Source organism: Ochlerotatus camptorhynchus, unplaced genomic scaffold (genome assembly GCF_037179485.1).
Source record: "Ochlerotatus camptorhynchus isolate MF236.1 unplaced genomic scaffold, CSIRO-AGI_Acam_v1.1 ptg000277l, whole genome shotgun sequence".
In the NCBI taxonomy this organism is placed as follows: Eukaryota; Metazoa; Arthropoda; class Insecta; order Diptera; family Culicidae; genus Ochlerotatus; species Ochlerotatus camptorhynchus.
Window position 1 is genome coordinate 5,915,934 of NW_027040766.1, and position 72,089 is coordinate 5,988,022.

The 72,089-nt window shown below is 39.5% G+C and overlaps 2 protein-coding genes across 3 annotated transcripts; both read right to left on the bottom strand.

Moving 5' to 3' along the window:
- Nucleotides 1-8,996: 8,996 nt before the first annotated feature.
- Nucleotides 8,997-11,676, bottom strand: LOC135706420 (uncharacterized). Its single transcript, XM_065228026.1, has 2 exons — nucleotides 11,480-11,676; nucleotides 8,997-11,417 (listed from the first exon to the last, which is right to left on the bottom strand). Exons 1-2 carry the CDS (start codon nucleotides 11,597-11,599, stop codon nucleotides 9,090-9,092), a joined length of 2,448 nt encoding a protein of 815 aa, XP_065084098.1. The 5' UTR covers nucleotides 11,600-11,676; the 3' UTR covers nucleotides 8,997-9,089.
- A 9,832-nt stretch (nucleotides 11,677-21,508) lies between these two features.
- Hsc70Cb (heat shock protein 70Cb) lies at nucleotides 21,509-54,179 on the bottom strand. 2 transcript variants are annotated; one of them, XM_065227905.1, is made up of 6 exons: nucleotides 53,699-54,179; nucleotides 41,471-42,142; nucleotides 32,071-32,899; nucleotides 31,486-31,593; nucleotides 23,177-23,278; nucleotides 21,509-23,111 (listed from the first exon to the last, which is right to left on the bottom strand). In XM_065227905.1, exons 1-6 carry the CDS (start codon nucleotides 53,803-53,805, stop codon nucleotides 22,407-22,409), a joined length of 2,523 nt encoding a protein of 840 aa, XP_065083977.1. In that variant the 5' UTR covers nucleotides 53,806-54,179; the 3' UTR covers nucleotides 21,509-22,406. The 2 variants fall into 2 exon arrangements, with proteins under 2 accessions (XP_065083977.1, XP_065083978.1); XM_065227906.1 differs by lacking the exon at nucleotides 31,486-31,593.
- Between the last annotated feature and the right edge of the window lie 17,910 nt (nucleotides 54,180-72,089).

The following is a 72,089-nucleotide window of genomic DNA, read 5'->3' on the forward strand; positions in this document are numbered from 1 at the left end:
CAACATTTGGGCGCCTGAGGCGAAAACGATACCTGTCAAAAAACTGATCGTTTCGGCCATTTTGTCCGCCCCCAGGCGCCCCGGCGCGCTCACGGTTGTTCACCACCATTTTCTTTTCAAAGGGTTTTAAATTAATAAAAATAAAAACAGTTGAAGCATGAACATGACTTCATCAATAAACTTTATTTATCTTATTCTTATAACTAACATAATATGTTTTTTTTTATTATAGATCTTAACCTAACAATAATATCTTACAAACTAAGTCTAACCCATCATGTAACACATCAAAATACACGGAAATGCAAAGACTAGTTCAATGGAACATGAGAATTCAATTTCTGGTTCAATGGAACTCAAATCTAGTTCCAAGAACCACTTTGACCACATCCGGACATATTCCGGGTGTCCTGGGGGAAGAGGCCAACATCTGATTAGGGTCAAACCCATCATGCGACACATCAAAATACATGAAAATTCAATTTCTGGTTCAATGGAACTCAAATCTAGTTCCTAGAACCACTTTGGCCACATCTGGACATATTCCGGGTGTCCTGGGGGAAGAGGCCAACATCTGATTAGGGCCAAACCCATCATGCGACACATCAAAATACATGAGAATTCAATTTCTGGTTCAATGGAACTCAAATCTAGTTCCTAGAACCACTTTGGCCACATCTGGACATATTCCGGGTGTCCCGGGGGAAGAGGCCAACATCTGATTAGGGCCAAACCCATCATGCGACACATCAAATTACATGAGAATTCAACGACTGGTTCAATGGAACTCAAATCTAGTTCCAAGAACCACTTTGACCACATCCGGACATATTCCGGGTGTCCTGGGGGAAGAGGCCAACATCTGATTAGGGCCAAACCCATCATGCGACACATCAAATTACATGAGAATTCAACGACTGGTTCAATGGAACTCAAATCTAGTTCCAAGAACCACTTTGGCCACATCCGGACATATTCCGGGTGTCCCGGGGGAAGAGGCCAACATCTGATTATGGTCAAACCCATCATGCGACACATCAAAATACATCAGAATTCAATTTCTGGTTCAATGGAACTCAAACCACTACAAGAACCACTTTGGCCACACCCGGACATATTCCGGGTGTCCCGGGGGAACCCGAATAAAAATTTACGTTTGCCTAACGTTTGATGTCTACATCAGCATCGAAATAAAATATATTCCTGGCATCAAACATTAGAAAACATTGCGATTTAGATGTATTTATACAAGGTAACGTGAAATAAAATTTTGCTATTCAAATGTTCTGTCGTCGAGAATTTTAATCGAATTTTTTTGATGATTTTAGACGTACAAAACGTTAAAATTTAACGTTCTTCGGGTGTTTTCAAATGTAGATGCTTCCTGATGTTGTCAAATGTACAAGACATTAAAACAAAATGATTTTCGGGTGTTTTCAATTGTACTAAGAACTTATTGTTTTCGGATGTTTTCAAATTTGCAAAACATTATAATCTAACTTTTTCAAATGTTTCCAACCATACAACACATTAGAATTAAAAACATGATTTTGTAAACAGTACACACCATTGTTGTTAGATAACGTTATAGAAATGCATACATAATAGTCATTGCTAAAGCTCCCGTTCCCCACCAGTCAGTTAACTGACCTTAGCTAACCTAATATCATTGTAGCAACTCTCTATGCGGCATTGGAACCATGCCATCAGCGCGCTAAGAGTTATTAGACTACTGACATAGGCGCCAATTCGTGGATGACGAGGCACTAGGTGACGTTACAGCGAGCTTGACGATTGGTGTAGCATTTTTTAACGAACTACCAGACAATGATGCGTAGTGTTTACATGATCAAGTTTCCAACTCTACTACAATCTACAATCTACAATCAACTGGAAATCGATATCCGACGCCCTTTTGAAATCAAATATGGGATATACCGTTGATACCGTTGATACCATTGACATCGATATGGGTATTTTTGGAATCGGGGTGACGTGTAGATATAGGAAATCGATATCCGACGCTATTTTGAAATCCAATGTGGAGGATTCCTGTTGCAGAAAAAGTGTCAAATATCAATAAATATAGGTATTTTTAGAATCGGGGTAATGATTTAAGGCCGCTAATCAATATCCGATAAGATTTTGAAATTAAAGATGGCGGCTTCTGGTTTAAGAAAAATTGGGAATACTGTCAATTTACTATAAAATGGGTATTTTTGGGATCGGGTGACGTCTAGAGATTGGAAATAGGCATCCGACGCCATTTTGAATTCCGAGATCCAAGAAGAGGTGGCTTCAGGTTTCAGAAAAAGTGGGAATTACTGTCCAATATCAATCAATATGGGATTTTTTGGAAGGTTTTTGGAGGTTGTCGTCTAGAGAAAATCGATATCCGATGCCATTTTGAAATCAAATGTGCGGCTTCCAGTTTCACAAAAAGTGAAAAATAATTTCAAAAGTCCATAAATATGGGTATTTTTGGAATTTGGGTCACGAATAGAGGCCAAAAATCAATTTTAACATAACTTTAACCTAACATTTACTTCCCAACAAACAATTGCCTATTGAAGAAACGACTTCTTGACTATTTTATATCACTTCATGCTTAATAATACTTGTACTATTTTAAATATTAACTTCTGTTCACACAAATCTGGAGAATTTATTCAACTACAACATCGAAGTATTTGGTGTTGAATAAGGTATGTCGAGAAGCTTTTCTTCGACTTACAAAAATTGTAACAGAGCTTATTGGATCAAATTTTTGATTATTAGCGTTTATTAGACATCATAACTTCCTTAAACAGCGATGATATAAAGGTGTATATAGACGCTTGATTATCATGTGAAATAATGTTTCATTAGACACTATTATACATTTATTAAACGATTGTTAAATTACGGGATAATTTAACTTAAACTTAACTTAAACTTAACTCTAACTTAAACTTAACTTAAACTTAACTTAAACTTAACTTAAACTTAACTTAAACTTAACTTTAACTTAACTTAAACTTAACTTAAACTTAACTTAAACTTAACTTAAACTTAACTTTAACTTATCTTAAACTTAACCTAAACTTAACCTAAACTTAACTTAACTTTAACTAAACTTTAACTTAAATTTAACATAACTTAAATTTTAACATTACTTTAACCTAACATTAACATACATTAAACATAACTTTAACATTAACATACCTTTAACTTAAACCGAGCATTAACTTAACATATCTTTAACTTAACTTTAACTTAACTTTAACTTAACGTAATTTTAACTTAAATTTAACATAACTTTATCCTAAAATTAACTGAACTTTACCCTAACTTAAGCATTAACTTTAACTTTAACATAACTTTAACTTAACTTATTTTTAACTTAATTTTAACTCAACTTTAACATAACCTTAACTTAATTTTAACTTAACTTTAACTTGAACTTAACTTTAACTTAACTTTAACTTAACTTTAACTAAACTTTAACTTTACTTTAACTTTACTTTAACATAACATTAACTTAACTTTAACTAAACTTTAACTTAACTTTAACTTAACTTTAGCTTAACTTTAACTGAACTTTAACTTAACTTTAACTTAACTTTAACTTAACTTTAACTTAACTTTAACTTAACTTTAACTTAACTTTAACTTAACTTTAACTTAACTTTAACTTAACTTTAACTTAACTTTAACTTAACTTTAACTTAACTTTAACTTAACTTTAACTTAACTTTAACTTAACTTTAACTTAACTTTAACTTAACTTTAACTTAACTTTAACTTAACTTTAACTTAACTTTAACTTAACTTTAACTTAACTTTAACTTAACTTTAACTTAACTTTAACATATTTTTAACTTACCTTTTACTTAATTTTAACTTAATTTAATCTTAACTTTCACTAAATTTTAACTTAACTTTGACTTAATTATAACTCAGCTCGATTTTATGTAACTAAATTTCAACTTAACATTAATTAAACATTAACTTGTTAAATTAACATAACTTTAATTTCAACTTAACAGTAACTTAAATTTAACAAAATTTAAACTAATCTTAACTTAACAAGAACATCCAAGTGAAATGTAAAGAAGTTTAAAGAAGCTCCATGAACTTCCAAAAAGTTAAATAAAATTCAAGATGTTCCAAGAGATTTCAATAACTTCCAAGAGCTGAAGTATTCCTGATGTGCTCTGAAAGGATCCCTCAAGTTTCCTTGTAATATGTTCAACTTCACTTATTTATAACATGTGCTGCAATTTTACTTAACTCTAACTTTAGTGTCAACAAATTCTATGAAAATTTAAACATAGCTTTAGTTTAAGTTTAACATAACTATCTTAACTTTAACCAAACTTTAAATTAACCTCAACTTTAGCTTCAACATGTCTTACTTAACTTCAACACATACTTAGCTTAAGTTTAATTAACTTTTAACATATTTTTACTCAAACTTTTACTAAACTTTAACTTAACCTTCACTAAACTTTAACTAATGTCTAACTTTAATTTGATTTAATATTAACATAACTTGAGTTTAGCTTTAACTAAACTTTATTATGTTTTTTAAACTTCAACTCATTAATTTATCGTAGCTTTGAATTAGTGTTGACTTATCTTAAACTAAATCTTCACTTAACTTTAACTTAAATTTGTCAAAATTTGATCCTTACTTTATCTTTAACTTAGCTTAAACTTAACTTGAACTTAACTTAAACTTAACTTAAACTTAATTAAACTTAACTTAAACTTAACTTTAAATTAACTTTAACTTTACTTTTACTTTACTTTAACTTTACTTTAACTTTACTTTAACTTTACTTTAACTTTACTTTAACTTTACTTTAACTTTACTTTAACTTTACTTTAACTTTACTTTAACTTTACTTTAACTTTACTTTAACTTTACTTTAACTTAGCTTAACATTGAAATAACTTCAATATGGCTTTAACTTAACTTTAACTAAACCTGCATTTGCATAAATTTTAGCTTGATTTTATTTTTTAGTACACATTAGCTTAATTTGACCAAACTTTAGTTCATTTACATAACTTATCTTTAACATAACTTGAACAAAATTTTTACAAAAATTTAACTAAACTCATCTAATTAATTTAAAGTAACACTAACTTAACTTTTCCTTAACATTAACTTAACTTTAACATAACTTTTACTTTACTTTAATGCACCATTAACTTAAATTTAAAAACTTCAACTAAATTTTCACTAACTTTAACTAAATTTTAACTTACAATTTAACAAAAACGATTAACTTTAACTAAAAATAATTTAAATTTTTGAAATTTTTTCTTCAATTTTAACTTAACAAGAACTTCCAACAAGTATCAAGAAGTTTCAAGGAGGTCCATGAAATTCTGAGATCTTTCAAAAAGTTGCAAGAAGTGGCAAGAACTTAAATAAAACTTCCATAAAGTTCTCTGGAAATATATTTAACCTAACTTTCACTGTACTTTAAGAAAACTTAAAAATAATATTAATCAATATTTAACTTCTCTTTAACTTCACATTATTGAAAATTAACTTTAACCGTACACACCATCATATCTTTAAAATATATTAAACTTAACTTTATTTTATTAACTTAACTTAACTTTAAGTTTAACTCACCTTAAATTCAACCAAACATTATCCAAAATTTAACATCAACATAACTAGACTTAAACTAAACTTCCCAACTAACAATTTTAGGTGCAGATTACCATATCAACCATATTTAGCCTAAAATTGGTACACATAATAAATTCTACACATTCTTATCGACGAATTTATACGTAAAATTCCCACAGAATTCACACAGAGTTACACATGAAATTTATGAGTCAAATGAATAGTATGTGTGACTACACATCGCTTTTATGTGTACACACATTGGGTATGTGTCCGACACATAGATATCATTTGTTGATCACATTGCAAAAAATCATGTGTGGAACATATAAAACAATGTTTAATTTTTAATAGTGTGTCAACATCCAATTACAAGATGTTAATGGAAACTTCCAAGAAGTTCCCAAGAACTTCCAAGAAGTTCCCAAGAACTTCCAAGAAGTTCCCAAGAACTTCCAAGAAGTTCCCAAGAACTTCCAAGAAGTTCCTAAGAACTTCCAAGAAGATCCCAAGAACTTTCCAAGAACTTCCCAAATACTTCCAAGAAGATCCCTATAACTTCCAAGAAGATCCCAAGAACTTACAAGAAGATCCCAAAAACTTCCAAGAAGTTCCCAAGAACTTCCCAAATACTTTCAAGAAGATCCCAATAACTTCCAAGAAGATCCCAAGAACTTCCAAGAAGACCCCAAGGAGATCCCAATAACTTCCAAGAAGATCCCAAGAACTTCCAAGAAGTTCCCAAGAACTTCCAAGAAGTTCCCAAGAACTTCGAAGAAGATCCCAATAACTTCCAAGAATATCCCAAGGAGATCCCAATAACTTCCAAGGAGATCCCAATAACTTCCAAGGAGAACCCAATAACTTCCAAGGAGATCCCTATAACTTCCAAGAAGATCCCAAGAACTTACAAGAAGATCCCAAAAACTTCCAAGAAGTTCCCAAGAACTTCCCAAATACTTCCAAGAAGATCCCAATAACTTCCAAGAAGATCCCAAGAACTTCCAAGAAGACCCCAAGGAGATCCTAATAACTTCTAAGAAGATCCCAAGAACTTCCAATAAGATCCCAAGAACTTCCAAGAAGTTCCCAAGAACTTCGAAGAAGATCCCAATAACTTCCAAGAATATCCCAAGGAGATCCCAATAACTTCCAAGGAGATCAGAATAACTTCCAAGGAGATCCCAATAACTGCTAAGAAGATCCCAAGAACTTACAAAAAGATCCCAAGAACTTCCAAGAAGTTCCCAAGAACTTCCCAAATACTTCCAAGAAGATCCCAATAACTTCCAAGAAGATCCCAAGAACTTCCAAGAAGTTCCCAAGAACTTCCAAGTTCCGAAGAACATGCAAGAACTTCCTATCGGGTTCCTGCTTCAATTTCCCAATCGCTCTCCCTTCCTCACAAAAAGAAACTTACATACTCAGTTCATTCACATCACTATAAACAATGGATGGAACAGTAATGATGTTCGGATCTAGCTTCATTGTCCTTATTGAGATCCGAGATCTGGCTTCGGTTCCCTATTTCCAACACGTATGTATGTAGAAGTGCTGAAATCCTGCCGGGTGTCCTCTAAAACAAACATTTTGAAAAGTTATTTCACAGTGATCACTTAAAAAACACTTCATGTTCACAATAAGTATAATATTTACCTTCATTCAGCTTTCCATCGAAAGCTAATTCCTGCTCCACCTCCGTTAATCTGGAATTGTACTGGATCAGGCTGAAAAAATGTCAACAAAAATTATCAACATTGCTTATTTTTTTGCATGCAGTATATTTACCATATTTACCTATTCTAATTCCATTTGCCGGCTTGTTTCTTCCGTTAATCGTGCCGATAAGCTCCCGAGAGAACCATCCGAAGTTAATTTCGCGGCCAGATAAAAAAAAATACGTGTACTAAACACGCACGAGATAAAAAAAATGGCTTCCCACGTAATCAGCCACCGCAAAAAAACGCAAAAAAAATCACAAAAAAATGGCTATGTTCCATCCGCCATTTGGTAGCCCGGCGCATGAAATTACTCTAGCGGGGCGAGTCGCCTTTTGTCCGGATCCCGGAGCGCCATTTGGTTGCCCGGCGGATGAAATTACTCTAGCGGGGCGAGTCGCCTTTCGTCCGGATTCCGGAGCGCCATTTGGTCGCCCGGCGGATGAAATTACTCTAGTGGGGCGAGTCGCTCTTCGTCCGCATCCCGGACAAAGGGCGAACGATCAGTTTTCAAGTCGCTCAATGTCAAATGACGTCACTTTTTCGCCGGCAATTCGTGTGGGATTCTGCTATCGACCGCCGAAAGTGTGTTTTTTAAAGTACTGAGTTCTCGTCAAAACATAGCGGCCTTTTCGGACAGGACAGCTGACAAGAACGCCTAGATTACCGGGTCCTCGCCATCTGTTTTAATTACCGAAACAATCGCCAGGCAGTCAGCTGATCTAATCCCGTAAAAAAATACCGAGTTAGAAGAAAAAAAGTATAATGATTTATTGGAACACAAAAAAAAAACTAATTCTCATTTCTAAGTAATAACATAAAAACAAGGTATGGTAAATTGATCATAAGCAAGAAAAGTATTGTCTTATTTGACCTATTTTATAAAAAGGTGTACAGCCTTCATTCTCAAGTTGGGACTTGAGCCGCAACCTCATCCGATCTACCGAATGCCATTCGCTTGCAGGCATTAGCCCTACCATTTTTTAGAATGTACCTACACCAAGCACGGAAATAGAAAATACATACAAACGAAAAATGCTTTACTTTCAATTTCACTTATGCATAACATAATGGAACATTTCAATGGTATACCTGCAAGTGCTCATTATTAAATCAATCAAGCCAATAACAAAAAAAAAACTCTGGTTCCAAGGATTCTCATAAATAATGCATTATAGTTTCCTGAAATTTCTCCAACTCGTCAAGTTCTACCGACCGGCCCTGTTTCGTTTCTCTCGATCAGTTTTGCTTTCATTTCCTTAATTTCATTTAATTATAGCATTCGCGATTCGCAGATGATGCCGACCTGTGTGTTTGCGCCGCTCCGTATCTGCTGCAGCCACCTCTTCGGTATGAACACACAATGTGAAGGCAGTTCAAATGCAAACGGTCGAGGAATGCATTTTTTTTTTTATTGTTGCCCTGACTTTGAACTTGTTCTGCCTGAGCATATTTGCAATTGAGCTAGAAAACGACAAACTGTGAATGCCTTTTCGCGAACACGAGCACACGGCAGACGAGTAAGGTGCTACAGTTTCGGCTAGTTCTTTCCAGCTCATCGGTGGAGATACATGATCATTTTCAACTCCTAAATCTCTAACGATTGTTAATTCAACGTTTAAATTCGTTTTAAATGCTTTATTCATAATTTGCTCGGCTTAATAAATCATACATCAATAATAACCATAGATCAATCTACAACTATCATTAGTTAAAATGCTCACTAGGAATGGAACTCATCAATCTGGAATAATAGAAACATCCTCCTCATGCCCCTCCGGCTCGGAATCGGCAAGTTCGGAAGGTTTGATCTCCTCTGGAAACTCCACAATAACTAACGCATCTTCATCGATCTCATCCACCTCGATTGGTGCCTGTGTTTCTCCATTTTCCATACTACCAGCGACTTCTGCTTCCAGCCCAGCATTATTCGAAGGTTCCTCTTCCAGCACATTCATTTCGTGCCCGGCAACAACCTCTTGAGATGCTTCATCCGAGTCAACTTCTCGAATTTCGAACGTTGCTATTTCCGCATCATGCTCCTCCTGCTGCTGCGATTCCATCTCGGTGTTAATCAGTGGCTCCTGCGTTTCTTGGTTGGTTTGATGAATAAGGTCCAGCACGAGCGAATCAATGTCGATTGAGTTGACCTTCGACTGGGAACTGATCTGGTGGGACAAATTGCGGAATACTCCACGGAGGTTCTGAGCCTGCTGCCGCTCAGCTCCTATCGGAGGTTTAAGTTTGAACAAGCGCTTCGTAGGGCAAGGTTCCTGAGACACGTACGAAGTTGCGCGGATTCGAATCTGTTGACTAAGAGGGAAGTCCTCGCAACTTTGGCGGATGGATACAAAAAGGCGATTCGATTCGATTCCGGTGACGGTAGGGCGAAGTTTTTCCGGAACCTGGGCCAGGGCACGTGACGGGGACAGACGGCGCTTGGCAACGAGGATGTTCCTTTCTACAGGCGGGTTGGATCGGGCTCTAACGAGACGGGCTGATTTGCTTGAACTCGAGGATAGAGAGCGTTTACGTTTGCTACTGTTCCGCGAATCCTGATGGATGGATCTCGAACGGCTTCGATGTTGGCTGGCGAAAGGCTGAGCAACTGGCAGATGTTCGGCATTTGCAGCTGGTTGATAGATGGCGACAGCAGGTTGAGTGATTGGTGGACAATAAATTCTCGACGGATCCGGAGTTTTCGAACGATACGCAGTTGGCTGGATACTGGTGGGAGTTTTCGAACGATACGCAGTTGGCTGGATACTGGTGGGAGTTTTCGAACGATAAGCAAACGGTTCGATCATGGTGGGAGTTTTCGATCGGCTGCGGAAAACGGCAGTTTTCGGAACATATTTCTTAGGGATTGCCTCTACGTCAATTTGCTCCTTTGGTGTTCGATGAAAGGTTAAAAGATGGTGAGTAATTCTGTTCCGTTTATAGTTGGAATAGTCACAATCTGGACAAAAGAATCTTTGTCTGAAGTCGTCGGTGTTTTGCGGATCTATGTTTTTAAAGGCCAGGGCCGACAGCGGTTCATCATCTGATGGATGCTCGGAAGCAGCCCTGGATGGAGGTCGTGATGGAGGACGAGATCCAGCCCTTGAAGCTGCACGCGAACGTGACAATACTAACGACGGATCACTCGGATCTATCTTATGCACTCGGATCTTGTGCCGTTTCACATTGGTCCTAGAAGCAAACGACACCCCGCAAATGTTGCACAAATAGTCACAGTCATGTGTTTTCAAATCTTGGGAAGAATCAAATTTGTCACCACACCGGCTGCAAACCAGATCCTTTGGCTGTTGACCATCGCTATTTGAATCTTCTTCGATGTCGGTGGGCGAATCGCTCTCATAACGGTATCTTTTCTTGGGCTTCGAAGTCACGACGAGCAACTCTTCCGGGTTATCTCCCACTGGACTCCAATAATCTTCCCACTGACTGGCCTTTATCTTATGTACCGCCATTAGATGGCGCTTCAAGCTGTGCCGGTACTTAAGCGTCGCACTGCAAACACTACAAATAAACTCGCAGCTATGACGCTCTAGTTGATCAATCTCTCGGAACACCTTCTCACACTTAGGACACTTGAGGTCGTCATCGGTTGTACTAGTTGCCGTTTCCGAGGCATCCTCTTCCTCCTCATCATCGTCCGAAGCATGCTCCGTCGGTGTCGATGATTCTTGACCGCTACCGTCCGAGTGAGGTAGCCATTCGCTTTTGATACTCCTCCTGGTCTTAACAGATTCCTTCTTGATTCGCGGACTCTTCTTGGGGATAAAATCTTCATCTTTCTCTCCGCGTTCCTCCTCTTCGTCATCTGTTCTGGCGAAAGATTTCCGAGCAGTAGATCTTTTCGATCTAACCGACTTGGATGAAGGTTCCGGCGAAGCCAACGTTGCCGGTCCAAGTTGATTGATCAGCTCGTCGTTGAAAATTTGCTGATTTTCGGCAATCAGCTTCTTTTGTTCCTCGTAGAATTTAAGCCATTTTTGCATTTCATTTGCCTCCTTGAAGCATTCGACGCAGATCTTTTTGGTGCACTGATCAGTCTTTTCAACCTAGGGGCAAACGAAATTAGATGACATTTTATTTCCACTGCGCTAGGAGCATTTTCACCCACCTTCACATTGTACAACTGCTGCAGGGTTTCGGCCAAGCGGTCGTCGGAGCAGACTTCTATCTGTTCTTTGGTGTCGTCCAGGCAGAGGCGGCAACATTTTTGGTACAGTTTAGTGTGCATTTTCAAGCAAAATGTTGCTAAAAGTGGCGAAATTTAAGAATAACTCGTAAAAAGCCGGTATTTTGCGCTGCCGCGGATGCGTTGTTTACAAATACAAGCCGATTTTCGACGCTTAACGATTTCGTTGTCAATCTTGACCCGCTGCAAAAAATATAGAGATTGCTGACGTTTAATGTACGCACACTACGTCACGTATACGTATACGCAAATTGTTTTCATCGGGAAAAAATACTTCATAGCGGAAAATTTTCCCGATGAAAACAAATCACTGACACAATCATACTGTAGCAATCTCTATTACCAGCAAAACGACAAATTACACTTCAAAGCAGTTAAGGTACACAAATGTGTTAAGAAAATAGGAAAATAAATCGAATTTGAATGTATCAGTTAATTCAGTGTCAACATTTAAATTGGGCGAATCTGCTTTTGTAATAAATAACAACAACAGTAACTGATCTCCACAATAATACTTGATCATCCTGAAGTATTGAAAAAACATCCTGATAAGATTTTGGAGACCTGTACACAGAAAAAAAAAAGTTGTTGAATATTACATCCAAACTGCTGCAACCAGGTCAATCCATCGGTTGTGTCGAGGGTTGTGTAATACAACGTTGTACGATGCGAACAAAATTACATCCATTGATGTAATATTGTATCTGCTTTTTGCTATTACATCATTATTTCATACATCAGCTTGAATTACATTGATCGATATTACATTTTTTTTTTTGCTGTGTAACTGCAAGCACCTGAAGGTTTTTGCAATATTGTCAGAGACACCTGATATCACGAGATAATATCTAAGAGATGTTATTTGAATACGCCTTTTTAATAGAAACTAAGCGATCGATTCAACCTCTGGTGTAGAAATACTCAGAGGGAGAGTGGAGAAAACAAAATACAATTCAGCAGCAGGGATTTGTTCCTAAATTATCTTGCAACCCTTGCTAGAAGCTACACGGCGAATGAGAACGACCCAAATTTGAGTTTAGTTCACTCATAATCGCCAAAAGTGCAGGAACTCAGCGATGAGTAAAATTTGTCTCATGGTTTCCTGTGGAAAACCTAAAAAATCTGCCGGAAAATGAGGAAATTGACGAAAATTATATTCAGTCTTCTTTTGGTGATTATGAGTGAACTAAACTCAAATTTGGGTTGTTCTCATTCGTCACGCAGAAAAATTTATCGTTGAAACAAAAATATTTGAGGTAAATTTAAACGTAAACTCAGTTTGTTCTGGCCACAAAAATAAACAAGGTTTATTTCAAACGTATTCCATGTTTGAAGTCATGTAATATTAATGTTAAAATAAAAATAATGTTTCGTTTATTTTAAAAATATTCGTGTTGAAAATAAACGTGAATATTTTTGTTTGGTTCGACAACAATTATGCGAACAAAAATAAATATGTTTATTTTAAACATGCTTCTTATGTTTGAAAGAAACATACTTAATTTTAAATTATATTAGCATTTGATTGTAAGATAAAGCAGAAAAATGGATTGCCAAGAGATGAAAAACGATCTGCAGGAAGATGCCGAATTCAGTTTGATTGCAATGCCCGTTGCAATGTAGGATTGGAAATGCAGGAATCGGAAGAAGATGAGGATGATGAGAAACCGTTGAGTTCGGTAAGGAAGGAGGATGAATGCAGCACAGATTTTAGTTGATCCAACAAATTAATTAGTCGAGTCAGGATTGTGTGAATATGATAAAGCTTGCTGAAGTTTCGAAGCGAATGGAAAATGAGCGGATGAAGTTGGAGCAAGAAAGGAAAGAGCAAGAGCACAAGGCAGGTGTAAATGAGGAGCATGTTTCGGATCTGCTTGTGGCAGGAGAGAAGATCAAAGACAAAAGCTCGAAGCAAACAGGAAGAAATTACTTTTTCAGGTGGGGGGAGGGGCTGGAGGATCCGGAATAGATTCAAAATCCATTCCGGATTTTCGTTTCCCTTTATTAAGATACTTACCTAGGTGGGTTTCCGCATCCATGACTTCGATTTTGTTGCGGGCCGTTTTCAGTTGATTGGCAAAGCTGGTGCAATTTTTTCCGAATGTAAACAAGAAGGAAAATATGCAGGGCACGCTAAAAATCGTTTCCCCAAATTCTATATTGTTGAAATAAACATGCTTCTGACTTTAATTCAAATATATATATTTTTGTTGCAAACATGGTTTTAATTTATTTTGAATTATTCATATGTTTATAGAATGAACATTTTTATTTTTGATTTAAATGAGCAAAATTCGGTTCCGTGGTCGTGTAGCATTTCAAATGACTTTTATTTTTGATTCGATTCACGTGCAAAATAATAAATGATTACATTGCAATATTTTGCACATTTCTTGGTGCCATTTATTAACCAACGAAGATCAATTAATCAATAGAGTTAGAATATTGTTGTTGGTTCCAAAAACTAGTTGAATTTGAGAAGCACACGAAACATAAAGGTGATTGAATTTCTGTTCGATTGCAATACTCTATAATTTATTCTATTAAGAATAAGAAATCCTCGGAAAAATTCTAATTGGAATGTTCGATTGGCTCAGATTTTGACAGTTCATTTGGCTCATAACATTCTCTCCGCCCACACGCTCGTACAATGTTACTCAAAAGTGAGTAACTTCTACTCAGTTTGGTATTTTTGTGCAAAATGTCAAAAAGCGAGTAACATTGATTTAGCAAAGTGAGTACCTACTACTCTGTTTGCCTAAAATCAATGTTTACTCACTTTTGAGAAATGCTGTATAAATGTTACTCACCATGCGTCTGTCAAATACGTGGTGACAAAAGTGATCAATTAAAAATTTTCAAAGCTTGAAGAAAGAAATTGATAAAAAAAAAGAATGGAGCAAGTAGCTGCAGTGGTGGATTCGGATTCGTTCCGCAAATTGATATCAACGTACTATTAGGCTACAAATGAAAACTTATGACCTTCTTTAATTGTAATTACAGAATACATCAGAGGTTTCCTACGGATGCTCCATAAAATGCCGGTACGTGGACAACGTAGAAAGGTGGATGGGGCATTAGCGATCTCCGAAGAGCAGTTGGCGTCACCATTCATTCAGTGGATAAAAGTAAACAAACAAATAGTTCATATTCCGTCACAATATAACAAATAAACATTGATTTTAGCCCATAAACAAAGCCAACGCTGATCTTATCGAGCATATGTCGTCACTTATCCAGGATCAACCGCACATTGCATGCATTTCAGAACCATATTAAATTGGACCGCTATTTGTGGTTGTAAATCGACACGTTTTTATTGAAGTCCCGAACGCTATTCACGCAATCGATATTTTTTTCAAGGTGTTCAAAGTTTTTGGACTCCGTGTGCCCACTCAGCTTGCCATGATAATGGATTTTTTGGAATGCGTCCTGTATACAACTTTGAGTCATAGCTCAAGATCGTCGGTTAACTGCCTTGTCGCAGCATTCAAAGAAGCTGCACATGCTGAAGATGTTGATAACATTTAATTTTTATATGTAGATTTATCTTGTAACCGTTTATTAAAATTGTTTGTTTTATTTTTTTATATTTTTCTCAACCACCAACTCCAACCACCAACTCTCACCAAATCTTACTCAAATTGAAAATTGGCCAATTTTACGAAAAGTGAGTAACATTTACTTAGTTGGGCTTATTTGGTGCAATCAAAATCTGAGTAAAAGTTACTCTGATTTTGACAAATGCTAGTATTACTCAAAAGTGAGTAACCATAGGTTTACTCACTTTAGAGTAGTTCCACTTTTACCGAAAAAGAGTAGTTTTTTACTCACTTTTGAGTAACATTGTACGAGCGTGCATCTCTCCCTCTGAGTATTTCTCGCGTCCCTTTTCAAATAGACCACACTGCAACTGCCATGTACCCATTAATGGGTAAAAAAGGACCCATTTTTGATGACTATATGAGGCTGTCAAATAATGGGTGAAGTTCAATTTCAAATAATGGGTACTCTTTTACCCATTTCTCAGAGCGCTTCGGGCGAGAATAATGAGTACTTTTTTACTCATTAATGGGTGAAAAGCAACTTAGATAACATCTTCCAGTCCTCGCTTCAGTCGCAAAGTGTCTTAACGATGTCGAATGGAAATTGCTCGTTTGAAAAGTAGGTATTTCTTATTTTTTTTTTTTTCTGCCCACATCTAAACATCAATCTGAAACTTGCAGGGACAGAACTAGCCGGATCAGCAAGGAGATCCCAGGAGAGCTTTGGGAGCACCATTTCTTGCACGAACGATGGAAAGACCACTGGATGGAAAATGGTGAAATAAAGATATAAATATAAATAACGTTTTGTATTCTTAACTATTCATTGTGGCTCTTTCAATGATCCATAAATCATACAAATTCTAAAAGAAAAATCCTGGTTTAAGGATTTCAAAAATTGGGTACTTTGTACCCATTTTATAAAGCCAATTATTATTTAAAAATGGGTAAAAAAGTACCCCATGATTTGACGTACAAGGTCTTTACCCATTAATGGGTAAAGACGTTTTACCCATTAAATGAGTTTACCTACTTTACTTCGAAATGGGCACTTTTTCACCCATTAATGGGTACTTTCCAGTTACAGTGCAAATGTAACATATCCACCATTGTGAGAAATCGAAGTTGAAGTTTGACCGATTATTATTTTAACTGTTAAGAAACAATACATTTTGCAATACTATTTTTAATAGTACGTTCAGACTACAGAGTTATAACATGTTATAGCGCTATCTTGATGGTGAAATAAAGATATAAATATAAATAACGTTTTGTATTCTTAACTATTCATTGTGGCTCTTTCAATGATCCATAAATCATACAAATTCTAAAAGAAAAATCCTGGTTTAAGGATTTCAAAATTGGGTACTTTGTACCCATTTTATAAAGCCAATTATTATTTAAAAATGGGTAAAAAAGTACCCCATGATTTGACGTACAAGGTCTTTACCCATTAATAGGTAAAGACGTTTTACCCATTAAATGAGTTTACCTACTTTACTTCGAAATGGGCACTTTTTCACCCATTAATGGGTACTTTCCAGTTACAGTGCAATGTAACATATCCACCATTGTGAGAAATCGAAGTTGAAGTTTGACCGATTATTATTTTAACTGTTAAGAAACAATACATTTTGCAATACTATTTTTAATAGTACGTTCAGACTACAGAGTTATAACATGTTATAGCGCTATCTTGATGGTGGTTTCTGTGTTGCAATTATTTGACAACCGTTATAACATGTTATAACTCTCCAGTCTGGACAGCGTTTAATGTAGTCAGTAAATAATAACGTTGAAAATTCATTAGAAACGGTAAAATAACAATTTTACTTTGAATTTCATGCTACAATATAGCAAAAAAACACATAGGACGTTTTGACTAGTCAAGTTGTACATCGGACATGTTACATTGGACGATTTTTCTCAATGACATAATCAATGAGTGTTATAGTACGTTCAGACTACAGAGTTATAACATGTTATAACTCTGTAGTCTGAACGTACTATTACATTGGACGTTTTGTCTACATGATACTAGATTCCCTTTCACAGATTTCAGAGTAGAATATCTAACTTTAGGTTGGCCCCACCTTTAGAAAATGAGCACCAATCATGTTAGGCAATCCGAATGAACGAAGTAACAATCATGTACCAATCATTTCAAACTGTACATTGGACAATTTTTGACCTATGATTATCTTAAATAAATGAAAGTAAATTTGGATGGATGTTTTTGTATCACATACCATCATAGAAGAGCAATAGTTTGTATCGCTTAACTCGCTTTGTTTACATTTGTTACATTGGTCTATTTGAAAAGTGACGCGAGATTTGTGCGTTTCATAAAAATAATAGAAATTAGTTGGTCCAGTTTTGTGGAATCGCTATGGTAGAAAGTCACGCCAAAACTGCTTGACAAAGTGGTCAATTATTTATCATTTTTGCAAGGATTCTGCTAGTGTTCTGGAATATTTTGTGCCTTAGTGGTTATGATCTTCCGGATTTCTTGTGTGTGAATAGTTTTGGTGCAAATCAGTTCAGATGGAAATTGGCAAGATGTTCAATGAAAAATGCTTTAATTTGCGTTGTGAAAAATCCTCCTTCTGATGTAAACAAACGGTTTGGTTGACGTTTCCTCTCAAACTCGCGTGGTGCCCTCTACGTAGGTGGTGCATTAAAAAGGCCTATTGTTGGACATATCATTAGAGGTAACCCTAAGTAACTCTAAGACTAGAAGGTTCTGAAATAACGTGCTCAACTTTTTGGCTCAGCTCTGGTACTCTCTTCGGTCCCAAGCTAATCGATTCACCCCTCGAAACATAGGAAAAACCAATAACCCCTCATTTTACCTGTCAAACTTTCATAGCGAATCAAAACAAACATTGCGTAGTACTAGAATTTCGACTAGAATGGGGTACGTTAATCGTTTGCTTGGGACCAACAGGCTAGTCAAGTAGTGAGCCAATTTAAAATCGTTAGTTTCGTATTGATTGTTGGTTGAATATCTTCAGAATAAAACTTGCTTTGCAATATTTTCTGAGACAGCTGGTATCCTGAGAAAATCTCTGATAGATGTTATTTGAATGTTGGACAGTTGAATGGACAGATCTTCAGATTTATCTGTCAAACTTTCATAGTGAATCAAAACAAACATAGTGTAGTACTAGAATTTCAATTAGAATGGGATACGCTTAGAGATGTACTTGGGACCAATTAGGCTATCCACGAGACAGTTGCGATCAGCTAACTTTTTTGTTTACCAAGAACTTTTGACAGATCACAGTAGAACTGACAGTTTACTCTCATATGAATTTCTGCTTTGTTTATGTTTATATTCAGCACCATTAACAAAGACGAGGCTCGGTAGCTCAGTGGTTACCGTTTCTGCTTACTGAGCAGAAGGTCGGGAGTTCAATCCCAGGCCCGTCCCCTTCCTTGCAATTTTTCACTTTGCCTTATTCTATACCCACTAGATTTTAATGAAAATAAGTTCTTCTTTAACACCAATCGCATCACTTACCACAGTGTGGGTTCTGATCTAAAAATAGAAATTGGATGAGTGCGCGCGCGTGTGTGTGTGTGTGTGTGTGTGTGTGTGTTTGTGTATTATAATCGCTCTACCAAAAAACGATCCCTGCGTGTGCGTGCAACCTTTCCCCACATCCAACATCCCAGTGATTTCTCGTGGAAGCGCAGAGGATTTCTCGGTTTCCTTCACAGCGAGTACCACGTCAACACATTCCTTCCCATTCCCTAGTTGATCTGCATTCGGACACGGCCGGCGCTGGTATTGCTAAATATTAGATCTCCAGTTCTTATACACATTGAGGATGAATGTTAGTCCCAAACATCATCTGTTGGTTCTCTGTGTAATTGCAGCTGATCTGGTAATAACAGAGCAGCAACCGTGGGCGGTCAATCTGATTTTTGATTTTTTTTATATTCAGCACCATTAACACCAGATCACTCACACACTCTTGATTTCTAGCTGTCACTTCCACTGAGAAACGTCTCTTGGATCACCTTATTAGGTACTGCAGCGTGACGTCACAAATGAACTCAGTGTTAATCGGCTGAACCTTTTTGACAGTTCAGTGGTACTGTTTACAAGCACTTAGTCGTTTTTTCAAAAAATAAAAATTCTAAAATTTCCGAATTTTAACTTGAAAATTGTCGAGGAACAGCGCATTGCAAGGATGTTGCTCGTGAACATTGCAGAAATGTGGTTTACATCTCACTGCAGTCTGAAAAATTATCGAGAAAATCCACCCAAGAAAAAATCGGCTAAGTCCACGTAAACAGTACCACTAAACTGTCATCAGATTGAGGTTAACCCCGACAGTGCAAAACCTAATAGGCTAGTCAAGTAGTGACCCAATTTAAAATCGTTAGTTTCCACCATGGTGTATATAACATGGTGATACCAACAATCAATACGAAACTAACGATTTTAAATTGGCTCACTACTTGACTAGCCTATTGGCACTATGTTTGTTTTGATTCGCTATGAAAGTTTGACAGATAAAATGAGGGGTTAGTGAGGCTGTGAACCATTTGCCGAGTTAAATTTAACTCGTAGTTAAAAGTGACATTTCGAAAGTTATTTTACAGACAAACAGACATAACTCTCGCAAGTTATTAATCGAACAAGCATTTAACGGATAATTTAAAAGTATCGTAGTTGGTAGTACCACCACCTGTGGCGCGCATAGTCAATTCCCTTGCGTTTGACGTTTACACACTACCGCCATCTGTTCAGTGTAGTGCCCACCACAGTGTACTCAACAGATGGCGGTAATGTTTTAGCGACGATGTTGTCCAGTGAGAAATATTCAATGTGTTATGTCTGTTTGTCTGTGGTTATTTCTTATGTTCGAAAATCCCCGTGCTGTCGATCGACCGGTTTTCGAGCCACGGTCGTCAAAATTTAACTTCTTGTCTGTCAGAAATAACCACGCTCGGATAGCAGGGTTAATCGATAACTTTCCATCTGTCAAATTTTAACCAAAAGTTAAAATAATCCACCAAATGGTTCAGAGCCTGAGTTTTCCTATGTTTCGAGGGGTGAATCGATTAGCTTGGGACCGAAGAGAGTACCAGAGCTGAGCCAAAAAGTTGAGCTCGTTTCTTCGGGATCTTCTGATCTTAGAGTTACCTCTATGGTGATACCTCTCTTGTAACTCTGTAACTCGTGTAACTCTAAGACCAGAAGGTCCCGAAGAAACGGGCTCAACTTTTTGGCTCAGCTCTGGTACTCTCTTTGGTCCCAAGTTAATCGATGCACCCCTCGAAACACAAGAAAATCCACCAACCCCTAATTTCATCTGTCAAACTTTCATAGCGAATTCTCAACAAACATAGTGTAGTACTGGATTTTGCACTAGAATGGGGAACGTTAATCGATTTGCTTGGGACCAATAGGCTAGTCAATTAGTCTTAGAGTTACCTCTATGGCTTAACTTCCCTTCCGAAGGAAGACGGGACCAGAGATTTGTATGCCTCAGGAAAATCCCACCGACCTCAGCTGGGATTGAACCTAGACCCATTGAGGTGAGAAAGCAGTCACGTTTACCACTACACCACCGGCGCCGGCTATACTGAAAACTCCGTAAATCACTTGTATTGCTGGAAACCAGTAAAATAAACTGTCAAATGGACTTGTATATTTTATCCCCCTTATTCTGCGAGTCACGTGACTCTCTCTCACCGGTGAGGTGACAATTGTCACCTCACCGGTGAGAGAGAGTCACGTGACTCGCAGAATAGGGGGGTATTACTTTCAAGTTCACTAAACAAAACAGATAAAATATAAGGATCACCACTCACCAGTGCAAAATGCCCGGTTCTTTTTTGATAAAAATTTGCTGGTTTTTCAGCAATCTCCTGTCAGCTCGGCAAAATCCAGCTAAATTTTGCTGATTTCCAGCAGAATAAAAATGTTGAATATTGTTTGTTGGCCTTAACTCCGATGCACCGGGTCTGCTTGCCTCGACTGAAATCCTCAGTCGCAAATTTTAGTTTACAATCTTACAATCATTACTTTTCCAATACAAACCTTGTTCATCATTGTGAATGGCTCCCTCAAATCGTAACCAACTTGAATTTTGTTTTGCAGTCAGCACAGTATGGACGGACGGAAGGTAGGATTTAGGAACATTCCTTAACCCCCATTGGTAAACCTGACCGACGACATGTGCCAAATCCAACAGTTCGACAATGTTCATACAAAACGGAAGGGAATTTCGGCATCCAGTGAACAACACAAGCGATTTTCTCCACGTTCCATTCTTCATTCGGTTATCTTGGTTCAAAACAATCTGCTTGAATTCATTACTTAATATGTATAGGGGGTTCTGTTTCACAATTAGTCTTCCGTCGTTAGACACTAAAGTAAGACAGCTGATTTTTCCATATGTTGCAATTTTGTGTTATCCTCTTTCAGTTAATTAGAATAGTTTCAGACCATATCTTAACTTCTGGCCATAAGTGCAGCTATAACTCTGTCCCCGGCTCACATTCATTAAACTCCATCCCTAGCAACAGAGTTGAACAATTTGAATAATAAGATCCACAGTTTTTTTTTTTTATATTGTTTAGCTTTTTCAGTTAGACTTTCTAAATTTTTCATTTATATATCTTTATCTTGGTTTAATTCGCAAATCACTTTTTAGTAGCACGTGATCGGTACCTACCAGCAAGGTTTGCGATATGTTATTCGCTCGCTGCCTGTCAATACACAGCGTAACATTGAACAGCTCTTTGACATAAGTGCAGTACTGGTTCAGAGTGACTGAAAGATTAATTTGTCCGATTATTCGGCTTCAAATGGGGTTGAGCGACAAACTATAAGCTAGGATTGGATGTAACTATTTTCGAAAAAGAGTTGTTTTCCTTTTGAGGAAGAACATCGAAAACCACAAGAAACGATTTTACTCGATAGTACGAACAAAACAAGTTTTTTTTTATTATTATTGATGAACTAGGAGAAAGATGAAATTATATTTCTGATATTTTGATTTTTAAGCATTACAATGAAGAGAAATTAACCTTACTGTGTCAGTGGCTTTACGTTTATAATTATGTTTCTTCAGTGTTGCAATGTTGGTTGTAACTTACTGCTATTGATTTAAAGTGAAAAAAAAATACAAGCTTTGCATTTACACAAATCCACCTCATTCGCATTTCTCACGTGTTCATCGTCTGTTCCATTATTGTGATAATCATTAAATAAAAAAAATAAGTTCAGGATGTGCAATGTAATAACGTAAACGCGGAGCGAAAGGAAACTAACATTAACTACATTATTCAACATCCATCTTGTCCTCGGTAAAGTTCTTCGGCTGTTCCGTGGATGGTTCCTGCTGATCCTTAGCCTGATCACCACCGTTTTGCTGTGACTGTTGTTCCTTGTTGTTGTCCGCTGGCGGAGTGGCTGGCTTTGGTTTCGGCCGGTTGAGCACCGAATTCGTGCAGGTGGCCAGGGTCTGGTTTTCGTGGCGGATATCGGCGACCTTTACCGGAGGTTCTTGCGTTTTGCGAATGTTCACCAGCTTGGATCGGGCCTCTTCGTACCACTTCTGCGCCTTTTGAGCAGCCTCGGTGATATTCAGGATCTCCGTCTCCGTCAGATGATCATACTTCGGGTCCTTGGCGCGGAACTGCTCGACAGCCTTGTACGTCAGTTGAATGGTGTGACCCAGATCGGTAAATGCCTGCTCGTGACCGTTGTACTCCTCGCACCGAAGACGGATTGGATCCGTCTGCTGGTAAAGTGCGATGAGTTTATCCTTGTAGACTGCCCGTTCGCAGTTTTCGCCATCCTCGTACAGCCAGTTCTCGATGTCCTCCAGCTGGCGACAGATCTTGGCAGCATCGTCCTGTTCGACGTAGGCGCTCAGTTCGCCATCCTCCTGGATCTTGCCACGGATTTCGTAGACGTATTCTTCCAGCGCGTTGCGGGCGTCGATGCGCTCCTTTTCCTGCCGATCGTTGGCGATCATTTTGATCTGGAAGTGACGAGACGGGGCTTAGTCCATGAACGAGGGAAAATCAGAGAGAAGAGAGAACTTACCTCCAACTCGTGGTACTTGGATAACTCGGTGCTGACGAAGCCGTGGGTTTTGCCTTCGATGGTTAGATCAATGGATTTCGTACTAACCTTCTTCTTCTTATCCTGCGGAAGAGATTCGAAACGGATCGATTAGATTGGGCGAAATTTACGGCGGAGAGCATTGTTGCAGTGGAACGCGTTGCAAGAGCTGAAGCATGGGTGATAAATAGATATGTCAGTAGAAAGTAATAGTAGGCCTATAGATCTCGGTATAGATATAAAACAGTACAGAAGTTTTAAGAGAATTTCAAACAAACTATTAGTATCTTCATAGAAATCCCTGAACGCTTAAGTGTGAGAGTGGTAAAACGAGTCACTCTATGTTGCATTCGGAAATCTCTATGGATCAATGCACAGAACCAATCTAAATTTCCCCACATCCAACGGACATAGGCAATAATTCAACCGCGTTTGTTTTGGCTCCCATTTGTTGCTCTGATGAAGAAGGTGGAATAACAAGGGGAAAATTGTCATCTCTTCTTTCCAATTCAATCTCTCTATATTATTAGTTTATTGCACGTAGGACCTCTTCTACATCCTCCAGCACAACTACATCATTTTACGCTACAATCCTATTAATTGAATCCCCGTCCCAGTACGTAGTTCGAAAAGCGTGATCAGGAGTCACCAACACCATGGTGACTGGCAAATGGAGACAACCGATTTCCCGGTTTATTTCTCGGAATTTTGGCTACATTACCCAGAATGTCACTTCCTCGAGCCATATTAAGCATGATATTTTGCCTTCTTTTGTTTGCTGCTTGTTCTTTTAACATTCAGGGTAATGTGGCACAATCTACTGCACTCCGGTGCAGTAACAAATTCAAGATCTAGGATAAATGCTGCTGCCGTAGTTATGACCCATATAAATGTCTTTATTACCCTGATAGTTCACTCAGAACATCATACATGATTTCTTTGGACTATTCAAGAATTTCTTTAGAATCATTCTGTTCAGAATATCTCTTAGAATTTTCATCAGAACTCTCTGAGAATTATCACCAGAACTCTCTTAGAATTCTGACCAGAACTCTCTTAAAATTCTCACCGGAACTTTCTTAGAACCCTCTTAGAATTCGCACCAGAACTCTATTAGAATTGTGACCAGAACTTTCTTAGAATTTTGACCAGAACTCATTTAGAATTTTCCCTAGAACTCTCTTTTAGATCTCACCAGAACTCTCTTAGAACTCTCTCAAAATTCTCTTAGAATTCTCACCAGAACTCTCTTAGAATTCTCACCAGAACTCTCTTAGAATTCGCACAAGAACGCTCGCAGAATTCTCACCAGAACTCTCTTAGAATTCTCATCAGAACATTAGAATTCTCATCAGAACATTAGAATTCTCACCAGAACTATCTTAAAATTCTCACCAGAACTCTCTTAGAATTCTCACCAGAACTCTCTTAGAATCCGCACAAGAACGCTCTCAGAATTCTCACCAGAACTCTCTTAGAATTCTCATCAAAACATTAGAATTATCACCAGAACTATCTTAAAATTCTCTCCAAAACTCTCTATCTCTCAAATTATCACCAAAATTCTCACCAGAACTCTCTTAGAATTATGACCAGAACTCTCTTAGAATTCTCTCAAGAACTCTCTTATAATTCTCACCAGAACTCTCACCAGAACTCTCTAAGAATTCTCATCAGAACTCTCTTAGAATTCTCCCTAGAACTCTCTTAAAATTCTCACCAGAACTCTCTTAGAAGTCTCACCAGAACTTCCTTAAAATTCTGACCAGAACTCTCTTAGCATGCTCATTAGAACTTTCTTAGCATTCTCACCAGAACTCTCTTAGAATTCTCACCAGAACTCTCTTAGCATGCTCATTAGAACTCTCTTAGAATTCTCACCAGAACTCTCTTAGCATGCTCATTAGAACTTTCTTAGCATTCTCACCAGAACTCTCTAAGAATTCTCTCTAGAACTCACTTAGCATGCTCATCAGAACTCTCTTAGAATTCTCACCAGAACTTTCTTAAAATTCTTACCAGAGCTCTCTTAGAATTCTCACCAGAACTCTCTTAAAATTCTCACCAAAACTCTCTTAGAATTCTCACCAGAACTCTCTTAGAATTCTCACCAGAACGCTCGCAGAATTCTCACCAGAACTCTCTTAGAATTCTCATCAAAACATTGGAATTATCACCAGAACTCTCTCAGAATTCTCACCAAAACTCTCTCTCTCTCGAATTATCACCAAAACTCTCTTAAAATTCTCACCAGAACTCTCTTAAATTCTCTCAAGAACTCTCTTATAATTCTCACCACAACTCTCTTATAATTCTCACCAGAACTCTCTTAGAATTCTCACCAGAACTCTCTAAGAATTCTCACAAGAATTCTCTTAAAATTCTCACCAGAACTCTCTTAGAATTCTGACCAGTACTCTCTTAGCATGCTCATTAGAACCATCTTAAAATTCTCACCAGAACTCTCTTAGAATTCTGACCAGAACTCTCTTAGAATTCTCTCAAGAACTCTCTTATAATTCTCACCAGAACTCTCTTAGAAGTCTCACCAGAACTCTCTAAGAATTCTCATCAGAACTCTCTTAAAATTCTCACCAGAACTCTCTTAGAATTCTGACCAGAACTCTCTTAGAATTCTCCCTAGAACTCTCTTAAAATTCTCACCAGAACTCTCTTAGAAGTCTCACCAGAACTCTCTAAGAATTCTCACAAGAATTCTCTTAAAATTCTCACCAGAACTCTCTTAGAATTCTGACCAGTACTCTCTTAGCATGCTCATTAGAACCATCTTAAAATTCTCACCAGAACTCTCTTAAAATTCTGACCAGAACTCTCTTAGAATTCTCATCAAAACATTGGAATTATCACCAGAACTCTCTCAGAATTCTCACCAAAACTCTCTCTCTCGAATTATCACCAAAACTCTCTTAAAATTCTCACCAGAACTCTCTTAAATTCTCTCAAGAACTCTCTTATAATTCTCACCACAACTCTCTTAGAATTCTCACCAGAACTCTCTTAGAATTCTCACCAAAACTCTCTTAGAATTCTGACCAGAACTCTATTATAATTCTCACCACAACTCTCTTGGAATCCTCTTAGAATTCTCACCAGAACTCTCTTAGAATTCTCACCAGAACTCTCTTAGAATTCTGACCAGAACTCTCTTACAATTCTCACCAGAACTCTCTTATAATTCTCACCAGAACTTTCTTAGAACCCTCTTAGAATTCTCATCAGAAGTCTCTTAAAATTCTCACCAGAACTCACTTAGAATTCTGACCAGAACTCTCTTAGCATGCTCATTAGAACTTTCTTAGCATTCTCACCAGAACTCTCTTAAAATTCTCACCAGAACTCTCACCAGAAGTCTCTTAAAATTCTCACCAGAACTCACTTAGAATTTTGACCAGAACTCTCTTAGCATGCTCATCAGAACTCTCTTAAAATTCTCACCAGAACTCCTTTAGAATTCTGACCAGAACTCTCTTAGCATGCTCATTAGAGCCATCTTAGAATTCTCACCAGAACTCTCTTAAAATTCTCACCAGAACTCTCTTAGAATTCTGACCAGAACTATCTTAGCATGCTCATTAGAACTTTCTTAGCATTCTCACCAGAATTTTTTTAGCATGCTCATTAGAACTCTCTTAGAATTCTCACCAGAACTCTCTAAGAATTCTCCCTAGAACTCACTTAGCTTGCTCATCAGAACTCTCTTAGAATTCTCACCAGAACTCTCTTAGAATTCTCATCATAACATTAGAATTCTCACCAGAACACTCCTAGAATTCTCTTAGAATTCTCACCAGAATTTTCACCAGAACTCTCTTAGAATTCTCACCAGAACTTTCTCTCTCTCTCTCCCTCTGTAATTCTCACCAAAACTCTCTCAAAATTCTTACCAGAACTCTATTAGAATTATGACCAGAACTCTCGTATAATTCTCACCAGAACTCTCTTATAATTCTCACCAGAACTCTCTTAGCATTTTCACCAGAACTTTCTTAGAATTATCAATAGAACTCTCTTAGAAGTCTCACCAAAACTGAGTTTTATTTTTCCGGGGGTAGGATGATGTATATTTTACTCTATTTGTCACCTGAATTCTGTATTCAAGGGGTTACGTAATACCACAGACAAGCAGACGTAAGTCTTTGTATAAAATTATCTTCAAAACATAATACCGCCAAACATAGGACTTCAGTAACGACATCTCGCGGAGAACAAGCTTGCTCGCTGATGTTGCATGCAAGAAAGACCGAATATATAGAAACGTCAAATTGATCCGATGCCAGCGCTGCGGCGAGTAGTTCGCGGAAACGATAACATTCCAACAAATCGTTAACTGCGCAAACGATGATCCAGAATGAAGAGATACGGCTGTATGTCTGTGTGTCACCTTCAACAGCAGTAGCACAGACAAACAGGCGTAACACTTCACTGTGTATCTTCGTTCACGCATTTAACGGTTGATTTAAATATTTCAGTTCCGCGAAATACTCGCCGCAGCGCTGGCATCGGATCACTTTGACGTTTCTATACATTCTATAGAACTTTTATGCAATATTGTTTGCGAGTTAGCGAGCCAGCTTGTTTTCCGCGATAAGCCAGGGAGATATCGTTACTGAGGTCCTATGTTTTGAGATACTATGTTTTCAAGAAAAACGTTTTCAAAGAGTTACGTCTGTTTGTCTGTGGTAGTAGGAAGATTAGACAACAGCAAATACCAATTAGCAATTTACCATTTTTTCCGGAATTTTTAAAATTTTCCCGGTAGTGCAATACACATTTGAATTAATCATAAAACCAAATGCGATTGAGTCGAAGAGATCACACTCTGAAAAATTCATGAAATTCATCCTTAGATTATAAACGAATTTTAAGGTTTTTCTAAGAATTCACAGAAGTTTCCTTGCATTTTTTGTAATTCGTAATTTGTGTAATTTGTAACCTTTTCTCAAAATTTTGCTCAGAATTCAACCTCTGGTCGCTTTCTGCCGCCACAAGTTCAGTGTACCTGTGTCTATAGCGGCACTCGGCTTGTGCAGCAAGACCAACGTGATGTTGCCAGTTTAACCCGTTTTCTGTCCAAAGTGTCTGGATGCTTAAGCGATCGTAGGCAAATACCACTGACAATCTCATAATCGATTTCCTCTCCAAGTGACCCGAGGATCATCCAAATGACCCGTATTTTAGAGTTCCATTGTTTAATCATCGTGTGATATGTGACTCTTTCCGTCGTCATCGTCACCGGATTTGAATGGTTACAGCAATACCTCGATAAAAATGGTAACACAGGGGCTTGGTGGCCTTAGAGCAACGATTTTTGCTTTGCAGAAGATCATGGGTTTAATATGAGGCCCTATCATCAATTATAATAAACTTATACATTAATCTATATATGAGGGGATTAGAAGGAAAGGGCTGTAAGGGACTTTGATCGATTCTCTTCATCGACTTTCTCTTTTGATTGCCACAGCTTTATAAACAGATTTTGCGCTATTTCTGACACATAGTTTGATAAAGGATGTTCTCATCTAGCATCCAGAATGCCACAAGAATCAAGGAATGTGTTCGCAGCTGAAATATTAACAAAAGAGAAATTCGATGAAGAGAATCGATCAAAGTCACTTACACCCCTTTCCTTCTAACCCATATGAGGGGGTAACAAATTGTTTAATGAATTCCCATCTGACCCTTATAGACTCGGAAACTACTGAACCGATCGGCGTTTGTATGTTGTAAATTTGTATGCAGGGGTTTTTGGGGCCGGGAAAGGTTCTTATGATGGTTCGAGACCCCACCCCTTCCTCTGTAAGGGGGACTCCCATACAAATGAAACAGAAATTTCTGCACAACTCGAGAACTAATCAAGCCAATGGAACCAAATTTGGCATGTGGAGGTATAAGGAGATGGTCATAGGGGGTAGCCTCTTTAGATAAGAGGGGGACTACGTACAATATAGCATGTTTTTTTTTAAATCGGCGCATAAACTCAAGCTAATATTGAATCCCGAGTAAGGCCGGGCACACTCAGCTACACGAAACGAAAATCAATTATTTTATTCATGTGTTTCACTTATACATTTTTGCCAAAACATCAGCCTTATACCTTCCATAAGACGAACCGCATAGGTCATATAAGAATGCATAAAAGGTATGTGTAACCGCTTATACATTTCATTTGACACATGATCTTCATTAACTTTTTGCAAGGCGTCTGCTCATTAGTTGACTTATACATTTTATGAATAATCAGCAATAGAAATTTGCCAAAAGGTATAAGGATATTTCTATCCGTGTAGTAATAAATAAATAAAAATACAACCCTGCAATTCCTGCAAAACAAGCGAAGTTGAATGACATGCATAGTGGAAATGACCAGATCAGTGATGATCACTAGAAATCCTTTGAGGGAGAGATTAACGGAGAGAATGTTTTGCCAGAAGGCCAAAGATTTTTTTAATTCTTACTCGAACAAACTTGAGAGTATTGCAATCGAATAGAAGTTCAGTGGGGGGCGACCCCGGCGTAGTGGTTAACATCCATACCTCTCACGCCCAAAGTCACGAGTTCAAATCTCACCCCCGGACAAGTCACAAATGACCCTAGAGTGTTAAAGTGACTATAAAAAAAAAGAAGTTCAGTCACCATTATTTTTTGTTTTGCTTTTCAAATTCAACTAGTTTTTCGAATTTAACATAATATCTCCATCTAACACTATTGATCTGTATTGGTTAATAAATTGCACAAAGAAAAGTGCAAAACATAGCAATACACTAAATTATTATTTTGCAGCGAATCTAAATGAAAAGTCATGTGAAACGCTACCTTCTGGCAAGTGTTGCAGAATATTTGATCTACGAAACTCCGCTCACGAATTCAATTTTGTTTTCTCCGTCCATCCCTCCCTCTCTAATGATCACCGTTGAAGTGGACATCAGTTGCTTTTTATTTCTTTCTTCAACTTGATGGATGCTCATTGGCATAGTTTCGACAAGCACATTGATAGAATGTACCAAGCGTTATTTCCATCAGTTGTTTAACTCTGGTCTTATCTCTCAATCTCCTGATGTTCTTATACATCAGCGAGTAAGACGGCAAACAGTTCCATTTAAATTTAAAAGTCCGAGGAAATGAAATAGAAAGCTATTTTTATATTTCCCAAACTGTTCCCCTGTACATGGCTAAATACACGCTTAAATCACGTGTTAAAGGCGTTAATGAGTTCAATATATTTAATCGCGATTTACTCCTTAAATATACTGCCTATAATCCCATATCAGTCCTATATGGAACATATTCCATATTTATATTTAAAACAATCATAGTAAATTAATCGTTAATTTCGTCAAGTTAAAATCAGTTGCAATGCAGCATGTATGATTTGTTAAATCAGTGAAAAATATAACGATTCAAAAAGCATAACTGTAACTTGACCTCTGAACGATTTAATTTCAGGATGGGACTGATATGCGATTATTTTGCTTGATGGGACACAAACTGACTTGATGTTGTTTACACATTTTTCATCATTAAAGTTCGTAGTTTTGTCACGTAATATAAAATTAGATGACAATTGATAGTGGATAGCGTTGTGACTCAAAATCGGCGAAAATCCATATGGGACTGTAATGCGATTATAGACAGTATAGCATAGAGTTTTTAAAGGTAGTATTTTAAATCGCATTTTTCTCCATAAATAGAGCAAAGGATACATTCAAAATATACAAATACACTTTTTGTTCTTTTTAGCTTTTAGCAAACACAAAAGCGATCACACACAAACCACACACTCGAAACAAACCATAACAAAAGAGGAGCTGGAGAGAGGGGCTGCTGCGTCAATCTGAACCGATGAACGCTAGAAGAGTTGGTAGATGGTGATTGTTTCTTCTTCTTCTTCTTCTTCAAACAGTCACATAAAACCACAGCAACTGTGGTAATGAAATTCCTAATACACAAACTATTCTACTCAAACTGCAAAACTTGGTGATCATTTAGACGAAAAATGCGTGTAGTATTAACAAAACAAAAAAAGATTCTACAATCAGTAAACAGTATGAACAATGGTAAAGAGACAGCAAATAAGACAGTATCGAAAAAAGCGGTGATGGAAATGAGCCGAAGAAAGTATAGGAAACCAAGAGCTAAAAGGTGTAGAAAACAAAAAAAAATACTGAAGCTAGCCTGAGTTTAATTATTTTTTTTTAGCATTTGTTTTTCCTTTTGTTTTGGTTGTTCTCGATTTAATATTCAAATTTTTAGGTTTTTTTTGTGAGACGTACCGAAGAGGTAAACCATCTGCTGACCCTTTGCGTCCAACTCCCTCCACCTCCACTGTTATCGTTGTCTGATTTAGTGGAATCATTTATAGTTTGCTCATCATCGCTACCCTAGAAATGGATCCGTTGTCCGGGAAAGAGGGATAAGAGAGAGAGAAAACAGAGAGAATCAGAAGGAAGCACAATCCGGAAGGTGTTTGGTTTGATTTTTCGATCTGCCTAGCATCATCGTGTGTTGTTTCTATTTCTAGAATCACAATTTTTTTTTTCTATGGGGGCAAAATTTTCAAGGAGCAGTTTCACTAGTGCCCTAGATCATCTCGTATCCTTTTTGACGAATATCACAAAACAGAAGAAACAAACAGTTAGGAGGAGGAAGTCTCACAGGGCTGGTGGTGGTTAGCGCTTTTGTTGCAGCTGATTCGAACGGATGAGTGAGTGTAGGTAAACACGAAAACGGAACAAAGTCTAACTCTAAACTTGCTGCTAGGAAGCACTGTGTTAGAACAAGAAACTTCAATACAAAACGGGAAACGAAAGCAAATAACTAATAGGTGACACAAGAAAGCAAGCCAAAGCGATATTTACCTCCTGGACGTCCATGGGTTCGCCTGTCTTGGGTGGTTCTTCTCCCTGGGGCGAGTTGGACTGTGCCGCTTGTTCACCATTGGCAGTAGCAGGAGGCGTGACGGGTTCTTCGTTTTCACGTTTCTCAACCATGGTAGCACTCGAGACCAGCACGATACCGTTCTGATTGATGCGAACCTTAATCTTCACCTCCTGGGGATCGCCGTTAGCATTCGGTTTAATATCCTTGACGTGGAACGCCCCGATGAACGGATCCGGATAGGGGACGCTGTTCGGTTCGTAGTGAACGTTGATGGTCAACGGTTCACGGCGGTGAACGGTCAATAATCGCGAGAATGGGGCCGTATGGTATTGCTCGAACACCTTCATCTCGTTACGTTGAGTTCCATCTTCCCATGAGATCAGCACCGGATAGGCCTGCACGTCGCTGCAGCTGAACTCGCGCACGCGCACCGCCGGCGACAGGATGGCGCACTGCAGGGCCGCACCACGCGATACGGCCTCGTCCTGGTTCAGCGTTGTGCTCGCCGTCTTGCCGAAGATCTGCTCGATCAGTTGCTTGATGGCCGGAACGCGGCTGCTGCCACCGACAATCTCGACGGAATGTATATCATCCAGGGCCAGGTTGGAATCCTTCAGGAGTTTCTTCATCGTGACCTCGATGCGCTGCAGCAAACCAGCACACAAGGCTTCCATTTCGGGCCGTTGCATCGTCGAGTGAACGTCGGTGTCGTTCATGAAGCACTCGATGTTCAGCGGCAGCTTGGTACTGTTGGCCGACATCTGCTTTTTCAGCTTCTCCACCTCGGTCAGCAGACGAAGGTAGGCCCTGCCGGAGAGAAAAGGAAATGGACGGGGAGATTAGATCAGAATCATTTTTTTGTATATTCGTTTATTATTTTTATTTTTTTCATATCCGGGATCTCGATTCATAATATTTTAAGTATTTCATTAATGTCTTAAGTTTAGAATGTTGCTAATTGATTGATTGATTTCTTTATTATAGAGACTTTCAGCCGTTGGCTGGTTTGTCTCTGAAAAGATAGTGTGGGGTCCAGAAGGGACCTCATCTAGTTACAAAGTTATTTTTTTTTCCTTTTTTATCATGTTAGGAGGTCTATAAGAGGCCTCCTCTAGTTAAATACTGAGGCTGTTAATGTGCTGTCTTTCTTCGGAGTTTTGATTGTTGAGTTGCTGCTTTGGTTTGAGATGTTGGGTGATAAGAGAAAGTCCTTTCCGCGGAGGAAGCCCATTAATGCTGTGATTCTAGTCGGGTCGTTACTCAGTGCGTCCTTAATGCTGCCCGGTATGCCGTACATCTCTCGTGAGCCTTCGTATTGAGTACAGTGGCAGATAATGTGTTCCACTGAACAGTTGGTGCGGCAAAGCTCGCAAAATTTCCGGAACGGGCCGCTCCCTGAAAAGTTATGCGAGACTCTGGTATGGCCTGTTCTAAGTCTTGCCAGGACAACCTGAGTTCGGTGGTCAGGGGGGTCTTCCCATTTTCGTGTGTCAGCCTTCACTTTTCTAAGGAAAATGCTTGTTGATTGGGACCATGTATTTGACCATAAGTCCCAGATTTTGTTGGCAACCCCGATGGAACCTCCTTGGTGAACAGTTGGGCTTGTCTTCCAGAATCCGCTAGATGATCCGCCTCCGTATTACCACGAATGTCGCAGTGACCCGGAATCCATACAAATGTAGTGTTTCTGGGGGCATATCGCTGAATAGCTTGGATCCATGAGTGCTTAATAGAGTCTGAGTTGAGGGCTAAAACTACACTTGCGGAGTCCGTAAATACGGCAATCGGCTTGTTCGAGGGAGTGGTAGCAGCAATAAAAGCAGAGACCGCTTTTGCCGAGAATATTGTGTACTGGTCTGGAAGTCGATGAAGTACGGACATTTGGGGGCCCGTGATGCCGATGCCAACCCCTTCACGGGAAACCGATCCATCGGAGTAACGGATAGTGTGGTTGCAGTATCTGGTTCTCTGGAGTTCCGCGACGGAACTCACGAGTGCCGTAGAGTTGGATCCTGCCTTGAACTTTTTCTTTATCGCCAAGTCGATAATGGGCCTGGGCAGGTTCCAATTTCTGGTTCCACACCAATGTATGCTAGACACCGTGGGGAGCTCCAGATTGGCGATGGCTGAAAGGAGTTGTTTGGCCTCGGTAAGGAGGAAAACTTCTTCATCTGAGCCATCTCAGAAGCTAATTGATCGGTTGCAGATGGTTTGAGTAACTAGAAGGTTGAATGGTAGTACTCCAAGCTGCAAATTTTTCGCCGCGATGAAGGCTCGCTCACCAGCAAACCACTTGCTGGTGGTACTAAAGCAGTAACGGATGACAATGTCTTTACCGAGGTCCTTACTGTCCCTGAACCCACCGAGCTGTTTTGGCTGTACCTTTCTTGTATACATCCTAGCGTGAAATCGGAATCAATCGAGAAGCTGGTCAAAGGTTGTGTACAGTGCGATGATCCGATGAAGGTTGTGCCGCTTGTTAAAAAAGGATCCGACATCATCCGTATGAGTTTCATATCGTACAAAGTCGGATTAGCTCCCAAACTACCTGCAGTTGCTCTTACATTGGATACATCGACCGAAAGGAATTTTGTTCCGTGAATTTGAAGACGGTTCAAAAACATGTGGATGTCTCGTTTGAACACGCCTGCTATCACGATCTCTCCTGTTCCGGGACCTTCTGAGTTCTCAACACCCATCTCCGGACTAGACCCAGTATGATGATCCAGAATTGGATGATGCGTTGTGAATTGGAACACTGTAAAACCAGAACGCACTGCCTGTCGCATTATGGGAGACCTCGAACCACTCGATCCAGTCGCGCTAGCTGTTTCCCGCCATCAGCGTCGTTCTGGACCTGCGGTCGAGTTCAGTGGTGAGGTCTCCCAACCATCGTCTTCAGGCAAGTATATTCTCACCAGAACTCTCTTAAAATTATCACCAAAACTCTCTTAAAACTCTCTTAGAATTCTCACCAGAACTCTCTTAGAATTCTGACCAGAACTCTCTAGAGTACTAAAAAAAACTTTCTTAGAATTCTCCCTAGAACTCTCTTATAATTCTCACCAGAACTCTCTTAGAACGCTCTTAAAATTCTCACTAGAAATCTCTTAAAATTCTCACCAGAACTCTCTTAAAATTCTCACCAGAACTCTCTTAGAATTCTGACCAAAACTCTCTTAGAATTCTGACCAGAACTTCCTTGGAATTCTCACCAGAACTCTTTTAGCATGCTCATTAGAACTCTCTTAGAATTCTCACCAGAACTCTCTTAGAATTCTCACCAGAATTCTCTTAAAATTCTCACCAGAACTCTCTTAAAATTCTCACCATAACTCTCTTAGAATTCTCACCAGAACTCTCTTAAAATTCTGAACAAAACTCTCTAGAATTCTCACCAGAACTTTCTTAGAATTCTCCCTAGAACTCTCTTATAATTCTCACCAGAACTCTCTTAGAATTCTGACCAAAACTCTCTTAGAATTCTGACCAGAACTTCCTTGGAATTCTTACCAGAACTCTTTTAGCATGCTTATTAGAACTCTCTTAGAATTCTCACCAGAACTCTCTTAGAATTCTCCCTATAACTCTTTTATAATTCTCACCAGAATTTTCTTAGTACCCTTTTATAATTCTCACCAGAACTCTCTTAAAATTCTCACCAGAACTCTCTTAGAATTCTGACCAGAACTCTCTTAGAATTTTCCCTAGAACTCTCTTCAGGCAAGTATGCATACATAAGTTACAGTAATTTTCTTGATCAGCTTTCGTGTTCCAGTGCAACGCCTCAAGTATCTGCCGGCTGTTTCCAGGCACTCCTGATACTGCTCATTAACAACATCCGCTTTACTGTTCGAACAATCCTAATTCATCTCCGGGACCACTATTTGGAAGCTCCTGATTCCTCCAGCCCAGTCGTGCCTATTCCTGCCAGCGTTCAGCATAGTCGTCCTGGCCCTGTGGCTGGAAATGAATGAGGAGTCTTCCACCTTGCCTCTACAGGCAAGTACAATCAATATATTGACTATTCATCATCTTGTTATTCATTGTGATGATGCCTCTGTAACTTTTAATCCTGGGAACCCGGAACGCACCGTAGAAAGCCCCATGTAAGCCCCCAATCCCTCCGTCTCAGTCCTGCTATCAGTAGCCTTCGATCTGTCGTTCCGGACCTGCTGTCGGATGTGGAGAGGGGCGAGCATCCAATCAGACTTGATGATGGTCAGTTATTGCCTGATGTATCTGTGATTTCCAGGGAAAGCAATCGTTCGATTCCTTGCCACAAGCAGAACGTCGTGATCTGCTACCAAAACACCAGTGGAATGAATTCTGATGTTGAAGAGTACCGCCTAGCTGTGGAGCAGGTTTGGACAGCCATCAATCTGGGTGATCGCACACTATTTCTACGCGCTCTGTACATTCCACCTGATCGAGTCCGGGACATGAACTCATCGATACTCACTGGCGGTCAGTTTTCACAGTTATCGAAAGTGCCACTCCAGTTGATGAGGTATTCATTTTTGGTGACTTCAATCTGCCAGGCGTTTCGTGGAGTCCATCTCATAGCGGATTCCTGTATCCAGATCCTGATAGCTCTACATTTCACGCAGGAGCTATTAACCTTCTCGACAACTACAGCGCAGTAACGCTTTCTCAAATTAACCATGTTGTTAACGAAAATGATCGTAGTTTGGTCCTCTGCTTCGTGAGCACACAGGACAGGGCTCCATCAGCTCCTTGTGCACTAACTTAGCGAGTTCCACATCACCCTCCTCTAATTGTCACTGTTGAGGACAAACTCGTGCGTGATTTCGACGACTATCCTGCTACGGTTTCTCATGACTTCCGTAAAGCTGACCACCGTAGCATCATAGATGTATTGTCTAGCATGGTATGGGAGAACATCCTTGATCCAGATGACGTTGAGGCTGCAGCGCAAACCTTTTCGCATGTCTTGGCATATGACATTGACAGACACGTCCCGAAAAGAACTCACCACAAAGTGTCTCACTCACACAGATCAGCTATGGCAGATTATGCACGAGTACGGATTTCCGGATAAACTGACGCGATTGGTCAAGGCGACGATGGATCGAGTCCCTTTGAATCTCGAAGGGGGTTACGGCAAGGTGATGGACTTTCGTGTCTGCTATTCAACATCGCGTTAGAAGGTGTGATCAGAAGAGCTGGAATAGATACGAGTGGCACGATCTTCAGGAAATCCATCCAGCTTCTTGGCTTCGCCGATGACATTGACATCATAACGGAAACGTACGTCAGACTGAAGGCTGAAGCTAGGCGGATTGGTCTTGCCATCAACACATCAAAGACAAAATACATGAAAGGAAGAGGTTCTAGGGAAGACAATGTTAGCCTCCCACCCCGAATTCAGATTGACGGTTACGAAATCAAGGTGGTCGATGAGTTCGTGTATTTGGGCTCACTGGTGACCGCCGAAAATGATACCAGCAGAGAAATTCAAAGACGCATTATGGTAGGGAATCTTGCCTACTTTGGACACCGGAGGACGCTTCGGTGGAATGAAATTCGCCGCCGCACGAAGTTGACTCTACAAGACGCTGATTAGACCGGTGGTCCTCTACGGCCACGAGACCTGGACTATGTTCGTGGAGGACCAACGCGCCCTTGGTGTTTTCGAACGGAAGTTGTTGCGTACCATCTACGGTGGAGTGCAGATGGATGACGGAACGTGGAGGAGGCGAATGAACCACGCATTGCACCAGCTGCTGGGAGAACCATCCATCGTCCACATTGCAAAAATTGGGCGACTACGGTGGGCTGGGCACGTCGTAAGAATGCCGCACGACGACCCAGTGAAAATGGTTCTAGAAAGCGACCCAACAGGAACAAGAAGAAGAGGCGCGCAGCGGGCAAGGTGGATCGACCAAGTAGAAGGCGACCTGCGGACCCTTCGCAGACTACGAGGTTGGCGAAGTGTGGCCATGGATCGAGTAGAGGCTTTAGACTTATTTAGTAAGGTAAGTACAAAGTGTCTAACCCTCCCAGGCAGACGAGAGAGCTACGTAGGTTGAAGTCAATCAAGAGAGCAGCATTGAGAAGATTTACGAAGTATCGCACGCTTCTTCTGAAACTACATTATGTGAGGCTGAATGCTCAGTCGTGAATGCTTTTCAAGTTTCCAACGTGGCATCCAGCGCAAACTTAAGCTACACCCGAAATTCTTTTGGAACTACGTGAATGAGCAACGCAGGGGATCCGGCCTCCCATCGTCTATGGAATTCAACGGAGAAGTTGTTGCCACCGTTCAGGATATATGCCGCCTTTTTTCCGAACGCTCCAGTAAATTATCAAACGCTGGGTGCAATTGTTGTCAATGCTGAGATGATTTCTAAGGCCGCAACTCTGCTCAAGTCATCCTTCAAATCCTGGGACCTGAGGAGTTCCATCTGTATTTTTCAACAGACATATTGCTAGCTTGTCAATTCCGCTTCATCGCCTGTTCCGAATGTCTCTCTCCAGTGGCATATTTCCATCTTCACAAAAAAAATAAGGAAACGAGCTGTGGATAATTATCGAGGAATTACATCGTTAAGTGCCGTTTCGAAGCTATTCGAGCTAGTGATTATGGAACCGTTGCTGTCCCATTGCAAGCAGTATTAGATTGCAGATCAACAAGGGTTTACTGTCGGCCGCTCTACAACCACCAATCTGCTGTGCCTCACATCGTATATAACCGAAAGCATGTCGGATCGGGTTCAAACGGACGTTATTTATTCAGACCTATCCGCAGCATTCGACAAGTTGAACCATGCTACTGCGATTGCTAAACTCGGCAGGCTCGGTGTATGCGGTAATCTTCTGAGTTGGTTTCGATCATATCTTACCGGTCGCCAACTAAAGGTTCCCATAGGAGATTGCAGATCAGCTAGCTTCTTCGCCACATCAGGTATACCTCAGGGAAGTCACTGTACTTCAACGACGTACATCTGGTCATCGAAGCTCCTCGGTTATCATATGCAGATGACCTCAAAATCTTCCTACGAATCTGTTCCATTGCTGACTGTCACTTTCTTCAACGTCGGCTGAATGTATTCGCTAGTTGGTGCTGGTTAAACAGAATGGTAGTGAACCCAGCCAAATGCTCCGCTATTACGTTCTCACGAAAACAACAATCGATAATATTTAGCTATGACCTGCTTGGCTCGACAATCGAACGCGCGAATCAGGTGAAAGACTTGGGTGTGATCTTGGATTCGCAGCTTTCATTCAAGCAACACATTGCATATGTTGTCGATAAGGCGTCAAGAACTTTGGGGTTCATTTTTAGGATAGCTAAAAGCTTCACTGATATCTACTGTCTAAAATCTATCTATTGTTCGCTTGTTCGATCGACGCTTGAGTATTGTTCAGCGGTTTGGGACCCAAACTACAACAACGGTGCCGAGATAATTGAAACTGTTCAACATCGCTTTCTTCGTTTTGCGTTGCGTAGATTGCCTTGGAATGATCCGTTTCGATTACCCAGTTTGTTACAGTTACGTTAGTAAGTAGCATGAGCAAACCACATAATAGGTAATTATCAGTTACCGTGTAGCCAAGATAAACAAATAGAACGCAGCCAGTAGCACATTTGCAAGAAAATGCAAGAAAGGGAGATTCGCTGCCTGTCGCTGCCGTCCTGTTGACAGTTCCGAACGATTTCCGCTTGGCGAAGACTGACATAGCATGGGCAAGGCATCATTTCAGTTTGGTTCGTCGCAGTCAAACGTGGTGTTTGATTCTCCGGCACTCCATCCACGTAAAAAGTGACGGCACGTGGGCGAATTTGGGAGCGAGATTGAAGGATCACCCGCCGCTGAAAGACCACTCCGATCAGTGAAGTGAACGGCGCGAGTGCAAGTCAAAGCATTTTGGGAAACCGTCGTCCTTGTCAGACCAACGCAGGACCAACAACAGCACCATCGGATACGTCACGTCCGTCGCTGACGGCGACGCAGGAAGAGGGTTTTTCTAACCAGCAGGAACAGCCGCCAAGTTACGCCCACAGCAACCGCCAGAGCAGGTGTTGATCAGCCGGATCCACTGAATTTCACCGAGAGACACGTGGCAACATCCGCCCACCAGTACGATCGGAAGATTGACCCGAGGAGGCAAAGCACATAGGTGTATCGAATCGACAGAGAAACTCGGCTACAAGCAGACAGCAAATATCCGGAGTTTGGAGGAAGTACGACAGACGATTAGTCGGCCAAAAGCAACCGGTCAAAAGCATCCGGAAAGAAGCCTTCACCGCGAAGGCTTCCTTTCTTCCACTGTAGCTTTGCCATTCTCCTGGACGTTGGTCACTGACAGAATCAAGACGAATACGGTGCCGGAGCGGCCATTGGTCCACCGATCACAGACGAGGGAATAGTTGCACACATCTCTCGTCGGCACTAGTGATCCGTCGAACACGGAGGAACAGGAGATCCGCTTCTCATAGCACATTGACTGGAGCGGTCCGCCGATCATGCATTAAGGTTAGGTGCGCCCAGGTCGCCCTCATGCGAGTGGAGAAGATGTCAAGGCTAAGTGGCCTACAGTGACGAAGCGACTTGATCGAGGCAATCTATATCCAAGCGAGTCAACGTGGAGTAAGCAACGGCGACAGGCAGCGGTATGAGTGAGTGCTCTAATGTTAAGGAATTGAAGATAGTTTTAAGCGCTTAGTAGGGTTATAGGCAATGCGCAGCATGTATGGGCGAATGATTAAATAGATATCATCATGCTATGGAAATTCGATGCCTAGTGCTTTATTTGGTTTTGGGAAGAGATTACAAGTTACGAAAGCCGTTGTCAACTTATCGACCTAGAACTTCTCCGCACTAGAAGAGACCCAAGCAGAGCCCTAGACGTGGCCGATATCCTGCAAGGAAGGACAGATTGCGAGGCTAATTGACCTGAATATTCAACCCCGACCGCTTCGTAATAACCTTATGCTAAGACTGCCTCTACGTCGCACAAATTATGGAGCATACGGTGCGATTTGCGGACTGCAGAGAATATTCAACAGTGTTGCATTTGTTTTCGACTTTCATCTCTCCCGTGATGCGCTTCGTCGAAAGTTTTCTTCTGTTTTTCGCCGGCAGGATTAACTGACTATAAGATATTTTTATGTTATGACCATGCTTGAATGTATTTTTTTACTATAGTTGATAAGGTTAACATCATTGACCAGCCTGTTGATGTAAATTAACAATAAACAATGAGAAAACCTACACTTGTGGCATGCTCAAAACGAACTGCTTGAGATAACTCAGTTTAACAATTGCAGTAAAATTTGCATAAAACTTACTGAAATAATTATTAAGTTTAGTTTGTCCCACACCCACTTTTCGGTCAACCCTCTCTACTTACCGCTTGTTCGTCCTGGGATCGATTTTGTACTTGGTCTGGAATTCGTTGCTGATGTGCTCCGCCATGGCATAGTCAAAGTCTCGTCCGCCGACCTGCTCGGCACAGCTGGCCAGCATCTTCAGCTTACCCTTGTGGAAGGCACAGGCCGACACTTGCAGCGACGCGTGGCCACAATCGACGAAGATCACATTGCGAGCCTTCTCCTCCGGTGCCGGAAGGTCCTGTTTGTAGAATCCGTAGCTTAGTGCGGTGGCGGTGGTTTCATTCATCAGCCGCAGCACGTTCATTCCACAGATGCCGGCGGCATCGAGCAGGGCCTGCCGCTCGGCATTGGTAAAGTACGACGGAACGGTGATGACGCAATCGTTGATCTGAGTCTTGAGCTCCTTGAACGAGTCGTCCTTTAGCTTGGTGAACAGCATTGCGGTGATCTGCTCCGGGCTGAAGACGACCTCCTCGTCCTGGTAGTTGACCCGTATGCCGATACCGCCGTCCGGCCGGGGCTCGACCTTGTAGGGTATCTTCCGCAGTTCGTTCTGTACGAGCGGATCGTTGTATTTGCGACCGAGCAACCGTTTGAAGCCGCCGATTGTGTTGTTCATGTTGGTCACCTGCTGGTTCTTGGCGGCCACACCGAGCACACGGTTTCGACCCGCGAATGCAACGCATGATCTATAAATAGAACGAGGGAAAAGAGAGGAAGAGAAAACACGTTAACAAGTGCTTTTAATAGTCGATGATGAAATTGTGTGTATCTGGAGGTTGGTTGGCAATAGGTAGGCGTATGTTTACTCCGCAGATGCGCGCTTTGGCTCGTCGGCGGATTAGGATGGGATGCGCGGTTGCCGAGTGGTTCTTAAAATATACAGGTGAATACGTCGAAATGAACGGAAAATCTCTTTCGCTTGAGATTGTCGGAGGGGCAATTTTCCAGATTGCTGCTGTACCTACATCAGTGCATCGTGTAGTAATAAATCACCAGAGACGTAGTAAGGGTATGCACATTTCAGCAGCTGTTGGTTCTCGAAGCGTGTAGGATGGATGATGCACAACAGCAATCATCTAACCGCCCCCCAAATCTCATGTCTAACGGTTTGGTAGTGGTTCGAGCTGTAACACGGTCGCTTTATAACCAGCATACAAACAGCCTCAGCTCAATACCATAAAAGTCGATGAATTTAAATTCTACGACCAGTTACAAACAGAACGATGTGTGTGCGGTATGGAAGACAAGTATGAACATCCCGAATAAAAAATGTACCATAGAAATATAAAAAAAAAAAACAATTCATAGTTGTGCGCCATCATGTTTACGGTAAATGGGACTCAATAAGACTATTGAGATCTATTAGTCTAAATTAGTTAAATTTTAATTCAATAGTAAAGTTAATGATTGTTTTGACCCGGGTAGTCATCGATTCAGTTGGTTGCCATATGTTCAACACCTGATCAAAACACGATTAATGAAATTAGCAGCTACGATTCGTTTGCTATCTATCCAATTAGATCTCGGAACGGAACCGACAGCCATCACGTGGTTCTATTTCTCTAGAATTCTCCGAAGAACGTTACCATTCAATCAACCGGAAAATTTTCCAAAACCCATTTGAATTGAATCGAGCGATAAAGAGTTGACACAGACACCCCCTTCCCCTCACCATTCATCCATCCGAAATTCGGTCACCAAAATAAACGAATCGACTTTGAGCTTGCATGCGGTGACCACCACCAGCCCAGACTGGTGAGACACGGATGACTAACCCCCATCATTGACACCCTGTCGCTTGCGGGTTTCAGTCAGTCTCCGCGGCAAACAACGACAACCGATCACTGCCCGAGCAAAGTCGGTTAACAAAATGAAAGCAAATCGATATTAAAGTGCGATAATGAAAACTTAATTTGATTTGAAATGTTGCGACATAAGTCTGATATCATATTGCGTTTTCATTATGCAGTCAAGACTTTTTAAATGAAAGCAACTTAACATGAAGTTCTGCTGTTTACGTCTTGTTTAAAATTTAATTGTTTATTTGATTTGTTTAAAACATTTTAGGTCATTCGCGACTTGCCCGGGGTGAGATTGGAGCCCAAGTCTTTCAGCTTGAGAAACATAAATGGTAACCATTTACTCCAGGCCCGTATTCAGTTAAACATTATGAATGCAAAATCAGTAATCAAATTGATTTCATTGAAAGCAGGATTAGTTTTCCGTTTGCTTCAAATTTTGCTCTCAGTTTTGCTGTGTTAACCGTTAAGCCAACCAACAGCATATTTTGATTTCAATTTGATCTTCAGCTTTGCTCGGGTGCGCTCTTGAGATTTTCAGTTCACGGGTGATTTTCTCCGTGAGAGCTGCGGTACACTCTGCTTGCTCGGGCAGTGTTATAAATATGGCAAAAGGGTCATCGCCGTAAAGAGCGCTGCGACGCTGCGGGTAAACTCGAGAAGGATTTATAGATTTGTCCATTTTGGACTCTTGTCGTCGGTACTTGGTAAGACGAAAATCGACAGCCATTAATTTTAATATTTCACACCCACCACGGTGTTTCTTTTGCCCGGAGGGAAGCACACCTGATTGAGCTGGATATTAAATTAAAAAAACGGACTGACACAGACAAAGGGTAACGATCTTTTCTTTTTTTTTTTTTGGAGCTGAGTAATTGCGACGAGATTGGCTGTACAGGCGGTGTCGTCGTCGGTTTCTTTGCCATTTCCAGTAGCCATGAGATTATAAATTTATTGGAGCTATGCAGTCGATGCCGTTTTTGGATGAGACGCGGTTTATTGCTGTTTTGATTTATTGCAGCAGTGATGCAATTGAGCAAGGTAAACAATCATCGTGTTAATTTTCAGCGCCTTACCAAAACTAAAACCGATTCAAAGCATTCGTTCGTTCGAATAATGATTGAGGACAATAAGCATTCGAACAGAATAAACGGTCAGAGAGTGTCACCTGTGACTAAATCGCAGCACTTAGCGTCACGCAGAAGTGCGCACAGCTTAACGGTTGTCGATTGCCATATAATACCTACTTCTCCCAAGGTCGGTTGGTCCGGTATCCAACTTTCTTCAGCGATACTCTGACGGTGACGACCGACCTTATAAGGGCATACCGAAGAGACACAACAATACCGACACGACGCCAGTCAGCTCATTGTAGGCCAAGATCTTTTCCATCCATCTTCCGCAGGAAAAGCTCTATTTTGCAGTCTCAGTACTATGCGGGTAAAATTCTTCCATTGACAAACGCTTGCAACGAACATTGCAGGCAGCAGCAGCAGCACCAGCAGTCAAACGGTATCGATCCGTACACGGTTCTGCTGCAATGCACACGCGTATGCTCATTTCATAACTGTTTGCTTTTTGCTTCGTCGTGAACAACCGAGTGCATACGTACATATAGGAGATAACTTCAACACGAGCTGGACGAACATATGTTCCGTTCCTGCTCTTCTACCATGATTACTGTTTATGCATTATGTCATTGGACTGGGTCGCTTCGGCGTTGTCAAACTTCCTAAAACGGGAAAAGTCAACTATAGTCGCAGTAGGTAGGTGGTATGTAGTCACGGAGGAACGAAATTCCCCGATGGTTGATTGAAATATCAAACTCCCGTCTATTAGCTCGTCGGAAGCAGTGCCATAGGGTGGAATTAATATTTCCTGCAATTTCGTTGGGTGACGAAGTTTAGCTTCACTGGTGCAGTGGCGCACAACCCTATCCCCCCTAGGCCTATGCAAATGCGTTAGCTCAATTTTTCTGTTCGGTTTTGTCGCACGATGGGTCGAACGAGCACAAGGTGAGGGGCAACTAAGTGGGGAAAAAAATCTGTCTTCTAGCCACAAATGGCAAGGCAAAAACTGCGATTAGACGTTCGAGTTGGATAACACAGTATGGTCGACAGTAGGAGCCGGTTTTGGATGGATGAAAAATATTGGTCTTTGGTGGTTATGATTAATGGATGGAAATCTATAGATAGGGTAGAGAGCTACTTCGTGGTAATCACCCATTTCCGTTCTGCCGAGCAGAAGGGGTTTCTGTGATAAAATGCTTTATTTAGAGATTAGTTTCCTATCTAAAGTATATTTAGTTTAGAGTGAGTACTTCCATCACGACCACCTGACTCCGTCCCAACGGACACTGTCATGATAAATGCTATTCCCAAATGCCACAACCGAACACACAACCATAATGGAAGCATTCACCCTTTTTTCTACATAAATCCATCTTCCTTGCAGAGTATTGGCGAAGGTTAAGGCTCTGAATACATCTCTTCGGATACGTAAGGGCTCGACATTGATCAATTGGCAGCGATTCTCGTAGCTTCAGGGCTGGTAGCGATCAATGCTGTCAAAAATAGTGATTTAAGTGACCTCGTTGAAGAAATAAGTGACCAAATAGTGACTTATTGTTGTAAAAAAATGGCTTAATGGAAGAAAATAAGTCGTTCTGATGGCATACCAAATAAATGTTTGATGTTTTAGACTTATTCAATTAGATTGTCATAAACACTTAAATATGTACGATAGGAACCTTTAAAGCTAAAGATTCAGTAGAAAGTTTATGACTAAACCTCCAAGCTTCTTCTACCTGAAAAAAAACATGAAAAACCGGAATTTCGCAAGGAATTTTATTTTTCTGAAAATACCTGGAAGTAGCGGGTAATCTTATCATTTCTCAGGAAATTTAACAATTTTCTTACTATGAATGCATTAAAAAAAAAACATTTAATATTATAAAGAGAGAGAGAAAGATTAGTAATTTCCATTTAATTCCACTGCCTTATTTGCTTATCCTTGACAGATACGCGTATTTCGTCTATCGTCAGACTTCTTCAGTGTCTTGTACAAATACTAGTACAAGACACTGAAGAAGTCTGCACATTGTAGACGAAATACGCGTATCTGTCAAGGATAAGCAAAAAAGGTAGTGGAATTAAATGGAAATTACTAATCTTTCTCTCTCTCTCTTTATACAGGTATTCCACTAAGACGTCCACATTCATCAGGATTCATTTAATATTCCTAGTTATTTTTATTCACACATTGAACTTTATATATTCAGAATGGATTAATCTTCAGTAACAAGTACATTCCAGGCTCATTTGCTATAGCTTTGCGGAGCCAATATTCATTGATTAGATTACAAAATTACTTAAACCAACGTTAGTAAAGCGGGGGCCGATTACTCGCGGCTATCTCGAGGTTAGGGGTGACAAATTGTAACAAATGGATGGCAGGGAAGGGATTGTGAACACAAGGTTTGGAGAGCAATGTGCTCTTGATCTCGAACTAAGCGACACTCTGATGAAAAAGACAAACATGGGGGGTACACCGATGGGCAGCTAACTACTTGGGAGAACACAAGATGACACTAACTACTAAATCCTAAAATCTATCCGTTTTAAAAACACATAAATTAAATTCAAATAGTCGAGATCTCGGCTCGCCAAGACATCTCTAACGGGTATCGCGGGTTGTTTTCCTCGGGCCCTGAGGGATGTGGATAACTCAGATCTGACAACACGGTGTAAAGTACACGACCAAACAACATGCTCGATATCGTGATAACCACTGCCACACGCACATAAATTGCTGCCTGAGAGCCCAATTCGATAGAAGTGCGAGTCTAACGAGCAGTGATTGGACATAAGCCTTGATATAACGCGTATAAAGTCGCGGCTCATGTCCAACCCTTTGAACCATGGTTTGTTCGACACCTGTGGGAGAATAGAATGTAACCATTTTCCCAATTCACCATCATTCCATTTGTGTTGCCAACTGATGAGGACTTGCTGACGAGCAATGGAGAAAAATTCGTTGAAGGCGATTTGTCGCTCAAAAATATCGCCTTCCATAGCGCCCACCTTAGCCAACGAGTCCGCTTTCTCATTACCCGGAATTGAGCAATAAGATGGGACCCAAAAGCCGAAGCTTAAGATAGTAAACTCCATGCGAATTATCATGAGAAATCTCCGTTAATATGGAATGGACTAATCTGAGGTTCCCAAAATTTTCCTGAATTTAATTAAACTGCCTTGACGTTCTTTGTAGTTTAAGAAACTAACCTGATGCTCGCAATACGTCTCATCATTTCTTTTAACTTCTTTAAACTTTTTCGGACTTCCTAAAGTTTCTTCAATTTTCCTTACGATCGTGAATCTTCCCTAAAGTGTTAACAATTTACTGAATTTCTAGAAGCTTTTTTTTTAAATTTATGTAATTTCCCCGCTCTGAGGATACCCGTTCTGAGGATACCCGTTCTTGCTTAAAGTTTTTTTTTTGTTAAGAGCTTTATTTGCGAGATCAATATCTTTCTCGAAGTTCTCGAAACTTCTCTAAAGTGTTTGCAGTTCTCATGAAGCTTGTTGTACTACCATTAATTAAATTGAACAGTTCTTAAAAGGTTTGGACTTATGTGAAAACCTCAATAATTTTCTTAACATCTCTAAACCATAATAAAAAATAACCATAAACGAACAATAACTCAAATCATTGAACTATTCCACAAATGGTTTGGATGATACCCAGAACACGTCGTTAAGCAAATTAACCATACATTTTTTATTAGGGAAGTTCTCTGAAAATCTGGGCACTTCTTGAAACTTCCCGCTAATTTAGTGAAACTAATTGAATTGAACTCCCCTTGAAATTCTCTTTGTTTTTGGAGCTTTACCAAACTTATAGAGATGTCCGAAATATCCAAAAAAGTTCCTGAAGTTCTCGGATCTTCCCTTAAGTTCCATACACTTTTATGAAGTTCCCGAAATGTTTCTGAAGATCTCTGTACTTCTGTGAAATTTTCAAAGTTATTCTGCAATTTCAGGAACTTCTTTAGCCGCAGCGAAATAATTAATATAGTTCTATGATTTTCACTGAAGTTCTCAAGATTTGTTTGAAGTTCAAATTATCGAAACAAATTCATAATTTCTTCAATAGTCGAGAGTTTGCTGATGTTTTTAAAACTGCCCAAAATATTTCTCAATCTTCTTAAAATTCTCTAGACTGCCCTCGTTAGTATTTTTTTAAAAGAACCCACCATTTTTCTGGAATGGATTTAATTGCCTTTAAGTTCTACAATTTTCCTTAAGTTCGATAAAGTTTATGCCGGGTTTGAATAGTTATAACAACTTGAGTAACGGTATGATGTGATATGAGGGGCTCGGTGGCCTTAGAGTAACCGTTTTTGCTTACTGAGCAGAACATCCTGAGTATAATCTCAAGCCCATCCACATCAAGATTCGTCAATCGTTTTATTTGTTAATATAACTACATGGTAATAACAGCAACTCGATGATTTAAAACGAGCTCGTTTGCCTAGTAGCAAACGTTTTTGCTTACTGAGCAGAAGACCGTGGGTTCAATCCCAAGCTCCTTCGCGTTATGCGATCGTTAGGACATCAATTCAGCTTATCGTTTACCAAAACGAACCCTGCTGCAAACCCAACTCTCTTACCCAACATCCCTGTGATTCCTCGTGGAAGTGCAGAGGACTCCTCGGCTTTCATCAAAGCGAGTGTCACGTCAACACATTCCTACCCATTCCTTTCTTGACCTGCGTTCAGGCGCCACTGGCGCTGGTATTGCCTAATTCGAGATCACCAGTTTTTACACATTGAGGATGATTGCTAGTCCCAAGCATCATCTATTGATTCTCTGTGTAATTACAGCTGGTCTGGCAATAACAGAGTAGCAACCGTGGGCGGTCAATCATGCTCATACTCATGCTCATCTTGAGGATGCATGAGAATGATTTGGGATTACGATTTTAAGAAATTATTCAATGATAAAAGTCTGACGCGCAGAGGGGCCGACAAAATCGGGTCATTACTGTACCACATACTAATCTGACGACTACAGAAAAAAATGTTGTTGAATATTTTTAATTGGTCGTTCCACTTCTTGTGCAATATTATGCTATACGATTTACACATAATTTGTAAACAAATCATTTTAATGAGTGTACATACATATTGTTTGCTTTGTACATATTAGAGTGATGAACGGTGGTGGAAAAGGCCTATGGATCCGTATTTCTGGAAAATTCAATCAATTCTATAGATCTAGGGAAAATTTCCTAGAACCGACATCACTGACATCCATCTGTTTTGTTTTTATTCAACACAGCTGATGCGATGACAGAACGAGGGAAAAGCAACTAGTGAAAAAAATGCATGCCGGAGCATCCCTTGGGCTGCAAAACAATGCTTGGGAATGTACATGATAGCAGGTGCTAGTGTGGATGCATAATACACTTGACGCAGTGGCGTCGCGTAACCTCACTTTTTACCTGTTCAACAACTTTGAAAACGTTATTTAGGGTCATGTTATCATTCAAATCAGTTTCAAAGGATACAGAGTCTTCTAGTTTCACTGATTTGTATCCATTTGAACCAATATTGTTTTGTTTGTTTATGTTTTGAGAGTTGTTGAACAGGTTGATTGAGGTTAGGGCGACGCCACTGACTTGACGATATTTTTTGAAGAATTTTCTTCTAAGAGCTATGTCTGTTTGTCTGTGTTATAAATATGGGAATTATATATTGTATAAAACTGAAATTATATATTGTCAATGGATTCATTATTCTTTTAAATATAAGCTATTAGTTATGTAATTGGTATTTTTTTAGCCACCCTTTTTAACATGAGCAATTCTTTGGAGTTGCAGTAAACGCAGCTTTTCATAAAATTAAGACAAATCAGAATTTAAAAAAAAAATTGGAGATTTTCCTTCTTTCAACCATGAGCAGTTCTTTGGAGTTTTGCTGTTCGGCATTCGGCCAAACGACATTCGGCTAAATGACCCGGAACCGTCGCGAAGAAGCCTTAATAGCAATCTTAAAAATATTGGAATTTAAGAAAATGACCAAGATTCTGAGGCTTTGGCATTTGCTTAGAGTCTTAGACTATGAAAATCCAACTGATGTATAGAAAACAGAATTTGATATTTTTTAACAATTTGAGTCAGTGGGATTTATAAACAAAAATTTTAGATCACGGCTGTCTTTTTTTTATGGAATTCTGACGCGAATACCTATGGAATTTAGTGGAAAGTTGTATAAGAATGTATGTTTTAATATCAAAGAAATGCTGGAAAGGATTCTTACAAAATTCTTGGGAAAATGTTATAAGGAGTTCTGACCAGAATTCCTAGATAATTTTGAGATATGCTCCTAAAGAAATTCTGAAATGAACTGCAAGGAATTTCTGTGGAGAAAAAAGGAAGATCTGCATTGAATTCCTATGTGGTTCTGAGCAGAATTTATGGAAATCGTGAGGAGAACAGAAGGTGAATTTCAGGATAGTTTCAAAAGACTCCTGATGGGAGTTCAAAAAGAGTTATAAACAGAATTTAAAGGATAGAACCTTTTGAATTGTTCATCGAGAAATCAAGACCAACAATTGAAAAGGCCTCAACTCCATTTTGTAAACAAACCTTGTAAGGCATAATGAGAGAGAGAAACACTAGTAATTTCCATTTAATTCCACTACCTTAGGTAATGTAGTGGAATTAAATGGAAATTACTAATCCTTCTCTCTCTCTCATTATACAGGTATTCCCCTAAGACGCCCACATTCATCAGGATTCCGAAACCTACATAAGCAAACCTAAAACACAATCGGGTAGAGGAGAATTTCCTCTACCCCTTATGCTGCTTTGCGTTGGCGGACTTCGGTTCGCGAGAAAATGGCCTAACAAGGTTTGTTTACAAAATGGAGTTGAGACCTTTTCAATTGTTGGTATTGAAATATCAAAATCATCTAGGAAAACAAAATAGTGTTAGCAGCGCTTAAATAATTATTAAAAAGTCGTTATGACAGCTATCCATACAAAATAATCCATTAGAGATAAATTTATCAAGATACATCATCTGTCAATTTCTAAAAAAAAATCACTGGATACTCTAGACTAACTTTTGAAAAGGGCGGAATTTCAAAATCACCATATTGAGAAAATCGCTTCCGAATTTTGATGACCAAAAAAATAATCCTATTTCACGACTTTCCATTTTCTGGATGATTTTATAACCTTGAGAATAGTTAAAAACTCAAACAAAGTTTTCTTTGTCGTGAAATTGAGAATAAAACATCATGCGCCTTAATAATTTCTTACATGTTGTTACCCCCAGAATCTTCCATCCTTTGAACTGCCAACACTGGTGATACGCCGTGGAAATACACCCTCGAGATTTTTTTTTTATGTTCCGCCTTGGTTCTTCGTTTGCAAATTTTTTGAGTGGAATTCTTTTTTTTGTTCGTTGATTACACGTGAAATGTCAATCGGATGCATTTCAAATGAATCGGGCGTGACTAGATACTACAGAATCAGTACGTTTGGCATATTAAAACAATAAAATTCGTAGTTCTGGTGCAAGTCGTAACAACCCAGCCGCATCTCGATATTTGATGTTTCATTGGCCAGACATAAAATGGAAGGGTTTAAAGTCTAGATTAGTAGAGATGGCAATAGTTAAATCGTTTTTCAGTCGACATAGCATTCCATACTACTTGACAATTTTCTTGATGACATTGTCAATGTGAGAGTTGAACTTAAGTTTGTCATCAATAATCACGCCAAGATGTTTAGTCTCCCGAACGAATCATTTTTGAATTTTCCAAAGATTATTAAACTTTTACCGAACAGTTTCGCAATTCAAAAACCTAGTAAAATTCTGTATTTGACGTTTTGGACGCTAGATAAGCACCTCCTTGATCAAACTATGTGGTAACACTAGCGCAAAATCTGTTTGCATAGCAGTCGTTGTCAAAAAAGAAAGATGACGAAGAGCATCGATCAAAGCAGATAGGATCATTTGAAATATTCATCGAGATATGTTTTTTAACAGGAACGCTACCAATTCCTTGCTCAAACAATAGCAGTACTCCTGAGATGTTAGTTAATAGGAATTTTATAAGAATTATAAATTTAATTGAAAATAAAAAAAAGAATTTTTTGTTCACCAAAACAAAACATCTCGTTTCTTTAACTGATAAAATGTTACATACCACCCAATAAAAAAGGACTCCAGAATTCATTTAGTCCAACAAGCGAGTCGCAGTTTTCCAACATTTCAAGGTTCTTTTTCAGTAGAGATGCAACAACATTTCTGTGTCATCAAGTAGCCTTTCTGCATTGATTAAAAAATCAGCTCTACTACGTCGAACCAAAAACCTCCTTTCCATTGTTCCAAGTTCACCTAAATGCAACATCTCACAGGCTCATTTAAAGCTTCTTCCGGAACTTTCTCGAAACCATAACAAAACCGCCTTCAGTTGATGCTCGCACTTTGTGCTCTGCTCTACCCAAAATAGCGCATTCGTTCGTCTCGTGCATCTCACGTTTTCCGCCAGGTGATAAGATTTGAGAGCAAACCATGCAATAGTCTTCCTGTCCAGCAGCGTCAGATGCAAAGCAACAAAATTTGATTTAATCTCCCCACGTTGATCAAAATCCACATTCAATATAGAACGGAGTGACCACCCAACCCCCAACGCAACCCACCTGACACAATGTCATAACCCCCACTCCTCGATTGTTCCCTGGACGACGACGGAACACTCGTCCGATGTCACACGCACACCAACGTAAACACAACACACAGCAGCAGCAGGCAGCTCAGGCTCAGTAAAAAAAAACGATAACCAATGTGTGTGTGCCTGTGTGAAAACCACCACACTGCCAAAGTCAAAAGATCCGAAAAGTCTGCCGCAGCAAGCGAGCGAGCGTAAGGCATGGGGTGTCCCCGTCAGAATTTCACCATGAACAATTTCCATTGCGTCGTTGAATGAATAGTCACACTGCTCTGTTCGTCTGGATTTGACGATTTTCTATGGAAACCCACAACAACCGGCTTGTCGGGGTTGCCCAAAGTGGAGGAAAAATCGATAGCCAGCGAGAATCTTCTCGAACCTTTGAGGTTAGGTCGAGCAGGGCAAAACACCGCGCGGGAGGGGAAGTTTCAATACTCCGACTCTGGCGAGCTGTCAGATGGTTCAACCAAAAAACGTTTTTTTTTGCTTTGAGCGAGTCCACGGACGGAATCGATTATCTTGCCAAAAAGCTGCAGCTATTTCCAAGAAGTCTCTTTTAGCTCCCATTTGAACCACGCAGCAATCCTCGTCAGCCCTGGAATGATTCAACACTCATTCTTTACATAATATTGTTCTCGCCCGTTCAATGGTGGACCGAGGACAATGTCTACAGCTGAACAATAGGGTTCTACTTACGGAGTGGCTCGCAAGCTGTAATCATTGGCGATGGTTTCGATACCACCGGCCTTTGCCACGGCGACGTAGCACGACTCGTTACCGAAATCTATTCCGATCACTGACATTGTGCCGATTCTGTTGTTACTTGTTCAAGCGAAAATTCCAGTTTTCTCACACACAAGTGCTTCTCCAGTGACTGACTTAACAGAACCAGAAATGGGGCCCTTTTTTTTACACGTTCTGCGCCACACACTTCTACGGGCTGGATATTAATTTTTCCGTACCCTGCCTAGATTGGAATATGACCTTCGCCGAATTTCACACCTTGAATTTTCTCTAGGTAGCAACACTCAACCACTCCGTGCTACAAAATCTTCCTTTTTCTTCACAAAAACCGTGTGCTTTCTTCACTGCTTAGCTCTTTTTTAATTCGGATTACTCACTCGCGCGAGGTAACACGCAGTCACGACGAACTACGAGACGATCTGAACTTTGTCGATGAAAAAATGAAACTGAATGGAGGATTTTGCACGCTACGTACGTAGCTCACCAACATCGAAACGGCGGATGACAGCGGTTCACGAACACTAACGAGTTTTTTCCCGAATTTCTCAAACGTTCTCGAAAATTCGGATGATGACAGCTCGAAAAAGAGAGTGCGTTCAATGTCCGGCGCCAGCGATCAAAAATATTCTGGAGCAAAAATAGGAAAGGGCCCATCAGCATTTCTAAACAAAAGGTTTGAAAGATCTATATCCTCGCAAACGTAGGCTGCCCACGCAAATCAATACCCGAGCCAATACCATCAACAGGTAGGGCACAGGAGTGGAACTTTGGATCAGAAAGTGGCTCCACTTGTCATTTGCGAACACTAGCGTACCTAGCGGTAGAAGGCATCCTCTGCCTGCAGTTAAGATAGGCAGCATGCTATGATAGTGTGAGTGTACATAGAAAGCCCGTGTGGAACGCTACCACAACACATCCCTTGTTGAGCAGAAAAACGAACACTTTTTGATTCACCGATTTGTTTGCACTTCTCCTTCTGTTCTGTGGGTAGGGGACAGTTTTCCCCACCCGATGATGCTGATGGCAGGCTTAAACATGCTTATTACAGCTAAAATTCTGCTTTTCGAAATTATGAAACTGCACAGAAAACAAAAAATGAAATATCGATCAACGTAATTTAAGCTGATGTATGAAATAATGATGTAATAGCAAAAAGCAGATACAATCACCCCTATTCTGTATTTCGTTTCGAACGAAATTCTCATACAAAAAAATATTTTTTTGTATAGGAACTTCGTTTCGAACGAAATACAGAATAGGGGTGAATATTACATCAGTCGATGTAGTTTTGTTCGCAAAATCGATGTACATCGTGCAATATAAAATTACACAACCAGTGGAATGACCTCTGTGCAGCTGTTTGGATGTAATATCAAACTTTTTTTTTATCTGTGAGATACTATCCAGCTTTCCATGCTCGGTAATGGCGACCTGTTTGTATTAATAAATGTACACAGAAAAAAAAGTTGTTGATCATAAAATTACATCCATTGATGTAATATTGTATCTGCTTTTTGCTATTACATCATTATTTCATACACCAGCTTGAATTACGTTGATCGATATTACATTTTTTTTGCTGTGTATCTTTCACTGTGCTTTTTGACACTAACTGGAGGGCGTATCACGCAGAAAAATTTACCGTCGAAACAAAAATATTTGAGGTAAATTTAAACGTAAACTCAGTTTGTTCTGGCCACAAACATAAACTAGGTTGATTTCAAACGTATTCTACATTTGAATCCATTGATAATAATGTTTAAAACAAAAATAATGTTACGTTTATTTTAAAAATATTCGTGTTGAAAATAAACGTGAATATTTTTGATTTATTTGAAAACTATATGCGATCAAAAATGAATATGTTTATTTTAAATATGCTTTTCATGTTTAAAATAAACAAACATATTTTGAAATTATTTTAGCATTTGAATGCTGAATAAATCAAAATAAAATGGATAGCAATAAATGGAAATTAGTGCGATTATGGAAAGTCTGTGGATGTTTGGATCCGGGGGGCCGTCGGGGTGGGTTTCTGATCCGATCCAGTTCAGTAAAACCGGTGAAACTTTGTGATATTAGCGTCATTTTGTCGTTTCTGACGCTGGTCCTCATACCGGCCTCTTTCTAAGTTTAGTGTTCGGGGATGGTCTGTTTTTCTTTCGACGTCGGGTGGGGGGTGAGGATGATATGGGGATCGGTATCAGAAACGACGAATTGACGTTAATATTGTGATGTTCCACCGGTTTTGTCGAGCTTGGAACACTTGCTTGCGTGGGTTTCCGGAACCTCTACTTCGGTTTCGCCGCTTGCAGGCCGTTTTCGGTTAAGTTTGCCGAATGTAAACAAGAAGGAAAAAAGGACACGCTAAAAATTGATTACCCAGATTATGAATTGTTGAAATAAACATGCTTTTGAATTTAATTTAAACATACATATTTTTGTAGAAAACATGTTTTTAATTTACTTTGAACTATTCATATTTTTAATTAATAAACATATATATTTTTAACTTAAATGAACAAAATTTGGTTCCGTGTTGTTCCTTCGAGAGGGCAAGGGAGTGGTCAAAATCCGAACATCCAGATATAGTGTCAAAAAGCACAGTGAAGGATACATTTCCGGAGTGATTTGAGATTTGGGCGTAATTGCTTTTGTAAACAAACACGTCAAATATTACTGATTTCTTCTAGCAACGAGGGGGGCGACACATCTAAATCTCAAGTTTAGATGCTCAACAAATCTCACACTAGTGAATCTATCTTCGAAAAATCTTCTTTCATTTGCCGCATCTACTTGCATCGCCCATCATCTTTTTGCAGGAAATCTTCAGAATCTTCATCAATCTTCTTTCTATCTACTCAGCGTGCGCGCAGCTAGCCATAGCAAAACACAATCTTTTTTGCATCTTAGATAGAGTCGTCCCCCTCGCCTAGCAATGAGATGTATCTTCTTATTCTTCTTCGCATTTCAAACTTATTGCATATCGCATATTAGCTTATTGCGTGCTCTCAACTTAGTGTTCTAGATACACTTCCACAGTTATTAATTGAGAGCTTTCGATGGCTGTACCATTTTTGCATTGGTATAATTGTGTGGCAAGTCCAATCATACTTCTATGCCCAGGGAAGTCGAGAAATTTTCCAACCCGAAAAATTCCTAGACCGGACCGGGAATTGAACCCAGCCACCTCCAGCATGGTCTTGCTTTGTAGCTGCGCCTTTACCGACTGAGCTAAGGGAGGCCGCAATGAGATGTATACAGGTGAGGAAATGATCGTAAAATGGTATTCGTGTAGTGCAAAATATGTTATAGAGCTTTTTGACGTTTAATCGGCGCACTAATGCACCATTTAAATCGAACGCGTGCGAGTACGAGGGAAACAGATTAGTGGGAAAACAAACCGTTCATTCATTCATTTGTTGGATAGAGAAAGACTATTAAACGTCAAAAAGGTATATAGTGTTTGTGGAGTATACCTTCCGTGACGTCAAACTCCACTTTTTTCATGCCATTTTTTTTAGGAGTTTTTCGTCATCACCGATTGTTTACCTCTTTTTTGCTACTTATACCAACAAATACCCTCTTGTGCTACGCCTGTATATGATTCATTGGGTCGCAAAAATCCAACGTGCCACAGCGAATGAGAATGACTCAAATTTGAGTTTAGTTCACTCATAATCGCCAAAAGTGCAGGAACTCAGCGATGAGTAAAATTTGTCTCATGGTTTCCTGTGGAAAACCTAAACAATCTGCCAGAAAATGAGGAAATTGACGAAAATTTTATTCAGTCTCAGAGTAGTACCAATAGACTGAGTGAATCCAATCTTTACTTTTCTCAAATTCGGGAATTTTTCCCTGGAAAATCCTGGGAAAACATGAGGTAAATTAACTCATCGCTGAGTTCCTGCACTTTTGGCAATAGAGATTGCTGACGTTTATCGTACGCACACTACGTCACGTATACGTATACGCAAAATGTTTTCATCGGGAAATAAAAACTTCATAGCGGAAAATTTTCCCGATGAAAACAAATCACTGACACAATCATACTTTAGCAATCTCTATTATGAGTGAACTAAACTCAAATTTGAGTCGTTCTCATTCGCCGTGAGTGAACTAAACTCAAATTTGAGTCGTTCTCATTCGCCGTGTATTGAATCATGAATTTGACACATTAGAATACCTATATCGCGTTGCCAGGTCATTTTCAGAAAAATCTGGACCAGGTAAAATATAAAATCTGGAAAAATCTGGAATGCTCCAAAAATTCTCTTTTTAACATAATGCTATTGAAATCAAAGTGATGGGGCAATCTCCCGTAACAATACACTAATAAAAATTCAATGATTATGTGTATGTGTCCCACACATGAATTTTTGCAATGTGATAAACAAATGATATATATGTGTCGGACACATAGTTCTTATGTGTACCCATAAAATTCATGTGTAACTACACATACTATTACAGCAAAAAAAAAATGTAATATCGATCAACGTAATTCAAGCTGATGTATGAAATAATGATGTAATAGCAAAAAGCAGATACAATATTACATCAATGGATGTAATTTTGTTCGCAAAATCGATGTACATCGTACAATGTGATATTACACAACCGATGGATTGACCTGGTTGCAGCAGTTTCGATGTAATATTCAACAACTTTTTTTGCTGTGTATGATCATCTGAAATTTATTGAAAGCACTAGAATGGCTATAAATTACATGTTTAAATAAATTATATAAAGCAAATAACTTGTTAGCATTGCTAAAACCATCCAAAAGTTGAAAAGTATTGACACGGTGAGCCCAAAAAGTTCAAATATCCATTACGCAGCATTTCAAAAATTGAGTTAAATGTGGGTAAAAAAACAGCAGAAAATATGATTAGAATTGTTTTTTAAACTGTAACTTTTTTAAAAAGAATGAGAAGCAAACAATCAAGGAAATTTGATGGGATGGATTTTTTGAACTAATAGTCGATGTAGTCCTTACCATGCAGTAAGATGCAGTACCAGAATTTAAAGATTTTATTAGTTCTAAATAATTCTAATATTACTCTGAGGTTGATCAGATTTACAGTTTAATTCTTGACATCATACAACACACAACACCCAGCAGACCAGTAGGCAATTTTATTTTGAAGCAAAATTCACCGGGCTGAAGGGGGAATCAAAGCCTAACATCGTGGAACTCACACACAGTTTACTTAAACTACGGGTAACTCCACTTATCGCATGACCATTATGTCAAAGAATAATTTTATTATATTACTAAAATGAAACTCTGATAGCTTCATTTTAGAAGTCTCAGGATCTTGCAATGATTCTAAATTCCGGAATTTATATTTTTCCTGCGTCCCAGATTATGATTTTTTTTGTTAGGCTGAATTTACTTGGAACTCTTCACAGGATATCTTCGCCTTTTTTTAGTTCAATTTGAATCATCCTAGAATTCCATCATATTTCTTTTCTATATTCCCCTAAAATAATCTTGAAAATATCTAAACTTTTCCAGTAACATTCTAAGAGTTCTAAGCATTACCTCTTGAAATCTCTTACACTCAAAAAATATTCAAATCTAAATAGTATAAAAGCTACGCTAAATCGCAACTCTCCCGACCGACGCATAGCTAGGTATAAAGAGAGAGAATACGAACTTAGTATAAAAATCGATTATACATCCAATGTATAATGTGCAAGTATGCGAATGATGTTTAATGGGGCTCTATTTGGCAAATCTATTATTGCTGTACTTTCGATTGTCTTGGATTTGTTATTGAATTGTAAGCAATTGTTAAATGCTCATCAGTTTTATTTTTAACATAAGTTACATTAAATTAAGTTACAAATAAATTACATCATCTAAATTGAAAACCGCTTGATGCTTTCCGCCGTATTAACTCCAGCGCCAACTTTTGCTAATCGACGAGGTTCTCATACTCCGTCCGTCCACTGAAAAGCCAAAAATCACTATCATACATAATCCTCCTGTCCTGTAACCTGGATTTGATACGCACACTGCAGTTCTGTTACTTTTACGATCCAGATTTCTTTGAGCTGCAACCGGCCGTTCGAGACACGACCATATAGTCCGGCGTTCCCTTTTTTATGTACCGTAAAGCAGTTCGTTGCGTAGGCACACGATGTATCGTCCTTCTCAAAGTGACCGATGTTCTGTATCAAGAACCAGAATGCGGTAAGCAGACGTCCTTGATGATGTCTTTTACATCTTCTACCCTGGAAATGGGAAGTTGGAGAGGGGAATAATTTCATTCGTGTGATGAGCGTGATGGAAGCATTTAATTCACTACAACTTCAAAACTGCAAGTTATTCACCCATAGGTATTCTCGTTAAGGAATACCACAGGACGTGCCATGAACGAAGTAATGCATATGTTAAATTTAACAGTAATATTAACTTACCTGCAATTATTCGCGCGAACCACGAGTCAGTTGTGCCGCAGCACATTTGCACCATACTTATGTACAACCTCTATTGCATCTGGGAAGTAATCTTTGCAATTGTTCATCTTCTGCTTATCACCAGACAGTACTAGCCCGCGGTTCAGTTCAAATGTTTGAACAAGTGCATATTGAACAGGTTCATCGAATCAAAATTGTTGCGCATGAAATCTGCAGTAATTGGATTGTGGTTCTGGAAGAAGGACATCGAACTGGATTCGAACCAATAGTCAAGCATATCTGGAACAAGTCATAGCTATAAATTTCCCAGCACAGTTGTTGGGATTTCAACTCGGATTTCGATGTTATCGATGCGATTAAAAGAGTTCACAACAAAACCGGAGTCCTTTTTCAGCTCACATCCGGCTTTTCACTTATGGTTTTTCGGAACTTACATCAGTAAGATGTTGATATTCTGTTGTTAAATATTTGAACTCTTGTCAAAGACTAAATCAACGGTATACACCCCTTATCAAATTTCTCGCTGTTATTCGGACTTAGTATAATTTTAAAATAAATTTTAATCAAATCAATGTATAAACATTGTTAAAACATTAAATGATTAAATTTAAACCTTTCTTTGTTTACTAATATTTTTGAGTGTATAAATCACTCTCCAATTCAACAACTCCCTCAAATTGGTAATAATTCCCAAGAATTGGCTCAATTTTGTGTTCATTTTTCTCTATGAAATTCTTAAAATATTCTAAACTATTTCTTTTTTACATTCTTCAGAATGACCGTCACACTATTCTCAGACTTCCCGATAATTCTCTTTAAACTGCTTTGTAGGTAAGGCTATAATTGGTTTGAAATCCTTTTCAGTATAACCTAAGTACTCAAGTACTTTGCCAAAATGGTTTTGAAAGTCTCCCAGAAATTGCGCTTAAAATTTTATTATAATTAATCTCCATATAAACATTGGACAGAATTCCATTGAAATTATTCTCACGATTCGTATCAGCATACACCTTAAGTTTCAACATAAGAATTTTCTATGATTTCTTTTCCGAATTGTATTTCCTTTATTGACAAAATCTCCATAAAATTGTCATCATAGTTGACAAGACAATGGACACCGTCTTCAACTAGAGGTTGCACAGACTGAATATTTAACACTAGACAACGGACAACACACCACACCCATTAGAACAGTAGGGAAATTTTCAGCCCACAAAAATGGATGTAATTCTACTCAGAAGTAACTTGAAATTCTCCTTTGATTTCACAAAGAATTCGCCTCACACTTAACTGTGAACTATTTTCAGAATTACCTTAAAATTCCAATAATGTCTTTATTTTTTTATTATTTTTTTTATTATTTTTTTTATTTTTTTTTTAAATTGCAATGATATTTTTAAGGCAACATGTTTTAAAAATCTGGAAATATACGTGGTCTGTCTGTGTATCTGGCAAGACGACTAAAAATCTGGAAAATCCAGATAAATCTGGAATACTGGCAACTCTGCCTATATGTAGTTACCTTGGATTAGAGTCGGTGTATATAATGAGTCACGCCAAGAGTGAAGCCAAGTCTACCTATTGAACTGTCAAACCGGCTACCTATCGTGCAAAGTAAACAAGCATTACGATGCTATGAAAGGTCCACGAAAGGTATTGCAATTAAATATAAAATATAATCGAAGAAATGATATACACGCAGTGACACGGAACCAAATTTTGTTCATTTAAGTTAAAAATATATATGTTTATTAATTAAAAATATGAATAGTTCAAAGTAAATTAAAAACATGTTTTCTACAAAAATATGTATGTTTAAATTAAATTCAAAAGCATGTTTATTTCAACAATTCATAATCTGGGTAATCAATTTTTAGCGTGTCCTTTTTTCCTTCTTGTTTACATTCGGCAAACTTAACCGAAAACGGCCTGCAAGCGGCGAAACCGAAGTAGAGGTTCCGGAAACCCACGCAAGCAAGTGTTCCAAGCTCGACAAAACCGGTGGAACATCACAATATTAACGTCAATTCGTCGTTTCTGATACCGATCCCCATATCATCCTCACCCCCCACCCGACGTCGAAAGAAAAACAGACCATCCCCGAACACTAAACTTAGAAAGAGGCCGGTATGAGGACCAGCGTCAGAAACGACAAAATGACGCTAATATCACAAAGTTTCACCGGTTTTACTGAACTGGATCGGATCAGAAACCCACCCCGACGGCCCCCCGGATCCAAACATCCACAGACTTTCCATAATCGCACTAATTTCCATTTATTGCTATCCATTTTATTTTGATTTATTCAGCATTCAAATGCTAAAATAATTTCAAAATATGTTTGTTTATTTTAAACATGAAAAGCATATTTAAAATAAACATATTCATTTTTGATCGCATATAGTTTTCAAATAAATCAAAAATATTCACGTTTATTTTCAACACGAATATTTTTAAAATAAACGTAACATTATTTTTGTTTTAAACATTATTATCAATGGATTCAAATGTAGAATACGTTTGAAATCAACCTAGTTTATGTTTGTGGCCAGAACAAACTGAGTTTACGTTTAAATTTACCTCAAATATTTTTGTTTCGACGGTAAATTTTTCTGCGTGGAGCATTACATTCGTCATGCGATACGTTTTGTAATGATCAGTAATGACAATTTCTACTATTTTTCTTTAAGGTAATTCGACAAAATCCCTGATATAATGATTTACTACAGCCGTTAATTTTTTTCCTCGCTAGAAGTCATTTGAAGTTGATGCAGAAGTCCTTTGTTGCCAAGTTAAAATAAAGGGAATCTTTCAAAAATCGTGTTGCGAGTTCAACTGTTTTTCTCTTGGCGTGACTCATTATACACCGACTCTACCTTGGATGTATGGATTTCCCTGGGGGGGGATGTGCTGTCAAATCAGCCTACTGATCATCTTGTATGAAACTGGTTCCAAACGTAAACATACGCTGTAGGTTTCTTATGGCTTGTTTACGTTTGGAACCAGTTATGCGAGGTAGGCGACGATTGTTCGTATTTGACAGCCACCTCCCCCCCTTGGGATTTCCCCGTTGAATTTACACGGCGAATGAGAACGACCCAAATTTGAGTTTAGTTCACTCATAATCGCCAAAAGTGCAGGAACCAACGTTTCCAGATAGTCTTTATGCTTATCGGTATCAAAGCTTTAAAAAAATCGGTATTTATCGGTAATTACTATTTTAATAAATCTCGATTACTTTTTCGGAGGGACGTATCAGCTTTTGTAGTCAATGCATTTGATCGTCAATTTGGCGTGAATACCCAACTAACATTTTCAGCTTTGTAAGCCAACTTTTCCAGCGTTGTGCTGTAAAGTAGCTGAAAAGAAGCTGCAGATACAGCTACAAGCAAAAGCTAGCAAAATAGTTTTGGAGAGCATTTACTCAACTTTCTCACAACCATTATTCAATTTGTCAGTCGCACTGAATAACATAAGCCAATAAAAGCTAATGTCACTTCTATACACACACTAATCAACTTTCAACTTGTAGCTGCAAAACAAAGCTAACAAAGTGAATATCCCGAATAGAAATTTACATTAGCCCAACGTTTGATTCTGATGTCTACATCAGCATCGAAATCAAATGTATGCCTGATGTCAAACATTAGAAAACATTATGATTTAGTTGTATTTAAGCAACGTAACATGGTGTATACATCAGAAATTTTGGAACAAAATTTTGCCATTCTAATGTCGGTCTGACGTCAAAAATTTCAATCTATTGACATTAGAACCAAACGTTTTAAGGATGTTTTCGGATGTACAAAACGTTAGAACTAAACGTTGTTCGGATGTTTTTAAATGTAAACGTTTTCTGATGTTTTCTAATGTAGATGTTTCCTGATGTTAGAAACAAACGTTTTTGGATGATTTCAGATGTAAAAAACGTTAGAACTAAACGTTTTTCGGATGTTTTTATATGTAAACGTTTTCTGATGTTTTCTAATGTAGAGGTTTCCTGATGTTAGAATCAAACGTTTTTCGGTTGTTTTCGGATGTAAAAAACGTTAGAACTAAACGTTGTTCGAATGTTTTTATATTTAAATGTATTCTGATGTTTTCTAACGTAGATGCCTCCCGATGCTGGAACCAAACTTTTTTTTGGATGTTTTCGGATGTACACAACGTTAGAACTAAACGTTGTTCGGATGTTTTTAATTGTACTTCGTGTTTGTTGTTCTCTGATGTTTTCAGATGTACAAAACGTTTAAAGTAAACGTTGTTTGAATGTTTTCAAATGTAGATGTTTACTAATGTTTTTAGATATACAAAACACTAGAATCTTACTTTTCAAATGCTTTCAATTATATTTACAACACATTAGAATTAGAAACATGATCGTGTAAACACTACACACCATTGTTGTTAGATAACATCATAAAAATGCGTACATAATAGTCAATGCTGAAGCTCCCGTTTCCCACCAGTCAGATAACTGACCTTAGCTAACCAAATATCATTGCGGCAACTCTCTATGCGGCAGGGGAACTATGCCATTAGCGCGCTAAGAGTTATTAGACCACTGACATAGGCGCCAATTTGTAGGTGACGAGGCACTTGGTGACATTACAGCGAGCTTGACGATTGTTGCAGCATTTTTTTTAGCAAACTACCAGTTAAGGTGTGTAGTGTTTACAAGATCATGTTTCTAGCTCTAATGCTTTGTACAATTGAAAGCATTGGAAAAGTTAAAACTCATGTTTTGCAACCAAAACCATCAGAAAACATAAAATTGTACAAAAAAAAGTCATCCATTCTGGTAGACTATCTCTTAAATGCATAAAGAATAGCCATTGCTTAAGCTCCCGTTTCCCACCAGTCAGTTAACTGACCTTAGCTAACCTAATATCATTGTGGCAACTCTCTATGCGGCAGGGGAACTATGCCATTAGCGCGCTAAGAGTTGTTAGACCACTGACATACACTGATAGGCAAAATAAAGTGCCCACCCCATCATTTTTGAAATTTCTCTCATTTATTTGGTTCAAATTCAAATAAACACACCGTAGTCTGTTTCGATGTCTTACCTTTATTATTCTTTTAAAGTTACACCTATGGAATACTGAAAATATAAAGTTTTACTTGAAGTAAAAGAAAATCAATTTGGATTGAAAAAGAAAACAGTGACAAAAAAAAGTGCCCACTTCAAAAATCGGTATGTTTTCGATAAGTTTCCATCGGAAAACCCCTCGATTGTTTTTGTTTTGAAAGTTTGACATGTATTGAAGCAAACGGGTGGAACTGGTGCATTTGTACACGTGATCGCATTTGAATCAGTTGAAAAAAATGGAGGACGTAGTGATTTCGAAAGCAATTCCCGTGTGTATCCGAAAATTGGTTGTTCGTGATGTGCAAAACGGTGAATCGCACCGGTCTGTCGCTAGGAAGTACAATATCAGCAAAACAGCGGTCGGGAAAATTCTGCAGAAAATGAAATCGTTCGGATCAGTGGTGGATCGCCCTGGCAGAGGCAGGATGCGCAAAACGGATGCGAGAACGGACACCAAGATCATGCGTGAAGTGAAGAAGAACCCGAAGGTAACTGTCCGCGAGATCCAGGAGGCTCTTCAGCTAACAGTTTCCAGTCGAACTGTTCGTCGCCGTCTCGTAGCACAGGGGTTGAACAGCAAAGTTGCTCGGAAGCGCCCATTTATCAGCAAGGCAAACAAAGTCAAACGGCTTAAGTTTGCTAAGGAGCATGCTGATAAGCCCCTAGAGTTCTGGAAAACGGTTCTCTGGACGGACGAATCAAAATTCGAACTGTTCAACCGGAAGCGACGGGTTCGTGTGTGGTGTAGATCGGGTGAGGAGCTTCAGGAGCGCCACATACAAGGCACGGTGAAGCATGGAGGAGGAAATGTGATGGTCTGGGGGTGCTTTTCGTGGGGTGGAGTGGGAAGCCTGGTGAAAATCGACGGGATAATGACGGCAGATTCCTACATCGACATCCTGCGGGAAAATCTGGAAGTTTCGCTGATCCAGACGGGCCTTGAGGAGAAATTCGTATTCCAGCAGGACAACGATCCGAAGCATACTGCCAAGAAGACTAAGTCTTTCTTCCGGTCATGTCGAATTAAACCACTGGAATGGCCTCCACAAAGCCCGGACCTCAACCCCATCGAGAATTTGTGGGCGATTCTCGATGCCAGGGTTGACAAAACTGGTGTTACCAATAAAAATAACTATTTTGAAGCCCTGGAGCGCGCCTGGGAAGAACTAGATCCACAGCACCTGAAGAATCTAGTGGAGAGCATGCCGAAGCGCCTGCAGCTGGTCCTGAAGGCCAAAGGAGGACACATTAACTATTAGGCTGGTATTCTTTTACTTTATTTTATGTTTTCTGGAGTTAAAATGCAGTGGGCACTTTTTTTTGTCACTGTTCTTTTTTACACCCATTTTGATTTTTTTTTCTTCGAGTCAGTCTCTTCTTTTTATCTGGTATTCTATAAGTGAAACTTAAAAAGAATATAAAGAATAAGATATAAAAAATACTACAGTGTATTTACTTTAATTTGAACCAAATAAATGAGAGAAATTCAAAAAATGATGGGGTGGGCACTTTATTTTGCCTATCAGTGTAGGCGCCTATTCGTGGGTGACGAGGCACTTGGTGACATTACAGCGAGCTTGGCGATTGTTATAGCATTTTTGAGTGAACTACCAAACAATCATGACAATGTGATCGCTGCGCCTCCAGATCTCTGCCTGTTCTACAGATGATCCAAAAATGCGGAAAGTTTTGGGCTGCCAGTCTTCTACCTTATTGACGAACTGCAAATATATAATAAACAAAATTATTGTGCATGAAAAATATGACAATGGACAATGCTTGAGGAGCACTGGGAGTTTTCGAACGATGCGTGCTTAGGACCATCTTTGGCAGGGTATATGAAAATGGTGTGTAGAGGAGAAGAATGAACCACGAACTGGCGTAACTTTATGGCGAACCCAATATCAAGAAAGTCGCTAAAGGTGGAAGGGTACAATGGGCGGGACACGTTGTAAGAATGCCGGACAACAATACCGCAAAAATGGTGTTTTTCCTCAAATCCGGCCGGTACAAGACGCAGAGAAGCACAGCGTGCTAGGTGGTTAGACCAAGTGGAGCAAGATGTAGGAAGTGTGGGACGCTCGAGAAATTGGAGATAAGCAGCCAGGGACCGAGTTAGTTGGCGCAACTTTGTTATACAAAACCAGATTTAATGCCTTATTCATACTCGAATCGATTGAAAAATACACTTAATCTTCTAGGTTACTCGATATCCATCCATTGCAAACAATATTTCGATAATTGTTTGTTTTGAGAGCTGGTGCACAGGTAGATTGAGGTTAAGGAAACGCCACTGCTTGTGGCCAATCTTGGGTACCATCATAAGGCTTGATGAAACTTATTCCACCCGGAAACATGTTTTTTTTTTTCGGAATTATGAAGTCATTATACGTTATGATGACATTTTGTATTTTTAAGTTACAAGAGGACGTTGCAAAGGATGAGTTTGACGTATAAAACCTGTGGATTTAATTTTCAGAGAGTCGCAATCAGCGTATTCATTAAATCACTTATGGCTAAGCTCCAATCGGTATTATCCTCGGATTAAATAACGATCAAGAATGTCCGGCTGCTTTGATGTCGACATCAGAGTTATTCGCTATACAAACAATTCTCAGATCATCCAAACAGGGGCGGTATTAAAAGTTAATCCGAGTTGGAGCTTACCGCCGCTTACTCTCTGAATCCAATATTGATAGGCTGAAAAAATGGTTTAAAAATGGAACCTAAATCCAAAATTTCATAAATTTTGGTTCACATGAACCACAGAGAACAGACATGGAGGCTCAAACAAAATTTCTCTAAAAACTTGTGTAAAGATTCCTATTCGACTTAAGCGCCACTAACAGCGACTTCCCCACTTAAAAAAACCTCTTTGAAAACATGATGGCGCATGCGTTGCACAAATTACACTAGACACTAATGGCGGTAAGCTCCAATCGGTATTATCCTCGGATTAAATCCCGATCAAGAATGTCCGGCTGCTTGATGTCGACATCAGAGTTATTCAACACGATGCTATGCAAACACTTCGCAGATCATCCAAACAGGGACGGTATTAAAAGTTAATCCGAGTTGGAGCTTACCGCCATAAGTGCTAGTAGCGCCAAGTGGCTATTTTCAACAGAAAATTTATAGATACTAGCGCCAAATTGGTCGAAAGTGGAAAATTTATAGAGAAAATCAGGAGATGCTAACACCACGTAACGGCGACGTTCCCACTTATTTTACACAAGTTTTTGACCGAGCTTCAACGTCTGTTCTCTGTGCATGAACTATGATAAATCAGTGCGATTACATTTGCAAATATCACCATTTTAGCGGCCCTCGCCATAGAGCGAACTCTCATTTAATGGATATTAATGTCATCTAATACAATTTATCGACAATTTAAATCTTGGTTTACAAATCGAGATGAATCCCGCATAAACGCGAACCATAAATTGACCTTACCTAAAATGGTTAAAAATTGTTTATAATCCCTGCTAAACTTTAACTGAAATGGTTATGGAACTTTACATGAACGTTTAATGATAAAGTTTCAACCTTATGTATTATGGTTTTTTGGAAGGGGACCTTACAAATAATGGGTTGTTAAGAACCATTACCATTCCAAATTCTTGTTTTCTCCATACATTTTCGGAAAGAGAACTATATTAGAACCTTTTAACTTATGGTTTGAGAACTTTAATGGTAATGGTTATGGTAGTCAGTAAGGTCCACGAATGGTTTTGTAACATCGATCAACTTTATGTGGAATATATCGCGAATAGGTTGCCTGTAATTTACTGATTACCAATTCACGATATATTCCACGTAAAGTTGAGCGATAATACAAAACCATTAATGGACCTTACTGACTACCATAACCATTACCATTAATGTTCTTAAATCATAAGTAAAAACGTTCTTATATAGTTCTCTTTCTGAAAATGTATAGAGAAAACAAGAATTTGGAATGGTAATGGTTCTTAACAACCCATTATTTGTAAGGTCCAGTTCCAAAAAACCATAATACATAAGGTTGAAACTTTATCATTAAACGTTCATGTAAAGTTCCATAACCATTTCAGTTAAAGTTTAGCAGGGATTATAAACAATTTTTAACCATTTTAGGTAAGGTCAATTTATGGTTCGCGTTTATGCGGGATGTCTGGGAACGATAAAAATATATTTGAGCTCAGAAAACGAAGCTCGTTCAGATGATGTACAAAAATTTGTTTGTTTTTCGAAACTATACAACCCAATTCCATGTTTTCCACACGAAACGAAAATTAATGGCACTACACTAATAGCATTCCATGCCGGCGCCCGTGGTGTAGTGGTAAGAGTGACTGCTTTCTAATACCCCAATGGGTCTGGGTTCAATCCCAGCCGAGGTCGGTGGGATTTTTCTGAGGCATAAAAATCTCTGGTCACGTCTTCCTTCGGAAGGGAAGTAAAGCCGTTGGTCCCGGCCCATGTATGTTGAATGGGTGCGATATCCTACGCAGGTGTGGAAGCTGCCTTCCTGCACATTCGATTGCCGTCAATGGATGGCAATCGATGTCCGTTGGTGATTGGCACTAGATTGCGGAACAGAGACCGACGTTAAATAAAGGAAAGAAGAATAATAGAATTCCACACATTTTTATTGAAGAATTCCCATGTAAAATTCCACATGATTTACATGTAACCACACATAAACAGAATTCACCCAGAAGCACACATGAAATTTATGAGTCAAATGAATAGTATGCGTGGTTACACATGGCTTTTATGTGTGCACATATTCAGTATGTGTCCGACACATAGATATAATTTGTATTGCAAAAGTAGGACATATAGAAACAATCTTTGAAATTTTATCAGTGTACAGGAATCCCCATCAAGACCCGTATGCGGTTTCCCCATCGGGACCCGTATTCGGTTTTCCCATCGGGATCCGTCTACGGAATCCCCATCAAGACCCGTATTCGGTTTCCCCATCGGGATCCGTATTCGGTTTCCCCATCGGGATCCGTCTACGGAATCCCCATCAAGACCCGTATTAGGTTTCCCTATCAAGACCCGTATTCGGTTTCCCCATCGGGATACGTATTCGGTTTCCCCATCGGGATCCGTCTACGGTATCCCAATCGGAATCCGTATTCGGTTTCCCCATTGGGACCCGTATTCGGTTTCCCCATCGGGATCCGTATTCGGTTTCCCCATCGGGATCTGTCTACGAAATCCCCATCAAGACCCGTATTCGGTTTCCCCATCAAGACCCGTATTCGGTTTCCCCATCGGGATCCGTATTTGGTTTCTCATCAGGATACGTATTCGGTTTCCCCATCGGGATCCATCTACAGAATCCCAATCGGGATCCGTATTCGGTTTCCCCATCAGGATACGTATTCAGTTTCCCCATCGGGATCCGTCTACGGAATCCCCATCAAGACCCGTATTCGGTTTCCCTATCAGGATACGTATTCAGTTTCCCCATCAAGATCGGTATTCGGTTTCCCCATCGGGATTCGTATTCGGTTTCCCCATCGGGATCCGTCTACGGAATCCCCATCGGGATCCGTATTTGGTTTCCCCATCGGGATCCGTATTCGGTTTCCCCATCGGGATCCATCAACAGAATCCCAATCGGGATCCGTATTCGATTTCCCCATCGGGATTCATATTCGGTTTCCCCATAGGGATCCGACTACGGAATCCCCATCAAGACCCGTATTAGGTTTCCCCATCGGGATCCGTATTCGGTTTCCCCATCGGGATCCGTCTACGGAATCCCCATCAAGACCCGTATTCGGTTTCCCCATCAGGATACGTATTCAGTTTCCCCATCAAGATCCGTATTCAGTTTCCCAATCAAGATCCGTATTCGGTTTCCCCAACGGGATTCGTATTCGGTTTCTCCATCGGGATCCGTCTACGGAATCCCCATCGGGATCCGTATTTGGTTTCCCCATCGGGATCCGTATTCGGTTTCCCCATCGGCATCCGTCTACGGAATCCCCATCAAGACCCGTATTCGGTTTCCCCATCGGGATCCGTATTCGGTTTCCCCATCAGGATACGTATTCAGTTTCCCAATCAAGATCCGTATTCGGTTTCCCCAACGGGATTCGTATTCGGTTTCCCCAACGGGATTCGTATTCGGTTTCTCCATAGGGATCCGTCTACGGAATCCCCATCGGGATCCGTATTTGGTTTCCCCATCGGGATCCGTATTCGGTTTCCCCATCGGGATCCGTATTCGGTTTCCCCATCGGGATTCGTATTCGGTTTTCCCATCGGGATCCGTATTCGGTTTCCCCATCGGGATCCGTCTACGGAATCCCTATTGGGATGCGTATTCGGTTTCCCCATCGGGATCCGTATTCGGTTTCCCCATCGGGATCCGTATTCGGTTTCCCCATCGGGATCTGTCTACGAAATCTCCATCAAGACCCGTATTCGGTTTCCCCATCAAGACCCGTATTCGGTTTCCCCATCGGGATCCGTATTTGGTTTCTCATCAGGATACGTATTCGGTTTCCCCATCGGGATCCATCTACAGAATCCCAATCGGGATCCGTATTCGGTTTCCCCATCAGGATACGTATTCAGTTTCCCCATCGGGATCCGTCTACGGAATCCCCATCAAGACCCGTATTCGGTTTCCCTATCAGGATACGTATTCAGTTTCCCCATCAAGATCGGTATTCGGTTTCCCCATCGGGATCCGTATTCGGTTTCCCCATCGGGATCCGTCTACGGAATCCCCATCGGGATCCGTATTTGGTTTCCCCCATCGGGATCCGTATTCGGTTTCCCCATCGGGATCCATTAACAGAATCCCAATCGGGA

Coding starts and splice junctions, on each gene's coding strand:
- LOC135706420 (XM_065228026.1), bottom strand. CDS start 11,599: ATGCACACTAAACTGTACCAAAAATGTTGCCGCCTCTGCCTGGACGAC. Junction 11,418..11,479: donor AGCAGTTGTACAATGTGAAG/GTGGGTGAAAAT, acceptor GTTTGCCCCTAG/GTTGAAAAGACTGATCAGTG.
- Hsc70Cb (XM_065227905.1), bottom strand. CDS start 53,805: ATGTCAGTGATCGGAATAGATTTCGGTAACGAGTCGTGCTACGTCGCC. Junction 42,143..53,698: donor TACAGCTTGCGAGCCACTCC/GTAAGTAGAACC, acceptor TTCTATTTATAG/ATCATGCGTTGCATTCGCGG. Junction 31,594..32,070: donor AACCCATGGACGTCCAGGAG/GTAAATATCGCT, acceptor ATCCATTTCTAG/GGTAGCGATGATGAGCAAAC.